Source organism: Rosa chinensis, chromosome 6 (genome assembly GCF_002994745.2).
Source record: "Rosa chinensis cultivar Old Blush chromosome 6, RchiOBHm-V2, whole genome shotgun sequence".
NCBI classification, from domain to species: domain Eukaryota; kingdom Viridiplantae; phylum Streptophyta; class Magnoliopsida; order Rosales; family Rosaceae; genus Rosa; species Rosa chinensis.
This window is the reverse complement of record NC_037093.1, coordinates 29,681,173-29,753,261: the sequence shown is the minus strand read 5'-3', so window position 1 is coordinate 29,753,261 and position 72,089 is coordinate 29,681,173. Positions and strand designations below refer to the sequence as shown.

Sequence of the window (72,089 nt, the reverse complement as noted above, 5' to 3'; positions counted from 1 at the left end):
AATGGGTAGATTACCCCACAATCAAGGAGTTTGATAACCTCCTTCTTCACTACTTCCATCATTGGAGGGTTGAGACGACGTTGAGCCTCTCTAGTGGGTTTAGACCCCTCCTCTAGAAGTATCCTGTGGACGCAAGTTGTAGGGCTGATTCCCTTGATGTCCGCCAATGTCCATCCTATGGCGGTCTTGTGTTGCTTCAACATTTCCACCAACTTCTCTTCTTGTGGAGTCGTTAGTGCAGAGGACACAATCACTGGTAAGGTCTCCTTGTCCCCTAAGTAGACATACTTCAAATGGTCTGGAAGAGGTTTTAGCTCAAGTTCTGGGGCCTGGACCACTGAAGGTAAAGTCTTGTTAGTGGATAACTGAATGGACAAGGGAGAACAGACTTACCTATAAGGGTGATGCCTCAAGGAAGGAGACGTTTTCAATGATTTTCTCCTCACAAGTGTCTTTCAACTTGTCCTCTGAGATGGTGACGCCTTCCTTTGTATAGCCTACCCCACTCTCAAGGGTAGTGACTAGGGTATCCTCATGCATAACATCAAACATTTTCTGCGCAAGTTCATCCAAAATGTCAGCAGAAAAACAATCATTAACCTCTAGGGATACCTCATGGCTTCAAAGATGTTAAAGCCAATAATGTCACCATCGAACTCCATTGTAAGGAGCTTCATACACATCAATCTTCGTCCTAGCTGTCCTTAAGAAAGGACGTCCCAAAAGCAATGGAGTGGAACTTACAGGGGAGTCCTCCATTTCCAACATAAAATCAGCTGGGAAGATAAGATGGTTAACCTGTACAAGCACATCCTCCAACAAACCTCTAGGGTATGCATTGGATCTGTCAGCTAACTGAATGATAACATTGTCAGATTTAAGTTCCCCTAGACCTAGGGTTTCATAAACAGAGTAGGGCATAACATTAACAGATGCACCTAGGTCTAGCATGGCATTCTTAAATCTAGAGTTACCAATAGTACAAGGAATGTAAAGCTTCCAGGATCCTTACACTTTGGAGGATCTTCCTCTGAATTAGGGCAGAGACATTCTCACTTACCTTTACCACCTCCTTTTCACGGTTTACTCTCCTAGTAGTGCAAAGCTCTTTGAGGAACTTGGCATACTTAGGGACTTGCTTGATGGCCTCTAGGAGGGGTAGGTTTACTTGCACCTTCTTGAAAGTTTCCAAGATAGCTTGGTCACTTTCATCCTTCTTAGATTGGGCAAACCTGCGTGGGAAGGGCATGCAAGAAGAAGAAGGGTTAGCAATAACCGAATTTGATAAGTTAGAATTATTACCTTTGATTTCCGGTTTTGCCTTTAAAGATGAGGATGCCTTGGTCTCTTCCTTTGACGTTGCAGGGTCCTTCTCAACCCAACTTGGTGGGTCTTGGTCTTCCTCAATCTATGCTCATTTGGACCTTCTTGGGTTGCTTGGGTGGATCCACAATGGTCTTCCACTCCTCGTAGTCACAACTGATGCATTCTCCACATTAGGGTTAGGTATTGTGCCACTAGGAGCTTCCAGTTCGTGATCTTGCTCATGAAGTCCACAACTTGACCCATTGCTTCTTGAGCTCTGCAATGTCCTTGTGTGGGTCTGTTGTCCTTGAATCAAAGCTTGAGTAGAGTTTGTCAAGGCTTGGGTAGAACTAGTCAAGGCTTCCAACGTTTTGTCATAGTGAGACATTGAAGGTCCAGTTCTGTTGGAGGAGGCATGTAGGGCCTTTGAAAAGATGATCCTTGGAATGAAGGCCCTTGTGGACGTTGGAAGTTCCCACCAAGAGGATTCTGAACGTTATCATTGTTGGTCCACTTGAAGTTGGGATGGTCCCTCCATCCTGGGTTGTAAGTATTGGAGTAAGGGTCATGTCTAGGACGTTGAGGTCCTCCTTGATATCCTCCTTGATATCCTCCAATAGCATTTGCAGATTCCCATCCTCCATTCTCATTAGTTGAGGGCACTGATCTGTAACATGCCCTTGCATAGAGCATACCCACAAGCTATTGTTGCACTTGGTCCCTTGGAACTTACCACTTGATTCATGAGTAGAGTAAGCTTATTCAGTTGGTCTTCAATGGCAGTATTCTTGCTCATCTCATGCACCCTACGAGTAGAGTGTCCTACCCCCTCATATTGTTGGGAGTTCAAGGCACGATTAGCTATAAGCTCCTTCCCAACTGCAGGTGACTTATCCACAAAAGCTCCTCCAGCTGCAGCATCCAACATTTGCCTTTCCAAGGGTAAGAGTCCTTCATAGAAACATGTGAGTAGGGTCTCATCCTTCATCTGATGTTGAGGACATTGTGCAAGTAAGGAATTGAACCTCTCATAGTAAGCAGCATAGGACTCATCATGGGCTTGCTCTATTCCACTGAGCTTCTTTCTAAGTGTGATGCCTTAGAAGCTGGGAAGTTTTCTCCAAGAAGGCCTTCTCATTGTTCCCATGTGTGATACGTCCTGCAGGAAGTTCATATAGCCAATCCTTGGCTCTATCAGCTAGAGAGAATGGAAATGCTCTCATCTTAAGAAGTTCTCATCTGCCCCTTGTGGTTGCATGTTTGCACAAACAGATTGGAATTCTCGTACATGCTTGTTAGCATCCTCCATATTAAGTCCATGGAAGATAGGGAGCTTGTGCAACAATCCACTCTTAAGCTCAAACTCTGCTTGTCTTCCAGCTGCAGGGGCAGGGTATACTATGCCTGTAGGGGGTCCTCCTTCAACAGTTCAGTGGAGAGTTCCCTAATAGATGCCATTCTCTCTTCTTCGACTTCTTCAGGTGGTGGTGAAGGTGGTGGTGTAGAGTTGGACGAAATCACAGGTGAAGGTGAACGTGAAGGAGGAGATGGACTTGGTGTAGGTGATGTAGACTCCTCAGAACAGTAGGTCCTCTTCCCTTGCTCGTTAAAGTGTACCCTCTGTGTGTCGAAGGGGAAGGGCTTGTCTGCTCAAGAAGTGAAGGACCCTTCAAGCGAGCGAGCCTTGCTTCAATTTCCTTTAGTGTAGAGGTCTAAAAGGCTCGGTCATTCATAGGAATCCTGAACATCATCAAAATTCAAAGAAGTTAGCAAAGTATAAAGTGAGTTAATTACAAATTAGTGATTTATACATCAACTTACTATTCACGAGTCACTATTCACAAGTTACTATTCACGACTTTACTATTTATGATTTATACAAGTATAAAGAGAGTATAAATTACAAACTATCCACAATCTTTTCACAAATAAACCACGTAAGAAGTTATACAAGTATAAAATGTACAAAACAACACAATTTACAAGTGGAGGTTATGTTCAAGTATCTTATTATCTTTACAAAATAAAGTTAATATCTCAATTGATTACAAGTTGTAAGTCGAGCCCAATAGAAACCACTACTATTGGTGAGATACGATCTAGGGATAGTCGCCTAGACATAAGTCACTTTCCTTTGTTTCAGAAGGCTAGATGGCCAGATTAAGAGGTAAGTGAGAGGGAGGACTCATTTTGGTGACACTACGGAGGCTACTCCCTCATTGAGGTTTAGGCCCCTATTGGCTACTCCCACATTGTGGTTTACGCACGGTCTATAGTATCTCTGAGATCCAATTTGAACCCATCACCCAGGGTCTCAACCTAAGACACCACCTATATGCCCCTTACTCAGCTTGAAAAGAACTCATGTGTTAGACAGTTCTCCAAATGTTAATAAAAGCCGCCCTCAACTCATAAGACCTTAGAAAGGCACTAATGAAGGGTTAAGGCCAATATTAACAAAAGGGCCCTTATCTACTCATACGATTTTACACACTTTATAACAATCAAGAATTTAACAATATTTACAATTAATTCTTTACATTTCCTTTGTTTAACAAGATTAGACACCATTTACACAAAACTTTCACACAAAAAACAAAACGTCACTATTCACATCTATTATTATTATTTATTTTTTTTTTTTTTTTTTTTTTTTTTTTTTTTACGAAATTAAGTAAAATTACTTCTATTCTTTCCTTTTCTTTACAATTATTTTCAACACTTAGGTACGGGAACAGGGAGTCTCGATGTGCAATGGGACTGAAACAGCTACCTTTTCAAGACTATGTTTAATCCAATATACCTTAGGTGCATCACAACATTTTTTTTGTTATAAATACCATTGATTTCGAATTAAATTCCAAGCGGTAAATCAAGTGGACGTGCGGCACAAGTAATAATCAAGACAAACTAAAGTCCCTCCTACATCCTTTGGGCAACCTTACTGAATGGCCAGGTAGGGGAGGACGAACACAAGAGGTAGGATCCATTTTGGCATGAGCTACTCCCACATTGTGGTTTAGGCTCATTTGCACGCACTTCTGGATCCAAGAACCAGTCATGAGCGTTGTCCCCTTCCTAGACACCATCCCACATAGGCTATACTTACTTGGATATAAAGGTCCTAAGTGTGAAGACAGTTCAATGAATGTTAATAAAGGCCGCCCTCAACCTTAAGGGACCTGGACTAGGTACCAATAAGGGTTTAGGCCAATATTAATAAACACGACTTCACCTATTCCTTCTTTATTTACAACTTACAATAAAAATTCGTATTCAACAATATAAATAGCAACCTAAGTAAGTAATTACTAATTTTCGACAATTATAAACAAAATAATTAACAAGTAATTTTTTTTTTTTTTCTTCGGTCACAATATAAAACACATATATTCACATATTTAACAAGTGATTTTTCAATCCCCGGCAACGGCGCCAAAAATTGATGTCGCTTTTATCGAGCGACCAATTTAACCCTGAATGTCATTAATAGTACGTAATAAATAGGGATCGTTCTATTCCGGGGATTGAGGGTACACCTGTCATTGTCAAACAATTAACAATTAAAATTAAACAAAGTATAATATTCACAAAATATAGACATATTTACGAAAAGGGGGGAGTTTTTGGTTTTTTGGTTTTAATTTCCGAAAATAAAATCTAAGTTACCTAAATAATTAAAATGCAAAACATAAAAATACAAATGGAATGCAAGAACAAAGATCAAAGTCGAAACTCATGATTAAAATTAATTCAAGTTCATCATTGTTCATCATAGTCATGCAAGAGGAGTTGATCATGTGAAACGTTCAAAAGCAAACAATTTCCCATATTTTACTTTCAATGCTAATTAACCTAAGTGAAAGCACCTAGATTAATTCTATCAAACATGCAATCAAGCCCTAGAAAGCTAGTCAATCATGTCATGTTTAACGCAATAAACACCTAGAAGGCTATCAACTCAAATGTGCAACTTAGTATGAAAAGTCCACCTAATTGCAATCTTCTTTGATTAAATTCGGTTTTGTACAAAACCTTTACTACTTATCGATTCAAGAACAAAACCAAAAAGTTGATTCATGTTCTCAAATTCGTAGCAACAATCACATAAGAACCTAAATGTTTTCGAACCATTCAAGATAATCATACAAAGATTTCTATCATGCAAATTTGATCAACACTCACACAAAAGCAACCATAAATCGCAATATATGAATCTGAAAATTAACAATTCATCATAAAATTTCAGAAACAATACTTGTTCATACATATGTGTCAACTAAGGCAAAACCAACGAAAATACAAAGCAAAGGTACAAGGAGATCGGATTACACCGTGATGAAGATGAGATGAATGAAGTGATGATGTGGTCTCTTGAATTTCGAAAGCAATCTTCAAGTGGAGGGTGGATGGTGTGCACGGCTTGTCTTCTTCTTCCTTGGCCTTGCTTGCACTTCGTGGTTACCCTAGAGGATGGAGAGGAGCACGGCTAGTCTAAAGAGTTTCTGAATTATTTTCTCAAAGTGTAAACGTAAAGAATGGAACTTGGAACCCCTGACGTTGAAAGAAGAGATGAATATATAGGGGACGGCTTCCTTTGTTCTCCAAGCCTTGTAACCCTAGTAATCTCACGGCACAATGATATAATCCACATAATTTCCTCCAATGCTTGCTTGCCACATAAGCCTTATGAGGTGGTGCAACCACATCACAAAATTCCATTTAATTCCCTAAATAATTCTTGCCGAATTCCTTGATAATATTCTGATTTTCTCTTTTATTTCGGCCAAAACTCTTTAGGGAATATAGGAATGTATCTAGACTTCTTTTGAGCTTTTCTTGGTCTCCACACATATTTTCTTTCCTTAAAACTCTCTAGATAAAATCTTTGCCGAATTCTCTAGGGTTTCTTCTTATTTTGCACGGCAATTCCTTGATTTCCTCTTGGCTTGGACGGCTAGGTCTTCTAGGGTTTCTTCAAGTAGATTTTCTTTCCATAAAATAGCCCTAGAAAATCTCCACCGAAATCTTCTTATTATTTTCTGATTTTTGGACGCCTCCTCCTTGTTTCTCTTGCAAATTCACGGCAAACATCTTTAAGGGCTAGGGTTTGCGTCACAAACCCTAATGTCATGGGCTTTGATGGGCCATTATCCAATTTGCCGAAAATCCAAAGAGTTCTTGGCCTCGTTGCTTCATCTTCAAGCCTTCTCATTTTCCAACGCAAAACACATATTTTTCCATTTCTTTTCATGGTTGCGTTGGAAACTTGCTAGGGAAGCCTTCCTCCTTTCCGCAGGGTTTCCTGGTTGGACCAGGAAAACTTCTTCTCTTCATTTCTGCTCATTCTGTGGCTCATTGTTCTTCATCTTTGCTCCCCTTGTAGTTCGCAAGCTCCTCTTTCCATTTATGAGTTCATTCCACTTTCTAGCTCGGAGGTCCTGAAAATAGAAACTAGTAAGAAAAATAGAAACTTTCCTAAAAATGAAAAATGGCAACTTTCCAAAACTGAAAATGGAAACTTTCTAAAAATGAAAAATAGAAACTACCGAAAATGGAAACTTACTAAAAATGATAAATAGAAACTACAAAAATAGAAACTTTCTACAAAGAGGAACTTTCCCAATCAAAGAATGGAAACTTTCCTAAACAGAGTTTTATTAAGGAAATAACGCAGAAAATGTAGGGAAATGCAGTTAAAACGTCGCATTAAAATGCTCCTATCATTCTAGTGACTTTCAAAGCCATAGTTATTCTTCCAAACAATTTGATCACTTTGTTTCAATTTGAGTTTATGAACAGTGATTTTCCAAACTTCTCGCTTCTAAGGTTTAGGACTTGCTTTCATTTTCGTGAAATAATGGCTTCTAAATCTTTCAATGCGTTGTTCTAGTGACATTCAATGCCATAGTTATTCATTCAAATAATTTGACCACTTTGTTTCAATTTGAGTAGATGAACAGTGATTTTCCAAACTTCTCGCTTCTAAAGTTTAGGATTTGCTTTCGCTTTTAGTGAAATGACTTCCAAATCTTTCAATGCGTTGTTCTAGTGACATTCAAAGCCATAGTTATTCTTTCAAACAACTTGATCACTTTGTTTCAATTTGAGTTTATGAACAGTGATTTTCCAAACTTCTCGCTTCTAAGGTTTAGGATTGCTTTCAATTTTCGTGAAATAATGGCTTCTAAATCTTTCAATGCGTTGTTCTAGTGACATTCAATGCATATTATTCATTCAAATAATTTGACCACTTTGTTTCAATTTGAGTAGATGAACAGTATTTTCCAAACTTCTCGCTTCTAAAGTTTAGGATTTGCTTTCTCTTTTTGAAATCGCTTCTAAATCTTTCAATGCGTTGTTTCTAGTGACATTCAAAGCCATAGTTATTCTTCCAAAACAATTTGATCACTTTGTTTCAATTTGAGTTTATGAACAGTGATTTTCCAAACTTCTCGCTCTAAGGTTTAGGATTTGCTTTCTTTTCGTGAAATAATGGCTTCTAAATCTTTCATCTTGTTCTAGTGACATTCAAAGCCCATAGTTAATCTTCAAACAATTTGATCACTTTTTTCAATTTGAGTAGTATGAACAGTGATTTTCCAAACTTCTCGCTTCTAAAGTTTAGGATTCGCTTACTCTTTCGTGAAATCGCTTCTAAATCTTTCAATGCCTTGTTCTAGTGACATTCAAAGCCATAGTTATTCTTTCAAACAATTTGATCACTTTGTTTCAATTTGAGTTTATGAACAGTGATTTTCCAAACTTCTCGCTTCTAAGGTTTAGGATTTGCTTTCTCTTTCGTGAAATAATGGCTTCTAAATCTTTAAATGCGTTGTTTTAGTGACATTCAAAGCCATAGTTATTCTTTCAAACAATTTGATCACATTGTTTCAATTGAGTAGATGAACAGTGATTTCAAAACTTCTCCCTTCTAGGTTTAGGATTGCTTTCTCTTTTCGTGAATAATGGCTTCTAAATCTTTAAATGCGTTGTTCTAGTGACATTCAAAGCCATAGTTATTCTTTCAAATAATTGATCACTTTGTTTCAATTTGAGTAGTTGAACAGTGATTTCCAAACTTCTCGCTTCTAAAGTTTAGGATTTGCTTTCTCTTTCGTGAAATCGCATTTAAATCTTCAATGCGTGTTTTAGTGACATTCAAAGCCATAGTTATTCTTTCAAACAATTTGATCACTTTGTTTCAATTTGAGTTTATGAACAGTGATTTTCCAAACTTCTCGCTTCTAAGGTTTAGGATTTGCTTCTCTTTCGTGAAATAATGGCTTCTAATCTTTCAATGCTTTGTTCTAGTGACATTCAAAGCCATAGTTAATCTTTCAAACAATTTGATCACTTTGTTTCAATTTGAGTAGAATGAACAGTGATTTTCCAAACTTCTCGCTTCTAAAGTTTAGGATTCGCTACTCTTTTCGTGAAATCGCTTCTAAATCTTTCAATGCGTTATTCTAGTGACATTCAAAGCCATAGTTATTCTTTCAAACAATTTGATCACTTGTTTCAATTTGAGTTTATGAACAGTGATTTCCCAAACTCCGCTTCTAAGGTTTAGGATTTGCTTTCTCTTTCGTGAAATAATGGCTTCTAAATCTTTAAATGCGTTGTTTTAGTGACATTCAAAGCCATAGTTATTCTTTCAAACAATTTGATCACATTGTTTCAATTTGAGTAGAGAATAGTGATTTTCAAAACTTCTCCCTTCTAGGGTTTAGGATTTGCTTTCAATTTCTGAAATAATGGCTTCTAAATCTTTCAATGCGTTGTTCTAGTGACATTCAATGTGATAGGAGCATTTTAATGCGACGTTTTAACTGCATTTCCCTACATTTTCTGCGTTATTTCCTTAATAAAACCCTGTTTTAGGAAAGTTTCCATTCTTTGATTGGGAAAGTTCCTATTTGTAGAAAGTTTCTATTTTTCGTAGTTTCTATTTTCATTTTAGAAAGTTTTTCATTTTCAGTTTAGGAAAGTTGCCATTTTTTTATTTAGGAAAGTTTCTATTTTTCTTACTAGTTTCTATTTTCAGGTCCTTGTCACAAATGAGCTGAAATGAGCTCACAAATGGAGAGAGAAGATAGCCAACGTTGGAGGGAGACAAGATGAAGTACAAAGGAAGCACAAATGAGCAGAAATGAAGAAAAGAAGTTTCCTAGTCCAACCAGGAAACCCGGTCCAGAAAAGGAGAGCTGCCAAAACAAGACTCTTGAGCCAACCATGAATGGAGATCGAATTAATAAAGTGACATGGCATGAGAGAAGCTTCTTGAAGACTCTAGATGATGACATGGCATAGAGGTGACCATGGAGGCCCAAAAACTCTCAAGACTTGTTGGATTTTCGGCTACTTGGATAAAAGCCCACAAAGGCCCATGGAACTAGGGTTTGTGACGCAAACCCTACCCTAAAGATGTTTGCCGTGAAATCCTAGAGAGAAACAAGGAAGATGACGTGAAAATCAGAAAATAATAAGAGATTTCGTGGAGATTTCTAGGGAGATTTTCTTGGAATGAATATTCTTGGAAGAGTTATCTTGAGCCTTTGCCGTTTAAAGAGAGAGAAAGCTAGGGATGCCGTGAGAAATACAAGGAAGGAGAGAGAATTGCCGTGTGAATCAAAGAAACCTAGAGATTTCGGCAAAGATATTTTCTAAGAGAGTTTTAAGGAAAGAGAAAAAGGTGGAACCAAGAAACGCTAAAAAGGAGTCTAGATTCATTCTAGATTCCTAAAGGAAGTTGGCCGAATTAAACAAGAAAATCAGAAATTATCTCAAGGAATTCGGCAATATTTCTAGGGAATTAAAGAGAATTTTGTGATTGGTTGCACCACCTCATAGGGCTTATGTGGCAAGCATCATTGGAGGAAACTATGTGGCATTTTCAATAATTCCATGGAAATAAAGAAGAATTCACGGCTTGGAGACCAAGTTGGCCGTCCCCTATATAACCTCCCTCTTCTCAACGTTTTGAGTTCCACACTTTTGCATTTACACTTTGAGAAAAAAAATCAGAAACTCTCTCTAGCCTAGCCGTGCTCTTCTCCATCCTCTAGGGCAACCACGAAGTGCAAGCAAGGCCAAGGAAGAAGAGGACAAGCCGTGCACATCATCCATCACCATCCTTGAAGATTGCTTTCGAAATTCAAGAGACCATTCATCACTTCATTCATCTCATCTTCATCACGGTGTAATCCGATTCTCCTTGTACCTTTGCTTTGTATTTTCGTTGGTTTTGCCTTAGTTGACACATATGTATGAACAAGTGTTGTTTTCTGAAATTTTATGATTAATTGTTAATTTTCAGATTCATATATTGCGATTTATGGTTGCTTTTGTGTGAGTGTTTGATTAAATTTGCATGATAGAAATCTTTTGTATGATAATCTTGAATGGTTCGAAACATTTAGGTTTTTATGTGAATGTTGCTACGAATTCGAGAACATGGATCAACTTTTTGGTTTTGTGTTCTTGAATCGATAAGTAGTAAAGGTTTTGTACAAAAACCGAATTTAATCAAAGAAGATTGCAATTAGGTGGACTTTTTCATACTAAGTTGCACATTTGAGTTGATAGTCTTTCTAGGTGCTTAATGCATTAATCATGACATGATTGACTAGCTTTCTAGGGCTTGATTGCATGTTTGATAGAATTAATCTAGGTGCTTTCGCTTAGGTTAATTAGCATTGAAAGTAAAATATGGGAAATTGTTTGCTTTTGAACGTTTCACATGATCAACTCCTCTTGCATCACTATGATGAACAATGATGAACTTGAATCAATTTTAATCATGAGTTCGAATTTGATCTTTGTTCTTGCATCCATTTATATTTTATGTTTTTGCATTTTAATTTTTGTTAACTTAGTTTAAAACTAGAAAACCAAAAATCAAAAATCCCCCTTTTCGTAAATATGTATATATTTGTTATATTTTTGTAAATATTATACTTTGTTTTAATTTTAATGTTTAATTGTTTGACAATGACAGGTGTACCTCAATCCCCGAATAGAACGATCCCTATTTACTTTATACTACTAATGACATTTCAGGGTTAAATGTCGCTTCCCAAAAGCGACATCAATTTTTGGCGCCGTTGCCGGGGATTGAAAAATCATTTGCCATATGTGATATTTGTTTTGTATATTGTGACCGAAAAAAAAAAAAAATTACTTTTAATTATTTTGTAATTGTCGAAAATTAGTAATTAATACTTAGTTGTTATTTATATTGTTGAATACAAATTTTATTGTAAGTTGTAAATTAAAGAAGGAATAGGTGAAGTCGTGTTTATTAATATTGGCCTAAACCCCTTATTGGTACCTAGTTCAGGTCCCTTAAGGTTAGGGCGGCCTTTATTAACATTCATTGAACTGTCTTCACACTTAGGACCTTTTTCATCCAAGTAAGTATAGCCTATGTGGGATGGTGTCTAGGAAAGGGACAACGCTCATGACAGGTTCTTGAATCCAGAAGTGCGTGCAAATGAGCCTAAACCACAATGTGGAGTAGCCTATGCTAAAATGGATCCTACCTCTTGTGTTCGTCCTCCCTACCTGGCCATTTCAGTAAGGTTGCCCAAAGGATGTAAGAGGGACTTAGTGTCTTGACGACTATACTTGGGCCGCACGTCCTCTTGATTTACTGCTTGGAATTGAATTTGAAATCAATGTATTTATAACAAATGAAAATATTGTGATTCACTAAGGTATATTGGATTAAACATAGTCTTGAAAAGGGTAGCTGTTTCAGTCCATTGCACATCGAGACTCCCTGTTCCCGACCTAAGTGTTGAAAATAATTGTAAAGAAAAGGAAAAAACAAATATTTGTAAGTATTTTCGAAAAAAAAAAAAAAAAAAAAAAAGAAAAGAAAAAAAAAAAAAAAAGTGTACAAAGTGTGACGTTTTGTTGGTAAAAGTTGTGTTTACAATGTGTCAAATTTTGTTAAACAAAAAATTTAAAGAATTAATGTGAATATTGTAATTCTGATTGTTATAAGTGTGTAAATCGTATGATAGATAAGGCCCTTTGTTAATATTGGCCTTAACCCTTCATTAGTGCCTTTCTAAGGTCTTTGAAGTGAGGCGGCTTTTATTAACATTTGGAGACTGTCTAACACATGAGTTCTTTTCAAGCTGAGTAAGGGCATATAGGTGGTGTCTTAGGTTGAGACCCTGGGTGATGGGTTCAAATTGGATCTCAGAGATACTATAGACTGTGCGTAAACCACGATGTGGGAGTAGCCAATAGGGCCTAAACCTCAATGAGGGAGTAGCCTCCGTAGTGTTGATGCGCTGAAAGGCAAGCGCGCAATTTAACCCTGAAATTATCTTAGTAGTATAAGCAAATAGGGATCGTTCTATTCCGGGGATGAGGGTACACATGTCAATGTAGGACAAACAAACAATTAAAAATAAAACAAATAATATTTACAAAATATTACAAGTACAAACATTATTACGAAAAGGGGGAGATTTTGTTTGGGTTTTGAAAATAAATTAAGTTTACAAACAATTAAAATGCAAAACATAAATACAAAGATGGAATGAGAGACAAAGATCAAAATCGAAACATATGATTAAAATTGACTCAAACCCTAATTGTTCATCTAAGTCATGAGAAGAGAGGGTACACCTGTCATATCAAACAATAAACAATAAAATTAAAACAAGTATAATATTCACAAATATTCACAAGTATAAACATTATTACGAAAAAGGGGAATTTTGTTTTTGATTTTCGAAAATTAACCTAAGTAAAGAAAACAATAAATGCAAAAACATAAAAACACAATGGAATGAGAGAACAAAGATCAAAACCGAAACTTATGATTGAAATTGACTCAAACCCTAATATCATTCATCTAAGTCATGAGAAAGGAGTTGATCATGTGAAACATTCGAAAGCAAATGAATTCCCATTTTTTACTTTTCAATGCTAATTAACCTAAGCGAAAGCACCTAGATTAATCCTATCAAACATGCAATCAAACCCTAGAAAGCTAGTCAATCATGTCATGTTTAACGCATTACACATAGAGAAAGGCTATCAACTCAAGTGTACAACTTAGTATGGAAAAGTCCACCTAATTGCAATCCTCGTTAATTAAATTCGATCTTTGTACAAAACCTTTACTACTTTGATTCAAGTTTACACAAAACGAAAAGTCGATTTCATGTTCTTAAACCTAGCACCAAGTATATCGAAACCCTAAGTGTTTGCAACCACATAAGATTAAAATACAAAAGTTATCTATAACGCAAATTTAATTAAACAAACCCACATAAGCAACTCTCGAATCACAATAATATGAATCTGAAAATTCTCAATTAATCATAAAAATTCCAGAAATTAATATTTGTTCAAACACATATGTCAACTAGTTCATAACCAACGAAATTCAAAGCAAAGGTTACAAAGGAGAATCGGATTACACCGTGAGATGGGGATGGTGATGAACGATTGATGTGGTGGTCTCTTGAATCTCGAAAGCAAGCTTCAAGGTTGGAGATGGATGATGGATGCTCACGGCTATGCTTCTTCTCCCTTGGCCTTGCTTGAACTCGTGGAGATGACTAGAGGATGGAGAAACTCACGGCTATGCTAAGAAGATTTTCTGATTTTTTTTCTAAAGTGTAAATTGTATGGGGGAGAGGAACCTTTGACGTTGAGAAAGGGGGAGTTTATATAGGAGCATGGCTAGGGTTCACAAAGCAATCAGAATTTCCACATAGCTTCAACCAATGATAATTCGCCAAGTAAGCTTGTGATGTGGTCCAACCAATCATAGAATGCCAAGTAAGCCTTGTGATGTGTTCCAACCAATCATAATTCTCTAAACTACCTCCCTAATATTTAATTGCCGAATTTCCTTGAAATTATTCTGATTTCTTCATGAATTCGGCCAACATTCCTTTAGGGAATTTAGGGATGAATCTAGACGCCTTTTAGCTTTCCTTGGTGCACACATATTTTCCTTCCATAAATATCTCCCTTGAATCTCTCTTGGCGTCATCTCCTTGATTATTTCTGATTTTCACGTTGGCAATCACATCAAATTATTCCTCCAACAATATTTCTTTCCATAAAAGTCTCCCAAGAAAATCTCTCCTTGAAATCCTCAATCAATCATCTTCAATTCCCACGTTGTCACCTTGTTTTCCTTAAGTATTACACGGCAAATTTAATTCCCAAGGAAAATGTATTTTCCTTTTTAAAAACTCTTCCTTGAATCCCTCCTTGCCATGTCATCTTCATGAAACTTGTCGTTCCATTTATGAACTCAATTCAGCTTATTTATTCCAAAACCTGAAAATAGAAGCTTTCTAAAATAAGAAATTGAAACTTTCTTAAACTAAAATGGAAACTTTCTAAAAATGGAAAATAGAAACTACAAACGGAAACTTTCTACAATTAGGAACTTTCCCAATCAAAGAATGGAAACTTCCCTAAACAGAGTTTTAATAAGGAAATAACGCAAGAAATGTAGGGAATAACAGTTAAAACGTCGCATTAAAATGCTCCTATCAAATTCCCCCACACTTAGCTTTTGCTAGTCCCTTAGCAAAATCACACAAAGACACACACTAAGACTCAACGAAAATTTAAAGACTCAACCAAACGAAAATTCTATTGCCCTTCAACTTTTGTCTCAACAATCTCTTACTTTCACAACACCAAGATTAGCACTTAACCAAGAGTCAATGTTTAAGCATTCGAGAGTTAATTGAAACACATAATTTACACATACACAAGTAGGACTTGGTTGTAACAATGGTGATGGGTTCTGTCAAGCATGTTCAAACAAGTTTGATTCAATCCTCACAAGGCATATCCACTCTTTCTTCTCTCAGAATTCAAGGCAATGCTTAAAAGCTTATACACTCAAGTATATGTGAAAGATAGCAAGTATATCACATATTATATGAAACGAAAGCACATGCATACAATTTTCTTTTAAAGATCTCATGAAAGGTACCAACTACTTGCACAGATGGACCCAAGCCATATGTTCAACTCTTGTAACTCATCTCCACATCAAGGGCTGTCCATCTTAAGGATCAAGAAGGTCTTGTCAAGGGTTGTAATGGGGTCATGGCTCAAGGTTTAAAGAAACGAAGGGTAAGGAATTTTAACAAGGTGTCCTCAAAACCTAGTAGAGCTCATGCAGATGTAAAGAGACTTCTAGAAATCCACCAATTATGCAAAACGTCACTTCCCATAGAGGTTTATAAAAGGGCCTAATGACTTCATGTTGGGCCCTAACTTCACTCTAAACTTCCTTTGAACTCTAGTGAATTGGACAAAGGCCAAATTTTGTAATGGGCCTTCAATTCAAACAAACTCAAACTCCTTTGAACTCTAGTGAATTGGACAAAGGCCAAATTTTTTGTAATGGGCCTTCAATTCAAACAAACTCCAAACTCACTAAGTATGGGGGACTAAAATCCATAGACTTATTTTTCTTTCCTTCCTTTTCTTTCTAGCCGTGTAAATTTTTTTCTTTTTTTTTTTACGGCTCCACATATATTTTTCCATGGACAAGTCTACCCCCACACTTGAACTTTCACCTCTTCTCAATCTTCATTCTCAGTGCCAAATCCTTAAGTAAAGTCCCAAAGATAGCTCCACTAAGTTTTTAGAACAAAGGGTAAGAGTGTAGCTATACTAAGGTTCAGGGTTAAGGATTTAAGGGTGATGAAAGAAAAGGCTTAATGTAGGCTCAAAGGGGTTTATCTAGGGGGGTCCCACGACGGGCACAAATAGGGACACAAGCTCATTTCGCAATGGTGGTAATTCCTAAGGTGCTCTATCCTTTCCAGAATTAGGGCCATGTATTGATAAAACGTCTCAACAAGCACAAGAGTGAATTCTAGCATTCTCTAGTCCATCAAACTTAATCTATGGCAAGCAATCAATCAAATGAAAGAATAATGAGATCATCAAAACATCGCCAAGAAATAATAATATATTTTCATTTATCACTCCAAGAAAAAGGGACATGGGCTCAAATATCTCACATGGGCTTTATGAATCAAAACTCATCTTAACATGCTCATATTCTGTACCAAAGTCACGAAATCCATATCCACTACACATGCATACATTTTTCATATATCTCAATTAACCAAAGAATACCATGTTAAAAATCATCTCAATTTTGTGATCCTCTTTTAATCATGATTTCAGAGATATAGAATCATCCTAGACAGTTGAAAGGGCATCCTAAGACTCAAAACAAAAACAAAAGCAACGAAAATTTTAAATTTTTGACATTTTTCACTTTTTTTGTATTTTTCAATATATGACTCAAGATAAAAGTGTAAATCCCTTCCCCCACACTTAAATATTGCATTGTCCTCAATGTAATCAATCATAAGCATGCAATGAAACAATTAAGCATATAGGAATGGAATTTACGAAAAGACTACAAAATAAAGGAGAAAATTATAAAGTAAAGAAATAGCGAAAGAGAAAGCAAATCTGTGTTATTGAAGACTCCTTCACAGCTGCTTCTGAATTGGGTTGCCTCCCAAGCAGCGCTTGAATTTAACGTCTTTCAGCCAGACGGTACCTCCATTAAATAAGTTAGTGACTATAATTAACAAAGAAATACAAAAAAAAAAAAATATATATATATATATATATATATATATATAAACAAGTATAACAAGTTAGTGAATTACAAACTACATGTAATATTACAAGTTAAGTACACAAGTTAACAAGTTAGTACATAAGACACAAGTTAAGTACACAAGTGAGTAAAAAAAAAAAACACGAAAAATATTTACACAAGTGTTTTTTTTTTCTTTTCTTTCTTTGTACGAAAATACTTACAAATATTTACATTCTTTCCTTTCCTTTACAATTATTTTCAACACTTAGGTACGGGAATAGGGAGTCTCGATGTGCAATGGGACTGAAACAGCTACCCTTTTCAAGACTATGTTTAATCCAATATACCTTAGTGAATCACAATATTTTCATTTGTTATATATATCATTGATATCAAATTAAATTCCAAGCTGTAAATCAAGAGGACGTGCGGCCCAAGTATAGTCGTCTAGACACCAAGTCTCTCCTACATCCTTTGGGCAACCTTACTGAAATGGCCAGGTAGGGGAGGGCGACCACGAGAGGTAGAATCCATTTTGGCATGAGCTACTCCCACATTGTGGTTTAGGCCCATTTGTAAGCACTTCTGAATTCAAGAACCAGTCATGAGCGTTGTCCCCTTCCTAGACACCATCCCACATAGGCTATACTTACTTGGATGAAAAGGTCCTAAGTGTGAAGACAGTTCAATGAATGTTAATAAAGGCCGCTCTCAACCTTAAGGGACCTGAACTAGGCACCAATAAGGGGTTTAGGCCAATATTAATAAACACGACTTCACCTATTCCTCTTTAATTTACAACTCACAATTAAAATTCGTGTTCAATAATATAAATAACAACCTAAGTAATTAACTAACTAATTTACAGAATTACAAACAATTAACAAGTAATTTTTTTTTTTCGAACACAATGAATAAACAAAACAATATTCACATATTTACAAGTGATTTTTCAATCCCCGGCAACGGCGCCAAAAATTGATGCGCCTGAAAGGCAAGCGCGCAATTTAACCCTGAAATTATCGTTAGTAGTATAAGCAAATAGGGATCGTTCTATTCCGGGATTGAGGGTACACATGTCAATGTAGGACAAACAAACAATTAAAAATAAACAAAGTATAATATTACAAAGATATTCACAAGTACAAACATTATTTACGAAAAGGGGGAGATTTTGTTTTTGGGTTTGAAAATAATTAAGTTTACAAAACAATTAAATGCAAAAACATAAATACAAAGATGGAATGAGAGAACAAAGATCAAAATCGAAACATATGATTAAAATTGACTCAAACCCTAATATTGTTCATCTAAGTCATGAGAAAGGAGAGGGTACACTGTCATTATCAAACAATAAACAATTAAAATTAAACAAAGTATAATATTCACAAATATATTCACAAGTATAAACATTATTTACGAAAAAGGGGGAATTTTGTTTTTGATTTTCGAAAATTAACCTAAGTAAAGAAAACAAATAAAATGCAAAACATAAAAACACAAATGGAATGAGAGAACAAAGATCAAAACCGAAACTTATGATTGAAATTGACTCAAACCCTAATATCATTCATCTAAGTCATGAGAAAGGAGTTGATCATGTGAAACATTCGAAAGCAAATGAATTCCCATTTTTTACTTTTCAATGCTAATTAACCTAAGCGAAGCACCTAGATTATCCTATCAAACATGCAATCAAACCCTAGAAAGCTAGTCAATCATGTCATGTTTAACGCATTACACATAGAGAAAGGCTATCAACTCAAGTGTACAACTTAGTATGGAAAAGTCCACCTAATTGCAATCCTCGTTAATTAAATTCGATCTTTGTACAAAACCTTTACTACTTTGATTCAAGTTTACACAAAACGAAAAGTCGATTTCATGTTCTTAAACCTAGCACCAATTATATCGAAACCCTAAGTGTTTGCAACCACATAAGATTAAAATACAAAAGTTATCTATAACGCAAATTTAATTAAACAAACCCACATAAGCAACTCTCGAATTACAATAATATGAATCTGAAAATTCTCAATTAATCATAAAAATTCCAGAAATTAATATTTGTTCAAACACATATGTCAACTAGTTCATAACCAACGAAATTCAAAGCAAAGGTTACAAAGGAGAATCGGATTACACCGTGAGATGGGGATGGTGATGAACGATTGATGTGGTGGTCTCTTGAATCTCGAAAGCAAGCTTCAAGGTTGGAGATGGATGATGGATGCTCACGGCTATGCTTCTTCTCCTTTGGCCTTGCTTGAACTCGTGGAGATGACTAGAGGATGGAGAAACTCACGGCTATGCTAAGAAGATTTTCTGATTTTTTTCTAAAGTGTAAATTGTATGGGGAGAGGAACCTTTGACGTTGAGAAAGGGGGAGTTTTATATAGGAGCATGGCTAGGGTTCACAAAGCAATCAGAATTTCCACATAGCTTCAACCAATGATAATTCGCCAAGTAAGCTTGTGATGTGGTCCAACCAATCATAGAATGCCAAGTAAGCCTTGTGATGTGTTCCAACCAATCATAATTCTCTAAAATACCTCCCTAATATTTAATTGCCGAATTTCCTTGAAATTATTCTGATTTTCTTCATGAATTTCGGCCAACATTCCTTTAGGGAATTTAGGGATGAATCTAGACGCCTTTTTAGCTTTTCCTTGGTGCACACATATTTTCCTTCCATAAATATCTCCCTTGAATCTCTCTTGGCGTCATCTCCTTGATTATTTCTGATTTTCACGTTGGCAATCACATCAAATTATTCCTCCAACAATATTTCTTTCCATAAAAGTCTCCCAAGAAAATCTCTCCTTGAAATCCTCAATCAATCATCTTCAATTCCCACGTTGTGACCTTGTTTTTCCTTAAGTATTACACGGCAAATTTAATTCCCAAGGAAAATGTATTTTCCTTTTTTAAAAACTCTTCCTTGAATCCCTCCTTGCCATGTCATCTTCATGAAACTTGTCGTTCCATTTATGAACTCAATTCAGCTTATTTATTCCAAAAACCTGAAAATAGAAGCTTTCTAAATAAGAAATGGAAACTTTCTTAAACTAAAATGGAAACTTTCTAAAATGGAAAATAGAAACTACAAAACGGAAACTTTCTACAATTAGGAACTTTCCCAATCAAAGAATGGAAACTTCCCTAAACAGAGTTTTAATAAGGAAATAACGCAAGAAATGTAGGGAAATAACAGTTAAAACGTCGCATTAAAATGCTCCTATCAAGTGTCACCAAAATGAGTCCTCCCTCTCACTTACCTCTTAATCTGGCCATCTAGCCTTCTGAAACAAAGGAAAGCGACTTATGTCTAGACGACTATCCCTAGATCGTATCTCACCAATAGTAGTGGTTTCTATTGGGCTCGACTTACAACTTGTAATCAATTGAGATATTAACTTATTTTGTAAAGATAATAAGATACTTGAACATAACCTCCACTTGTAAATTGTGTTGTTTTGTACATTTTATACTTGTATAAACTTCTTACGTGGTTTATTTGTGAAAAGATTGTGGATAGTTTGTAATTTATACTCTCTTTATACTTGTATAAATCATTAATAGTAAAGTCGTGAATAGGAACTTGTGAATAGTGACTCGTGAATAGTAACATTGATGTATAAATCACTAATTTGTAATTAGTTTACTTTATACGTTGCTAACTTCTTGGAATTTTGATGATGTTCAGGATTCCTATGAATGACCGAGCCTTTTAGACCCTCTACACTAAAGGAAATTGAAGCAAGGCTCGCTCGTTTGAAGGGTCCTTCACTCCTTGAGTTCACAAGCCCTTCTCCTTCAACATACAAAGAGTACACATTTAACGAGCAAGGGAAGAGGACCTACTGTTCTGAGGAGTCTACATCACCTACACCAAGTCCATCTCCGCTTCACGTTCACCTTCACCTGTGGTTTCGTCCAACTCTACACCACCTTCACCACCACTGAAGAAGTCGAAGAAGAGAGAATGGCATCTATTAGGGAACTCTCCACCGCAACTGTTGAAGGAGGACCCCCTACAGGCATAGTATACCCTGCCCTGCAGCTGGAAGACAGGCAGAGTTCGAGCTTAAGAGTGGATTGTTGCACAAGCTCCCTATCTTCCATGGCCTCAATATGGAGGATGCTAACAAGCACGTACGAGAATTCCAATCTGTTTGTGCAAACATGCAACCACAAGGGGCGGATGAAAACCTTCTTAAGATGAGAGCATTTCCATTCTCTCTAGCTGATAGAGCCAAGGATTGGCTATACGAGCTTCCTGCAGGTCGTATCACATCATGGGAAACAATGAGAAAGGCCTTCTTGGAGAAATACTTCCCAGCTTCAAAGGTCATCACACTTAGGAAGAAGCTTAGTGGAATAGAGCAAGCCCATGATGAGTCATATGCTGCGTACTATGAGAGGTTCAACTCCCTACTTGCACAGTGTCCTCAACATCAGATGAAGGATGAGACCCTACTTACATGTTTCTACGAAGGACTCTTACCCTTGGAAAGGCAAATGTTGGATGCTGCAGCTGGTGGAGCTTTTGTGGATAAGTCACCTGCGGTTGGGAGGGAACTTATAGCTAATCGTGCCCTAAACTCCCAACAGTATGAGGGTGTGAGACAACCCACTCGTAGGGTAAATGAGGTGAGCACTAGTCCTGCCATTGCGGATCAATTGAGCAAACTCACCCTTCTTGTGAACAAGGTGGCGACTACTCAAGGCCATGGAGGACCCTCTGCTTGTGGGGTATGCTTTACTCAAGGACATCCTACGGATCAATGTCCTCAACTGAGTGAGAATGGTGGTTGGGAATCTGTGAATGCTATAGGAGGCTATCAAGGGAACCAAGGGGTCCCCCACGTCCAAGGTATGATCCATATTCGAATACCTATAACCCTGGATGGAGGGACCACCCCAACTTCAAGTGGACCAACAATGAAAATGTTCAAAACCCTCTTGGTGGAAATTTCCAACGTCCTCAAGGACCTCCCTATCAAAGACCTTACATGCCTCCTCAACACAATGTAGGGAATCCCAATTCTCACTATGATAAGACGATAGAGGCATTGACTAATTCCACTCAAGCATTGACTAGTGCCACACAGACTTTGCTTCAAGGACAACAGACCAATGCCAAGGACATTGCAGAGCTCAAGAAGCAAATGGGACAAGTGGTGGACTTCATGACCAAGTTTCATGAGAGTGGTAAGCTTCCGAGCAACACAATTCAAAACCCAAAGGGAAGCTTGAAGGTTCCACCAACTGAGGAGAAGAGGAAACCACGTCTAGGCTGAGAAGACGTTAAAACCAAGCGCTACTTGGGAGGCAACCCATGCAAATCAGATTGCTTTCTTTATCCTTATCTTTTATTTTTCGTTTTTGCTTTTTGAATTTAGTATTATTTTCGTAAATTTCTACCTATATACTTAAGTGTTCATTGTATGCTTATTCTTGATTACATTGAGGACAATGCAATATTTAAGTGTGGGGGAAGGGATTTACACTTTTATTTTGAGTCATATATGGAAAAATACAAAAAAAAATTGAAAAATGTCAAAAATAAAAAAATTTACGTTGCTTTTGTTTTTGTTTGAGTCTTAGGATGCCCTTTCAACTGTCTAGGATGATTCTATATCTCTGAAATCATGATTAAAAGAGGATCACAAAATTGAGATGATTTAAAAATGGTATTCTTTGGTTAATTGAGATATATGAAAAATATATGCCTTGTAGTGGATATGGATTTCGAAACTTTGGTACAGAATATGAGCATGTTAAGATGAGTGTTGATTCATATAAACCCATGTGAGATAATTGAGCCCATGTCCTTTTTCTTGGAGTGAATCGAAAATATATATTCTTAATTTCTTGGCGATGTTTTGATGATCTCATTATTCTTTCATCTTGATTGACTACTTGCCATAGATTAAGTTTGATGGACTAGAGAATGCTAGAATTCACTCTTGTGCTTGTTGAGACGTTATATCAATACATGGCCCTGATTCTGGAAAGGATAGAGGCATCCAAGGAATTACCACCATTGCCATATAAACTTGTGTCCCCATTTGTGCCCGTCGAGGGACTCCCCTAGATAAGCCCTGATAGGAGCATTTTAATGCGACGTTTTAACTGTTATTTCCCTATATTTTCTGCGTTATTTCCTTAATAAACTCTGTTTAGGAAAGTTTCCATTCTTCGAATGGGAAAGTTCCTAATTGTAGAAAGTTTCCGTTTTGTAGTTTCTATTTTCCATTTTTAGAAAGTTTCCATTTTAGTTTAAGAAAGTTTCCATTTCTTATTTTAGAAAGCTTCTATTTTCAGGTTTTTGGAATAAATAAGCTGAATTGAGTTCATAAATGGAACGAGAAGTTTCATGAAGATGACATGGCAAGGAGAGAATCAAGGAAGAGTTTTTTTTAAAAAAGGAAAATATATTTTCCTTGGGGATTAAATTTGCCGTGTAATACTTAAGGAAAAACAAGGTGACAACGTGGGAATTGAAGATGATTGATTGAGGATTTCAAGGAGAGATTTTCTTGGGAGACTTTTATGGAAAGAAATATTGTTGGAGGAATAATTTGGTGTGATTGCCAACGTGAAAATCAGAAATAATCAAGGAGATGACGCCAAGAGAGATTCGAGGGAGATATTTATGGAAGGAAAATATGTGTGCACCAAGGAAAAGCTAAAAAGGCGTCTAGATTCATCCCTAAATTCCCTAAAGGAATGTTGGCTGAAATTCATGAAGAAAATCAGAATAATTTCAAGGAAATTCGGCAATTAAATATTAGGGAGGTATTTTAGAGAATTATGATTGGTTGGAACACATCACAAGGCTTACTTGGCATTCTATGATTGGTTGGACCACATCACAAGCTTACTTGGCGAATTATCATTGGTTGAAGCTATGTGGAAAATTCTGATTGCTTTGTGAACCCTAGCCATGCTCCTATATAAAACTCCCCCTTTCTCAACGTCAAGAGGTCCTCTCTCTCCATACAATTTACACTTTAGAAAAAAATCAGAAAATCTTCTTAGCATAGCCGTGAGTTTCTCCATCCTCTAGTCATCTCCACGAGTTCAAGCAAGGCCAAGGGAGAAGAAGCATAGCCGTGAGCATCCATCATCCATCTCCAACCTTGAAGCTTGCTTTCGAGATTCAAGAGACCACCACATCAATCGTTCATCACCATCTCCATCTCACGGTGTAATCCGATTCTCCTTTGTAACCTTTGCTTTGAATTTCGTTGGTTATGAACTAGTTGACATATGTGTTTGAACAAATATTAATTTCTAGAATTTTTATGATTAATTGAGAATTTTCAGATTCATATTATTGTGATTCGAGAGTTGCTTATGTGGGTTTGTTTAATTAAATTTGCGTTATAGATAACTTTTGTATTTTAATCTTATGTGGTTGCAAACACTTAGGGTTTTGATATAATTGGTGCTAGGTTTAAGAACATGAAATCGACTTTTCGTTTTGTGTAAACTTGAATCAAAGTAGTAAAGGTTTTGTACAAAGATCGAATTTAATTAACGAGGATTGCAATTAGGTGGACTTTTCCATACTAAGTTGTACACTTGAGTTGATAGCCTTTCTCTATGTGTAATGCGTTAAACATGACATGATTGACTAGCTTTCTAGGGTTTGATTGCATGTTTGATAGGATTAATCTAGGTGCTTTCGCTTAGGTTAATTAGCATTGAAAAGTAAAAAATGGGAATTCATTTGCTTTCGAATGTTTCACATGATCAACTCCTTTCTCATGACTTAGATGAACAATATTAGGGTTTGAGTCAATTTTAATCATAAGTTTCGGTTTTGATCTTTGTTCTCTCATTCCATTCGTATTTTTATGTTTTTGCATTTTAATTGTTTTGTTAACTTAGTTTTATTTTCGAAAAACCAAAAACAAAATCCCCCTTTTCGTGTACAATGTTTATAGTTGTGAATATTATACTTTGTTTTAATTTTAATTTTTTAATTGTTTGACAATGACAGGTGTACCCTCAATCCCGGTTAGAACGATCCCTATTTATTATGTACTACTAATGACATTTCAGGGTTAAATTATGCGCTTGCTTTTAGGCGCATCAATTTTTGGCGCCGTTGCCGGGGATTGAAAAATCATTTGTCATATTGTGAATATTTGTTTTGTTTATATGTTGTGTTCGAAAAAAAAAAAATTTGACTTGTTAATTGTTCATAATTTGTTAGTTAATTAGTTAATTAATTACTTAGGTTGTTATTTATATTATTGAATACGAATTTTAATTGTGAGTTGTAAATTAAAGAAGTAATAGGTGAAGTCGTGTTTATTAATATTGGCCTAAACCCCTTATTGGTACCTAGTCCAGGTCCCTTAAGGTTGAGGGCGGCCTTTATTAACATTCATTGAACTGTCTTCACACTTAGGATCTTTTTCATCCAAGTAAGTATAGCCTATGTGGGATGGTGTCTAGGAAGGGGACAACGCTCATGACAGGTTCTTAAATCCAGAAGTGCTTACAAATGGGCCTAAACCACAATGTGGGAGTAGCTCATGCCAAAATGGATTCTACCTCTCGTGGTCGCCCTCCCCTACCTGGCCATTTCAGTAAGGTTGCCCAAAGGATGTAGGAGAGACTTGGTGTCTAGACGACTATACTTGGGCCGCACGTCCTCTTGATTTACCGCTTGGAATTTAATTTGATATCAATGATATATATAACAAACGAAAATATTGTGATTCACTAAGGTATATTGGATTAAACATAGTCTTGAAAAGGGTAGCTGTTTCAGTCCCATTGCACATCGAGACTCCCTGTTCCCGTACCTAAGTGTTGAAAATAATTGTAAAGGAAAGGAAAGAATGTAAATATTTGTAAGTATTTTCGTACAAAGAAAGAAAAGAAAAAAAAAAAAAAAAAACACTTGTGTAAATATTTTTCGTGTTTTTTTTTTTTACTCACTTGTGTACTTAACTTGTGTCTTATGTACTGACTTGTTAACTTGTGTACTTAACTTGTTAATATTACTTGTAGTTTGTAATTCACTAACTTGTTATACTTGTTTATATTTTTTTTTTGTATTTCTTTGTTAATTATAGTCACTAACTTTATTTAATGGAGGTACCGTCTGGCTGAAAGACGTTAAATTCAAGCGCTGCTTGGGAGGCAACCGAATTCAGAAGCAGCTGTGAAGGAGTCTTCAATAACACAGATTTGCTTTCTCTTTCGCTATTTCTTTTACTTTATAATTTTCTCCTTTATTTTTGTAGTCTTTTCATAAATTCCATTCCTATATGCTTAATTGTTTCATTGCATGCTTATGATTGATTACATTGAGGACAATGCAATATTTAAGTGTGGGGGAAGGGATTTACACTTTTATCTTGAGTCATATATTGAAAAATACAAAAAATTGAAAAATGTCAAAAATTTAAAAATTTTCGTTGCTTTTGTTTTTGTTTTGAGTCTTAGGATGCCCTTTCAACTGTCTAGGATGATTCTATATCTCTGAAATCATGATTAAAAGAGGATCACAAGATTGAGATGATTTTTAAATGGTATTCTTTGGTTAATTGAGATATATGAAAAATGTGTGCCTTGTAGTGGATATGGATTTCGTGACCTTGGTACAGAATATGAGCATGTTAAGATGAGTTTTGATTCATAAAAGCCCATGTGAGATATTTGAGCCATGTTCCTTTTTCTTGGAGAGAAATGAAAAATATATTCTTAATTTCTTGGCGAAGTTTTCATGATCTCATTATTCTTCATTTGATTGACTGCTTGCCATAGATTAAGTTTGATGGACTAGAGAATGCTAGAATTCGCTCTTGTGCTTGTTGAGACTTTTATCAATACATGTCCCTGATTCTGGAAAGGACAGAGGCACCCTAGGAATTACCACCATTGCCATATAAGCCTGTGTCCCCTTTTGTGCCCGTCGTGGGACTCCCCTAGTTTAACCCTTTTGAGCCTACATTAAGCCTTTTCTTTCATTACCCTTAAAATCCTTAACCCTAAACCTTAGTATAATTACACTTCTACCCTTTGTTCTAGAAACTTAGTGGAGCTAATTTTGGGACTTTACTTAAGGATTTGGCATTGAGAATGAAGATTGAGAAGAGGTGAAAGTTCAAGTGTGGGGGTAGACTTGTCCATGAAAGAAAAAAAAAATGTGAAAGCCAAAAAAAAAAAAAAAAAGAAAAAAAGAAAAGAAAAGATGTGTACGGCTAAAGAAAGAAAACTGTTTATGGATTTTAGTCCCCCATACTTAGTGATTTTGGAGTTTACTTTGAACTGAAGGCCCATTACAGAAAATATGGCCTTTGTCCAATTCACTAGAGTTCAAAGGAAGTTTAGAGTGAAGATTGGGCCCAACATGAAGACATTAGGCCCTTTTATGATCACCCCTAGGGAAAGTGACGTTTTTACAATGCCTTGCTGGAATTTCTTGAAGTCTCTACATTTACATGTGCTCTGCTAGGTTTTTAGGACACTTTGATAAATCCTTACCTTTCGTTTCTTTAAACCTTGAGCCTTAGCCCCATTACAACCCTTGAGAAGACCTTCTTGATCCTTAAGATGGGACAGCCCGTGATGTGGAGATGAGTTACAAGAGTTGAACATATGGCTTGGGTCCATCTGTGCAAGTAGTTGGTACCTTTCAAGAGATCTTTAAAAGAAAAATATACATGTGCTTTCGTTTCATATAATATGTGATATACTTGCTATCTTTCACATATACTTGAGTGTATAAGCTTTTAAGCATTGCCTTGAATTCTGAGAGAAGAAAGAGTGGATATGCCTTGTGAGGATTGAATCAAACTTGTTTGAAACATGCTTTACAGAACCCATCACCATTGTTACAACCAAGTCCTACTTGTGTATGTGTAAATTATGTGTTTCAATTAACTCTCGAATGCTTAAACATTGATTCTTGGTGGAGTGCTAATCTTGGTGTTGTGAAAGTAAGAGATTGTTGAGACAAAAAGTTGAAGGGCAATAGAGTCATTGTTTGTGTTGAGTCTTAGTTGAGTCTTTGTGTGATTTTGCTAAGGGACTAGCAAAAGCTAAGTGTGGGGGAATTTGATAGGAGCATTTTAATGCGACGTTTTAACTGTTATTTCCCTATATTTTCTGCGTTATTTCCTTAATAAAACTCTGTTTAGGAAAGTTTCCATTCTTCGAATGGGAAAGTTCCTAATTGTAGAAAGTTTCCGTTTTGTAGTTTCTATTTTCCATTTTTAGAAAGTTTCCATTTTAGTTTAAGAAAGTTTCCATTTCTTATTTTAGAAAGCTTCTATTTTCAGGTTTTTGGAATAAATAAGCTGAATTGAGTTCATAAATGGAACGAGAAGTTTCATGAAGATGACATGGCAAGGAGAGAATCAAGGAAGAGTTTTTTTTTAAAAAAGGAAAATATATTTTCCTTGGGGATTAAATTTGCCGTGTAATACTTAAGGAAAAACAAGGTGACAACGTGGGAATTGAAGATGATTGATTGAGGATTTCAAGGAGAGATTTTCTTGGGAGACTTTTATGGAAAGAAATATTGTTGGAGGAATAATTTGGTGTGATTGCCAACGTGAAAATCAGAAATAATCAAGGAGATGACGCCAAGAGAGATTCGAGGGAGATATTTATGGAAGGAAAATATGTGTGCACCAAGGAAAAGCTAAAAAGGCGTCTAGATTCATCCCTAAATTCCCTAAAGGAATGTTGGCTGAAATTCATGAAGAAAATCAGAATAATTTCAAGGAAATTCGGCAATTAAATATTAGGGAGGTATTTTAGAGAATTATGATTGGTTGGAACACATCACAAGGCTTACTTGGCATTCTATGATTGGTTGGACCACATCACAAGCTTACTTGGCGAATTATCATTGGTTGAAGCTATGTGGAAAATTCTGATTGCTTTGTGAACCCTAGCCATGCTCCTATATAAAACTCCCCTTTCTCAACGTCAAGAGGTCCTCTCTCTCCATACAATTTACACTTTAGAAAAAAATCAGAAAATCTTCTTAGCATAGCTGTGAGTTTCTCCATCCTCTAGTCATCTCCACGAGTTCAAGCAAGGCCAAGGGAGAAGAAGCATAGCCGTGAGCATCCATCATCCATCTCCAACCTTGAAGCTTGCTTTCGAGATTCAAGAGACCACCACATCAATCGTTCATCACCATCTCCATCTCACGGTGTAATCCGATTCTCCTTTGTAACCTTTGCTTTGAATTTCGTTGGTTATGAACTAGTTGACATATGTGTTTGAACAAATATTAATTTCTAGAATTTTTATGATTAATTGAGAATTTTCAGATTCATATTATTGTGATTCGAGAGTTGCTTATGTGGGTTTGTTTAATTAAATTTGCGTTATAGATAACTTTTGTATTTTAATCTTATGTGGTTGCAAACACTTAGGGTTTTGATATAATTGGTGCTAGGTTTAAGAACATGAAATCGACTTTTCGTTTTGTGTAAACTTGAATCAAAGTAGTAAAGGTTTTGTACAAAGATCGAATTTAATTAACGAGGATTGCAATTAGGTGGACTTTTCCATACTAAGTTGTACACTTGAGTTGATAGCCTTTCTCTATGTGTAATGCGTTAAACATGACATGATTGACTAGCTTTCTAGGGTTTGATTGCATGTTTGATAGGATTAATCTAGGTGCTTTCGCTTAGGTTAATTAGCATTGAAAAGTAAAAATGGGAATTCATTTGCTTTCGAATGTTTCACATGATCAACTCCTTTCTCATGACTTAGATGAACAATATTAGGGTTTGAGTCAATTTTAATCATAAGTTTCGGTTTTGATCTTTGTTCTCTCATTCCATTCGTATTTTTATGTTTTTGCATTTTAATTGTTTTGTTAACTTAGTTTTATTTTCGAAAAACCAAAAACAAAATCCCCCCTTTTCGTGTACAATGTTTATAGTTGTGAATATTATACTTTGTTTTAATTTTAATTTTTTAATTGTTTGACAATGACAGGTGTACCCTCAATCCCCGGTTAGAACGATCCCTATTTATTATGTACTACTAATGACATTTCAGGGTTAAATTATGCGCTTGCTTTTAGGCGCATCAAGCCCCTTTGAGCCTACATTAAGCCTTTTCGTTCATCACCCTAAAATCCTTAACCATGAAGCTTAGTATAGTAACAACCCTACCCTTTGTTCTAAGAACTTAGTGGAGCTATCTTTTGAGACATACTACATGGGTTTGGTGCTAAGGATGGAAATTGAGAAGAGGTTAAAGTTCAAGTGTGGGGGTAGACTTGTCCATAAAGAAAAAATATGTGAAAGCCGTGAAAAATGAAAAGAAAAAAATGTACGGCTAGAAAAGAAAGAAAGAAATATTTATGGATTTTAGTCCCCCATACTTAGTGATTTTGGAGTTTACTTTGAAATAAAGGCCTATTAAAGAAAAATTTGACCTTTGTCCATTCACTATAGTTCAGGGGAAGTTTACAATGAAGATTGGGCCCAACATGAAGACACTAGGCCCTTTTATGTTACCTCTAGGGGAAGTGACGTTTTTGCAATGCATTGGTGGATTTCTTGTGGTCTCTACATTTACATGTGCTCTGCTAGGTTTTTAGGACACTTTGATAAATCCTTACCCTTCATTTCTTAAAACCTTGAGCCTTGGCCCCATTACACCCTTTAAGAAGACCTTCTTGATCCTTAAGATGGGACAGCCCTTGATGTGGAGATGAGTTACAAGAGTTGAACCTATGGCTTGGGTCCATCTGTGCAAGTAGTTGGTATCCTTCATGAGATCTTTAAAGAAAATTATACATGTGCTTTCGTTTCTTGAATTATGTGATATACTTGCTATCTTTCACATATACTTGAGTGTATAAGCTTTTAAGCATTGCCATGATCTGAGAGAAGAAAGAGTGGATATAACTTGTGAGGAGTTGAATCATACTTGTTTGAAGCATGTTTAACAGAAACCATCACCATTGTTCCAACCAAGTCCTACTTGTGTATGTGAAGATTATGTGTTTCAATTAACTCTCGAATGCTTAAACATTGAATCTTGGTTAAGTGCTAATCTTGGTGTTGTGAAAGTAAGAGATTGCTGAGACAAATAGTTAAAGGGCAATAGAGTTTGTTTTGTGTCAAGTCTTTAAATTTTCGTTGAGTCTTAGTGTGTGTCTTAGTGTGATTTTGCTAAGGGACTAGCAAAAGCTAAGTGTGGGGGAATGCCATAGTTATTCATTCAAATAATTTGACCACTTTGTTTCAATTTGAGTAGATGAACAGTGATTTTCCAAACTTCTCGCTTCTAAAGTTTAGGATTTGCTTTCTCTTTTCTTGAAATCGCTTCTAAATCTTTCAATGCGTTGTTTTAGTGACATTCAAAGCCATAGTTATTCTTCCAAACAATTTGATCACTTTGTTTCAATTTGAGTTTATGAACAGTGATTTTCCAAACTTCTCGCTTCTAAGGTTTAGGATTTGCTTTCTCTTTTCGTGAAATAATGGCTTCTAAATCTTTCAATGCTTTGTTCTAGTGACATTCAAAGCCATAGTTAATCTTTCAAACAATTTGATCACTTTGTTTCAATTTGAGTAGATGAACAGTGATTTTCCAAACTTCTCGCTTCTAAAGTTTAGGATTCGCTTACTCTTTTCGTGAAATCGCTTCTAAATCTTTCAATGCGTTGTTCTAGTGACATTCAAAGCCATAGTTATTCTTTCAAACAATTTGATCACTTTGTTTCAATTTGAGTTTATGAACAGTGATTTTCCAAACTTCTCGCTTCTAAGGTTTAGGATTTGCTTTCTCTTTTCGTGAAATAATGGCTTCTAAATCTTTAAATGCGTTGTTTTAGTGACATTCAAAGCCATAGTTATTCTTTCAAACAATTTGATCACATTGTTTCAATTTGAGTAGATGAACAGTGATTTTCAAAACTTCTCCCTTCTAGGGTTTAGGATTTGCTTTCTCTTTTCGTGAAATAATGGCTTCTAAATCTTTAAATGCGTTGTTATAGTGACATTCAAAGCCATAGTTATTCTTTCAAATAATTTGATCACTTTGTTTCAATTTGAGTAGTTGAACAGTGATTTTCCAAACTTCTCGCTTCTAAAGTTTAGGATTTGCTTTCTCTTTTCGTGAAATCGCATTTAAATCTTTCAATGCGTTGTTTTAGTGACATTCAAAGCCATAGTTATTCTTTCAAACAATTTGATCACTTTGTTTCAATTTGAGTTTATGAACAGTGATTTTCCAAACTTCTCGCTTCTAAGGTTTAGGATTTGCTTTCTCTTTTCGTGAAATAATGGCTTCTAAGTCTTTCAATGCTTTGTTCTAGTGACATTCAAAGCCATAGTTAATCTTTCAAACAATTTCGAAGTAGATGAACAGTGATTTTCCAAACTTCTCGCTTCTAAAGCCATAGTTATCCTTTCAAATAATTTGATCACTTTGTTTCAATTTGAGTAGTTGAACAGTGATTCTCCAAACTTCTCGCTTCTAAAGTTTAGGATTTGCTTTCTCTTTTCGTGAAATCGCATTTAAATCTTTCAATGCGTTGTTTTAGTGACATTCAAAGCCATAGTTATTCTTTCAAACAATTTGATCACTTTGTTTCAATTTGAGTTTATGAACAGTGATTTTCCAAACTTCTCGCTTCTAAGGTTTAGGATTTGCTTTCTCTTTTCGTGAAATAATGGCTTCTAAGTCTCTCAATGCTTTGTTCTAGTGACATTCAAAGCCATAGTTATTCTTTCAAACAATTTGATCACTTTGTTTCAATTTGAGTAGATGAACAGTGATTTTCCAAACTTCTCGCTTCTAAAGTTTAGGATTCGCTTACTCTTTTCGTGAAATCGCTTCTAAATCTTTCAATGCGTTGTTCTAGTGACATTCAAAGCCATAGTTATTCTTTCAAACAATTTGATCACTTTGTTTCAATTTGAGTTTATGAACAGTGATTTTCCAAACTTCTCGCTTCTAAGGTTTAGGATTTGCTTTTGCTTTTAGTGAAATGACTTCTAAATCTTTCAATGCGTTGTTCTAGTGACATTCAAAGCCATAGTTATTCTTTCAAACAATTTGATCACTTTGTTTCAATTTGAGTTTATGAACAGTGATTTTCCAAACTTCTCGCTTCTAAGGTTTAGGATTTGCTTTCTCTTTTCGTGAAATAATGGCTTCTAAGTCTTTCAATGCTTTGTTCTAGTGACATTCAAAGCCATAGTTAATCTTGCAAACAATTTGATCACTTTGTTTCAATTTGAGTAGATGAACAGTGATTTTCCAAACTTCTCGCTTCTAAAGTTTAGGATTTGCCTTCGCTTTTAGTGAAATGACTTCTAAATCTTTCAATGCGTTGTTCTAGTGACATTCAAAGCCATAGTTATTCTTTCAAACAATTTGATCACTTTGTTTCAATTTGAGTTTATGAACAGTGATTTTCCAAACTTCTCGCTTCTAAAGTTTAGGATTTGCCTTCGCTTTTAGTGAAATGACTTCTAAATCTTTCAATGCGTTGTTCTAGTGACATTCAAAGCCATAGTTATTCTTTCAAACAATTTGATCACTTTGTTTCAATTTGAGTTTATGAACAGTGATTTTCCAAACTTCTCGCTTCTAAGGTTTAGGATTTGCTTTCTCTTTTCGTGAAATAATGGCTTCTAAATCTTTCAATGCGTTGTTCTAGTGACATTCAATGCCATAGTTATTCATTCAAATAATTTGATCACTTTGTTTCAATTTGAGTAGATGAACAGTGATTTTCCAAACTTCTCGCTTCTAAAGTTTAGGATTTGCTTTCTCTTTTCTTGAAATCGCTTCTAAATCTTTCAATGCGTTGTTTTAGTGACATTCAAAGCCATAGTTATTCTTTCAAACAATTTGATCACTTTGTTTCAATTTGAGTTTATGAACAGTGATTTTCCAAACTTCTCGCTTCTAAGGTTTAGGATTTGCTTTCTCTTTTCGTGAAATAATGGCTTCTAAATCTTTCAATGCTTTGTTCTAGTGACATTCAAAGCCATAGTTAATCTTTCAAACAATTTGATCACTTTGTTTCAATTTGAGTAGATGAACAGTGATTTTCCAAACTTCTCGCTTCTAAAGTTTAGGATTCGCTTACTCTTTTCGTGAAATCGCTTCTAAATCTTTCAATGCGTTGTTCTAGTGACATTCAAAGCCATAGTTATTCTTTCAAACAATTTGATCACTTTGTTTCAATTTGAGTTTATGAACAGTGATTTTCCAAACTTCTCGCTTCTAAGGTTTAGGATTTGCTTTCTCTTTTCATGAAATAATGGCTTCTAAATCTTTAAATACGTTGTTTTAGTGACATTCAAAGCCATAGTTATTCTTTCAAACAGTTTGATCACATTGTTTCAATTTGAGTAGATGAAAAGTGATTTTCAAAACTTCTCCCTTCTAGGGTTTAGGATATGCTTTCTCTTTTCGTGAAATAATGGCTTCTAAATCTTTAAATGCGTTGTTCTAGTGACATTCAAAGCCATAGTTATTCTTTCAAACAATTTGATCACTTTGTTTCAATTTGAGTTTATGAACAGTGATTTTCAAAACTTCTTCCATCTAGGGTTTATTATTTGCTTTCGCTTTTGTGAAATGACTTCTAAATCTTTCAATGCGTTGTTCTAGTGACATTCAATGCCATAGTTATTCATTCAAATAATTTGATCACTTTGTTTCAATTTGAGTAGTTGAACAGTGATTTTCCAAACTTCTCGCTTATAAAGTTTAGGATTTGCTTTCTCTTTTCGTGAAATCGCTTCTAAATCTTTCAATGCGTTGTTTTAGTGACATTCAAAGCCATAGTTATTCTTTCAAACAAATAGATCACTTTGTTTCAATTTGAGTTTATGAACAGTGATTTTCCAAACTTCTCGCTTCTAGGGTTTAGGATTTGCTTTCGCTTTTAGTGAAATGAATTCTAAATCTTTAAATGCGTTGTTTTAGTGGCATTCAAAGCCATAGTTATTCTTTCAAACAATTTGATCACTTTGTTTCAATTTGAGTAGATGAACAGTGATTTTCCAAACTTCTCCTTTCGAAGGTTTAGGATTTGCTTTCTCTTTTCGTGAAATAATGGCTTCTAAATCTTTAAATGCGTTGTTCTAGTGACATTCAAAGCCATAGTTATTCTTTCAAACAATTTGATCACTTTGTTTCAATTTGAGTTTATGAACAATGATTTTCCAAACTTCTCGCTGCTAAGGTTTATGATTTGCTTTCTCTTTTCGTGAAATAATGGCTTCTAAATCTTTCAATGCTTTGTTCTAGTGACATTCAAAGCCATAGTTAATCTTTCAAACAATTTGATCACTTTGTTTCAATTTGAGTAGATGAACAGTGATTTTCCAAACTTCTCGCTTCTATAGTTTAGGATTTGCTTTCTCTTTTCGTGAAATCGCTTCTAAATCTTTCAATGCGTTGTTCTAATGACATTCAAAGCCATAGTTATTCTTTCAAACAATTTGATCACTTTGTTTCAATTTGAGTTTATGAACAGTGATTTTCCAAACTTCTCGCTTCTAGGGTTTAGCATTAGCTTTCGCTTTTAGTGAAATGACTTCTAAATCTTTAAATGCGTTGTTTTAGTGACATTCAAAGCCATAGTTATTCTTTCAAACAATTTGATCACTTTGTTTCAATTTGAGTAGATGAACAGTGATTTTCGAAACTTCTCCCTTCTAGGGTTTAGGATTTGCTTTCTCTTTTCGTGAAATAATGTCTTCTAAATCTTTAAATGCGTTGTTCAAGTGACATTCAAAGCCATAGTTATTCTTTCAAATAATTGGATCACTTTGTTTCAATTTGAGTAGTTGAACAGTGATTCTCCAAACTTCTCGCTTCTAAAGTTTAGTATTTGCTTTCTCTTTTCCTGAAATCGCATTTAAATCTTTCAATGCGTTGTTCTAGTGACATTCAAAGCCATAGTTATTCTTTCAAACAATTTGATCACTTTGTTTCAATTTGAGTTTATGAACAGTGATTTTCCAAACTTCTCGCTTCTAAGGTTTAGGATTTGCTTTCTTCTTTCGTGAAATAATGGCTTCTAAATCTTTCAATGCTTTGTTCTAGTGACATTCAAAGCCATAGTTAATCTTTCAAACAATTTGATCACTTTGTTTCAATTTGAGTAGATGAACAGTGATTTTCCAAACTTCTCGCTTCTAAAGTTTAGGATTTGCTTTCGTTTTTAGTGAAATGACTTCTAAATCTTTCAATGCGTTGTTCTAGTGACATTCAAAGCCATAGTTATTCTTTCAAACAATTTGATCACTTTGTTTCAATTTGAGTTTATGAACAGTGATTTTCCAAACTTCTCGCTTCTAAGGTTTAGGATTTGCTTTGTTCTTTCGTGAAATAATGGAATATAAATCTTTCAATGCGTTGTTCTAGTTACATTCAATGCCATAGTTATTCATTCAAATAATTTGATCACTTTGTTTCAATTTGAGTAGATGAACAGTGATTTTCCAAACTTCTCGCTTCTAAAGTTTAGGATTTGCTTTCTCTTTTCGTGAAATCGCTTCTAAATCTTTCAATGCGTTGTTCTAGTGACATTCAAAGCCATAGTTATTCTTTCAAACAATTTGATCACTTTGTTTCAATTTGAGTTTATGAACAGTGATTTTCCAAACTTCTCGCTTCTAAGGTTTAGGATTTGCTTTCTCTTTTCGTGAAATAATGGCTTCTAAATCTTTCAATGCTTTGTTCTAGTGACATTCAAAGCCATAGTTGATACGTGCAAAAGCAATCGCCAATTTAAACCCTGAAAAATGTAGTTGTTAGTATAGAATAAGCAGGGATCGTTCAAGTCGGGGATTGAGGGTGCTAACATGTGAAACAAAATTAAAGAGAAGAATATACAAGTTTACGAAATTAGAAGAACATTTACAATTTTCCACGAAAGTTTGAATTTACAAGTTACAAGCATGCATAAAATTAGAATCATGAGTTAGAGAGCAAGCATACATACATGTATCACTAATTTAGAAGACAAAGGAATGAGAGAAAGAAACGAAAATCACAAGTATATATATGCACAATTCGAAAGAAACAAAGAAAACCAAGTTAGAATGGGTTTAGAAATCCTACTCCTACTTAAATACATTTTACAAATCCATACCACATTAGAAATCCATATACAACAAAGATTAAGATAACTTAATTATTAAGAAAACAAATTATTTACCAAGTCAAAACTAACTCTAACAACTTTTCTTAAAAATTAGGAGCAAATCCCTAAAATTAAGGAAGACATCCCTAAAAACAAGGAGACCCTAACAAACTCATAACAAACTCCTAAAAAACACTAAAACTAAAACAAACACATATTTACTATTCACGGACTCACTATTCACGAAATTAAAAACATTTATTATTTTATTTTATTTTTATTTTATTATTTATATGAACATGCTACCTAAAAATTCTAAGTTAATTTTATTTATTTACACAAACAAGAAAACATAAAGATGGGGGGTTTTTGAAGATTAAAAACAGAAAATTTCGAAAACATTAAAAGATTAAAAACAGGAAAACATTTTATTTATGATACGCTCGAAAGCAAGCGCATAATTTAACCCTGAAATGTCATTAGTAGTATATAATAAATAGGGATCGTTCTATTCCGGGGATTGAGGGTACACTTGTCAATGTAGGACAAACAAACAATTAAAATTAAAACAAAGTATAATATTCACAAAGGTATTTACAATTATAAACATTATTTACGAAAATAGGGGGGGGGGGATTTTGTTTTTGGTTTTCTTTTTCGAAAATAAAAACTAAGTTAACACAATAATTAAAATGCGAAAACATAAAAATACAAATGGAATGTGAGAACAAAGATCAAACTGAAATATATGATTAAAAATCGAATCAATTTCTAACATTGCTCATCATAGTCATGCAAGAGGAGTTGATCATGTGAAACGTTAAAAGCAAACAATTTCCCATATTTTACTTTTCAATGCTAATTAATCTAAGTGAAAGCACAAAGACTAATCCTATCAAACATGCATGCAAGCCCTAGAAAGCTAGTCAAACACAACATATTCAACGCAATAAGCACCTAGAAAGGCTATCAACTCAAGTGTGCAACTTAGTATGAAAAAGTCCACCTAATTGCAATTCTCTTTGATTAAATTCGGTTTTTGCACAAAACCTTTACTACTTATTGATTCAAGAACACAAAACCAAAAAGTTGATTCATGTTCTCAAATTCGTAGCACCATTCATATAAAAACCCTAAAAAGTTCGAACCATTCAAGATTAATATACAAAAGATTTCTATCATGCAAATTTAATCAAACACTCACACAAAAGCAACCATTGATAGGAGCATTTTAATGCGACGTTTTAACTGCATTTCCCTACATTTTCTGCGTTATTTCCTTAATAAAACTCTGTTTAGGAAAGTTTCCATTCTTTGATTGGGAAAGTTCCTCTTTGTAGAAAGTTTCTATTTTTGTAGTTTCTATTTATCATTTTTAGTAAGTTTCCATTTTCGGTAGTTTCTATTTTTCATTTTTAGAAAGTTTCCCATTTTCAGTTTAGGAAAGTTGCCATTTTTCATTTTTAGGAAAGTTTCTATTTTTCTTACTAGTTTCTATTTTCAGGACCTCCGAGCTAGAAAGTGGAAATGAACTCATAAATGGAAAGAGGAGCTTGCGAACTACAAGGGGAGCAAAGATGAAGAACAATGAGCCACAGAAATGAGCAGAAATGAAGAGAAGAAGTTTTCCTGGTCCAACCAGGAAACCCTGCGGAAAGGAGGAAGGCTTCCCTAGCAAGTTTCCAACGCAACCATGAAAAAGAAATGGAAAAATAATGTGTTTTGCGTTGGAAAATGAGAAGGCTTGAAGATGAAGCAACGAGGCCCAAGAACTCTTTGGATTTTCGGCAAATTGGATAATGGCCCATCAAAGCCCATGACATTAGGGTTTGTGACGCAAACCCTAGCCCTTAAAGATGTTTGCCGTGAATTTGCAAGAGAGAAACAAGGAGGAGGCGTCCAAAAATCAGAAAATAATAAGAAGATTTCGGTGGAGATTTTCTAGGGCTATTTTTATGGAAAGAAAATCTACTTGAAGAAACCCTAGAAGACCTAGCCGTCCAAGCCAAGAGGAAATCAAGGAATTGCCGTGCAAAATAAAGAAGAAACCCTAGAGAATTCGGCAAAGATTTTATCTAGAGAGTTTTAAGGAAAGAAAATATGTGTGGAGACCAAGAAAAGCTCAAAAGAAGTCTAGATACATTCCTATATTCCCTAAAGAGTTTTGGCCGAAATAAAAGAGAAAAATCAGAATATTATCAAGGGAATTTCGGCAAGAATTATTTAGGGAATTAAATGGAATTTTGTGATTGGTTGCACCACCTCATAAGGCTTATGTGGCAAGCAAGCATTGGAGGAAATTATGTGGAGTTATATCATTGTGCCGTGAGATTACTAGGGTTACAAGGCTTGGAGAACAAAGGAAGCCGTCCCCTATATATTCATCTCTTCTTTCAACGTCAGGGGTTCCAAGTTCCATTCTTTACGTTTACACTTTGAGAAAATAATTCAGAAAACTCTTTAGACTAGCCGTGCTCCTCTCCATCCTCTAGGGTAACCACGAAGTGCAAGCAAGGCCAAGGAAGAAGAAGACAAGCCGTGCACACCATCCACCCTCCACCTTGAAGATTGCTTTCGAAATTCAAGAGACCACATCATCACTTCATTCATCTCATCTTCATCACGGTGTAATCCGATTCTCCTTGTACCTTTGCTTTGTATTTTCGTTGGTTTTGCCTTAGTTGACACATATGTATGAACAAGTATTGTTTTCTGAAATTTTATGATGAATTGTTAATTTTCAGATTCATATATTGCGATTTATGGTTGCTTTTGTGTGAGTGTTTGATCAAATTTGCATGATAGAAATCTTTTGTATGATTATCTTGAATGGTTCGAAACATTTAGGGTTCTTATGTGATTGTTGCTACGAATTTGAGAACATGAATCAACTTTTTGGTTTTGTGTTCTTGAATCGATAAGTAGTAAAGGTTTTGTACAAAAACCGAATTTAATCAAAGAAGATTGCAATTAGGTGGACTTTTTCATACTAAGTTGCACATTTGAGTTGATAGCCTTTCTAGGTGTTTATTGCGTTAAACATGACATGATTGACTAGCTTTCTAGGGCTTGATTGCATGTTTGATAGAATTAATCTAGGTGCTTTCACTTAGGTTAATTAGCATTGAAAGTAAAATATGGGAAATTGTTTGCTTTTGAACGTTTCACATGATCAACTCCTCTTGCATGACTATGATGAACAATGATGAACTTGAATTAATTTTAATCATGAGTTTCGACTTTGATCTTTGTTCTTGCATTCCATTTGTATTTTTATGTTTTTGCATTTTAATTATTTAGGTAACTTAGATTTTATTTTCGGAAATTAAAACCAAAAAACCAAAAACTCCCCCCTTTTCGTAAATATGTCTATATTTTGTGAATATTATACTTTGTTTTAATTTTAATTGTTTAATTGTTTGACAATGACAGGTGTACCCTCAATCCCCGGAATAGAACGATCCCTATTTATTACGTACTATTAATGACATTTCAGGGTTAAATTGGTCGCTCGATAAAAGCGACATCAATTTTTGGCGCCGTTGCCGGGGATTGAAAAATCACTTGTTAAATATGTGAATATATGTGTTTGTTTATATTGTGACCGAAGAAAAAAAAAAAAAAAAATTACTTGTTAATTATTTTGTTTATAATTGTCGAAAATTAGTAATTACTTACTTAGGTTGCTATTTATATTGTTGAATACGAATTTTTATTGTAAGTTGTAAATTAAAGAAGGAATAGGTGAAGTCGTGTTTATTAATATTGGCCTAAACCCCTTATTGGTACCTAGTCCAGGTCCCTTAAGGTTGAGGGCGGCCTTTATTAACATTCATTGAACTGTCTTCACACTTAGGACCTTTTATATCCAAGTAAGTATAGCCTATGTGGGATGGTGTCTAGGAAGGGGACAACGCTCATGACTGGTTCTTGGATCCAGAAGTGCGTGCAAATGAGCCTAAACCACAATGTGGGAGTAGCTCATGCCAAAATGGATCCTACCTCTTGTGTTCGTCCTCCCCTACCTGGCCATTTCAGTAAGGTTGCCCAAAGGATGTAGGAGGGACTTAGTGTCTTGACGATTATACTTGGGCCGCACGTCCACTTGATTTACCGCTTGGAATTTAATTCGAAATCAATGGTATTTATAACAAAAGAAAATGTTGTGATGCACCTAAGGTATATTGGATTAAACATAGTCTTGAAAAGGGTAGCTGTTTCAGTCCCATTGCACATCGAGACTCCCTGTTCCCGTACCTAAGTGTTGAAAATAATTGTAAAGAAAAGGAAAGAATAGAAGTAATTTTACTTAATTTCGTGAAAAAAAAAAAAAAAAAAAATAATAATAATAATAATAATAATTAGATGTGAATAGTGACGTTTTGTTTGTTTGTGTGAAAGTTTTGTGTAAATGGTGTCTAATCTTGTTAAACAAAGGAAATGTAAAGAATTAATTGTAAATATTGTTAAATTCTTGATTGTTATAAGTGTGTAAAATCGTATGAGTAGATAAGGGCCCTTTTGTTAATATTGGCCTTAACCCTTCATTAGTGCCTTTCTAAGGTCTTATGAAGTTGAGGGCGGCTTTTATTAACATTTGGAGGACTGTCTAACACATGAGTTCTTTTCAAGCTGAGTAAGGGGCATATAGGTGGTGTCTTAGGTTGAGACCCTGGGTGATGGGTTAAATTGGATCTCAGAGATACTATAGACTGTGCGTAAACCACAATGTGGGAGTAGCCGATAGGGGCCTAAACCTCAATGAGGGAGTAGCCTCCGTAGTGTCACCAAAATGAGTCCTCCCTCTCACTTATCTCTTAATCTGGCCATCTAGCCTTCTGAAACAAAGGAAAGCGACTTATGTCTAGACGACTATCCCTAGATCGTATCTCACCAATAGTAGTGGTTTCTATTGGGCTCGACTTACAACTTGTAATCAATTGAGATATTAACTTTATTTTGTAAAGATAATAAGATACTTGAACATAACCTCCACTTGTAAATTGTGTTGTTTTGTACATTTTATACTTGTATAAACTTCTTACGTGGTTTATTTGTGAAAAGATTGTGGATAGTTTGTAATTTATACTCCTCTTTATACTTGTATAAATCATAAATAGTAAAGTCGTGAATAGTAACTTGTGAATAGTGACTCGTGAATAGTGACGTTGATGTATAAATCACTAATTTGTAATTAACTCACTTTATACTTTGCTAACTTCTTTGAATTTTGATGATGTTCAGGATTCCTATGAATGACCGAGCCTTTTAGACCCTCTACACTAAAGGAAATTGAAGCAAGGCTCGCTCGCTTGAAGGGTCCTTCACTTCTTGAGCAGACAAGCCCTTCCCCTTCGACACACAGAGGGTACATCTTTAACGAACAAGGGAAGAGGACCTACTGTTCTGAGGAGTCTACATCACCTACACCAAGTCCATCTCCTCCTTCACGTTCACCTTCACCTGTGATTTCGTCCAACTCTACACCACCACCTTCACCACCACCTGAAGAAGTCGAAGAAGAGAGAATGGCATCTATTAGGGAACTCTCCACCGCAACTGTTGAAGGAGGACCCCCTACAGGCATAGTATACCCTGCCCCTGCAGCTGGAAGACAAGCAGAGTTTGAGCTTAAGAGTGGATTGTTGCACAAGCTCCCTATCTTCCATGGACTTAATATGGAGGATGCTAACAAGCATGTACGAGAATTCCAATCTGTTTGTGCAAACATGCAACCACAAGGGGCAGATGAGAATCTTCTGAAGATGAGAGCATTTCCATTCTCTCTAGCTGATAGAGCCAAGGATTGGCTATATGAACTTCCTGCAGGACGTATCACATCATGGGAAACAATGAGAAAGGCCTTCTTGGAGAAATACTTCCCAGCTTCTAAGGTCATCACACTTAGAAAGAAGCTCAGTGGAATAGAGCAAGCCCATGATGAGTCCTATGCTGCTTACTATGAGAGGTTCAATTCCTTACTTGCACAATGTCCTCAACATCAGATGAAGGATGAGACCCTACTCACATGTTTCTATGAAGGACTCTTACCCTTGGAAAGGCAAATGTTGGATGCTGCAGCTGGAGGAGCTTTCGTGGATAAGTCACCTGCAGTTGGGAAGGAGCTTATAGCTAATCGTGCCTTGAACTCCCAACAATATGAGGGGGTAGGACACTCTATTCGTAGGGTGCATGAGATGAGCAAGAATACTGCCATTGAAGACCAACTGAGTAAGCTTACTCTACTCATGAATCAAGTGGTAAGTTCAAAGGGACCAAGTGCAACAATGGCTTGTGGGGTATGCTCTATGCAAGGGCATGTTACCGATCAGTGCCCTCAACTCAATGAGAATGGAGGATGGGAATCTGCGAATGCTATTGGAGGGTATCAAGGAGGATATCAAGGAGGACCTCAACGTCCTAGACATGACCCTTACTCTAATACTTATAACCCAGGATGGAGGGACCATCCCAACTTCAAGTGGACCAACAACGACAACGTTCAGAATCCTCTTGGTGGGAATTTCCAACGTCCACAAGGGCCTTCATTCCAAGGATCATCTTTTCAAAGGCCCTACATGCCTCCTCCACAGAATTCTGGATCTTCAATGTCTCACTATGACAAAACGTTGGAAGCCTTGACTAGCTCTACACAAGCTTTGACAAACTCTACCCAAGCTTTGATTCAAGGACAACAGACCCACACCAAGGACATTGCAGAGCTCAAGAAGCAAATGGGTCAAGTTGTGGATTTTATGAGCAAGATCCACGAAACTGGCAAGCTCCCTAGTAACACAATACCTAACCCTAATGTGGAGAATGCGTCAGTTGTGACTACGAGGAGTGGAAGACCATTGGTGGATCCACCCAAGCAACCCAAGAAGGTCCAAATGAGCATAGAGATTGAGGAAGACCAAGAGCCCACCAAGTTGGGTGTTGAGAAGGACCCTGCAACGTCAAAGGAAGAGACCAAGGCATCCTCATCTTTAAAGGCAAAACCGGAAATCAAAGGTAATAATTCTAACTTATCGAATTCGGTTATTGCTAACCCTTCTTCTTCTTGCATGCCCTTCCCACGCAGGTTTGCCCAATCTAAGAAGGATGAAAGTGACCAAGCTATCTTGGAAACTTTCAAGAAGGTGCAAGTAAACCTACCCCTCCTAGAGGCCATCAAGCAAGTCCCTAAGTATGCCAAGTTCCTCAAAGAGCTTTGCACTACTAGGAGAGTAAACCGTGAAAAGGAGGTGGTAAAGGTAAGTGAGAATGTCTCTGCCCTAATTCAGAGGAAGATCCCTCCAAAGTGTAAGGATCCTGGAAGCTTTACCATTCCTTGTACTATTGGTAACTCTAGATTTAAGAATGCCATGCTAGACCTAGGTGCATCTGTTAATGTTATGCCCTACTCTGTTTATGAAACCCTAGGTCTAGGGGAACTTAAATCTGACAATGTTATCATTCAGTTAGCTGACAGATCCAATGCATACCCTAGAGGTTTGTTGGAGGATGTGCTTGTACAGGTTAACCATCTTATCTTCCCAGCTGATTTCTATGTGTTGGAAATGGAGGACTCCCCTGTAAGTTCAACTCCATTGCTTTTGGGACGTCCTTTCTTAAGGACAGCTAGGACGAAGATTGATGTGTATGAAGGTTCACTTACAATGGAGTTCGATGGTGACATTATTGGCTTTAACATCTTTGAAGCCATGAGGTATCCCCTAGAGGTTAATGATTGTTTTTCTGCTGACATTTTGGATGAACTTGCGCAGAAAATGTTTGATGTTATGCATGAGGATACCCTAGTCACTACCCTTGAGAGTGGGGTAGGCTATACAAAGGAAGGCGTCACCATCTCAGAGGACAAGTTGAAAGACACTTGTGTTTATTGCGTTAAACATGACATGATTGACTAGCTTTCTAGGGCTTGATTGCATGTTTGATAGAATTAATCTAGGTGCTTTCACTTAGGTTAATTAGCATTGAAAGTAAAATATGGGAAATTGTTTGCTTTTGAATGTTTCACATGATCAACTCCTCTTGCATGACTATGATGAACAATGATGAACTTGAATTAATTTTAATCATGAGTTTCGACTTTGATCTTTGTTCTTGCATTCCATTTGTATTTTATGTTTTTGCATTTTAATTATTTAGGTAACTTAGATTTTATTTTCGGAAATTAAAACCAAAAACCAAAAACTCCCCCCTTTTTCGTAAATATGTCTATATTTTGTAAATATTATACTTTGTTTTAATTTTAATTGTTTAATTGTTTGACAATGACAGGTGTACTCTCAATCCCTCGGAATAGAACGATCCCTATTTATTACGTACTACTAATGACATTTCAGGGTTAAATTGGTCGCTCGATAAAAGCTAGTCAAACACAACATATTCAACGCAATAAGCACCTAGAAAGGCTATCAAGTCAAGTGTGCAACTTAGTATGAAAAAGTCCACCTAATTGCAATTCTCTTTGATTAAATTCGGTTTTTGCACAAAACCTTTACTACTTATTGATTCAAGAACACAAAACCAAAAAGTTGATTCATGTTCTCAAATTCGTAGCACCATTCATATAAAAACCCTAAAAAGTTCGAACCATTCAAGATTAATATACAAAAGATTTCTATCATGCAAATTTAATCAAACACTCACACAAAAGCAACCATAAATCGCAATATATGAATCTGAAAATTAACAATTAATCATGAAATTTCAGAAACCAACAATTGTTCAAACATATGTGTCAACTAGGGCAAAACCAACGAAAATACAAAGCAAAGGTTACAAGGAAAATCGGATTACACCGTGGATGAAGATGAGATGGATGAATTGATGATGTGGTCTCTTGAATTTCGAAAGCAATCTTCAAGGATGGTGATGGATGGTGTTCACGGCTTGTCTTCTTCTTCCTTGGCCTTGCTTGCACTTCGTGGTTGCCCTAGAGGATGGAGAAGAGCACGGCTTGGCTAGAGAGAGTTTTCTGATTTTTTCTAAAGTGTCGAATGTCAAGAATTGGAACCCTTGACATTGAGAAAGTGAAAGAATATATAGTGGACTGTCTCCTTGGTCTCCAAGCCGTGTGCTTCCTCTTAATTCTCACGGCAACAATGTGTTAACTCCACATAATTTCCTCCAATGCTTGCTTGCCACATAAGCCCCTATGAGGTGGTCCATCCAATCACAAAATTCCAATATTCATTCCCTAAATAATCTGATAGGAGCATTTTAATGCGACATTTTAACTGTTATTTCCCTATATTTTCTGCGTTATTTCCTTAATAAAACTCTGTTTAGGAAAGTTTCCATTCTTCGAATGGGAAAGTTCCTAATTGTAGAAAGTTTCCATTTTGTAGTTTCTATTTTTCATTTTTAGAAAGTTTCCATTTTAGTTTAAGAAAGTTTCCATTTCTTATTTTAGAAAGCTTCTATTTTCAGGTTTTTGGAATAAATAAGCTGAATTGAGTTCATAAATGGAACGAGAAATTTCATGAAGATGACATGGCAAGGAGAGAATCAAGGAAGAGGTTTTTTTTTAAAAAAGGAAAATATATTTTCCTTGGGGATTAAATTTGCCGTGTAATACTTAAGGAAAAACAAGGTGACAACGTGGGAATTAAAGATGATTGATTGAGGATTTCAAGGAGAGATTTTCTTGGGAGACTTTTATGGAAAGAAATATTGTTGGAGGAATAATTTGGTGTGATTGCCAACGAGAAAATCAGAAATAATCAAGGAGATGACGCCAAGAGAGATTCAAGGGAGATATTTATGGAAGGAAAATATGTGTGCACCAAGGAAAAGCTCACAAGGCGTCCAGATTCATCCCTAAATTCCCTAAAGGAATGTTGGCCGAAATTCATGAAGAAAATCAGAATAATTTCAAGGAAATTCGGCAATTAAATATTAGGGAGGTATTTTAGAGAATTATGATTGGTTGGAACACATCACAAGGCTTACTTGGCATTCTATGATTGGTTGGACCACATCACAAGCTTACTTGGCGAATTATCATTGGTTGAAGCTATGTGGAAAATTCTGATTGCTTTGTGAACCCTAGCCATGCTCCTATATAAAACTCCCCCTTTCTCAACGTCAAGGGTCCTCTCCCCCATACAATTTACACTTTAGAAAAAAATCAGAAAATCTTCTTAGCATAGCCGTGAGTTTCTCCATCCTCTAGTCATCTCCACGAGTTCAAGCAAGGCCAAGGGAGAAGAAGCATAGCCGTGAGCATCCATCATCCATCTCCAACCTTGAAGCTTGCTTTCGAGATTCAAGAGACCACCACATCAATCGTTCATCACCATCTCCATCTCACGGTGTAATCCGATTCTCCTTTGTAACCTTTGCTTTGAATTTCGTTGGTTATGAACTAGTTGACATATGTGTTTGAACAAATATTAATTTCTGGAATTTTTATGATTAATTGAGAATTTTCAGATTCATATTATTGTGATTCGAAAGTTGCTTATGTGGGTTTGTTTAATTAAATTTGCGTTATAGATAACTTTTGTATTTTAATCTTATGTGGTTGCAAACACTTAGGGTTTCGATATAATTGGTGCTAGGTTTAAGAACATGAAATCGACTTTTCGTTTTGTGTAAACTTGAATCAAAGTAGTAAAGGTTTTGTACAAAGATCGAATTTAATTAACGAGGATTGCAATTAGGTGGACTTTTCCATACTAAGTTGTACACTTGAGTTGATAGCCTTTCTCTATGTGTAATGCGTTAAACATGACATGATTGACTAGCTTTCTAGGGTTTGATTGCATGTTTGATAGGATTAATCTAGGTGCTTTCGCTTAGGTTAATTAGCATTGAAAAGTAAAAAATGGGAATTCATTTGCTTTCGAATGTTTCACATGATCAACTCCTTTCTCATGACTTAGATGAACAAATATTAGGGTTTGAGTCAATTTTAATCATATGTTTCGATTTTGATCTTTGTTCTCTCATTCCATTCGTATTTTTATGTTTTTACATTTTAATTGTTTTGTTAACTTAGTTTTATTTTCGAAAAACCAAAAACAAAATCCCCCCTTTTCGTAAATATGTATATATTTTGTTATATCTTTGTAAATATTATACTTTGTTTTAATTTTAATTGTTTAATTGTTTGATAATGACAGGTGTACCCTCAATCCCCGGAATAGAACGATCCCTACTTGCTTATACTACTATGATATTTTTAGGGTTAAATTGTGCGCTTGCTCAGAGCGTACCATAATCTTGCCGAAATTCCCTTGATATAATTTCTGATTTTTGTAGTTCAATTCGGCCAAACTTCCTTTAGGGAATTAAGGAATGTATCTAGACTTCTTTTGAGCTTTTCTTGGTCTCCACCTTTTTCTCTTTCCTTTTATTTCTCCCTTGAATATCTCCTTGCCGAATTCTCTAGGGTTTTCTTTTTAATTCACACGGCAAATCCTTCTTTTCCTCTTGCTTTGGACGGCAAGGAGTCTCCTAGGGATTATCTTTCCATAAATATTTCCCTAGAAAATCTCAATCGAAATCTTCTTTATATTTTCTGATTTTCCACGTCATTTTCCTTGTTTCTCTCTTGGCTTTGGACGGCAAACTCTCCTAGGGTTTAATCATTGCGTCACAAACCCTAATTGTATGGGCTTTCGTGGGCCTTTGATCCAATTTGCCGAAAATCCAATGAGTCTTGAGAGTTCTTGGGCCTTGTTGCTTCAACTTCAAGCCTTGTCACCTTCCAACGTCATAACACTTCATTTTTCCATTTCTTTTTCATGGTAACGTTGGAAACTTCATAGGTAAGCTTTCCTCCTTTTCGCAGGGTTTCCTGGTTGAAGCAGGAAAACTTCTTTTCTTCATTTCTGCTCATTTCCGTGGCTCATTGTTTCTCATTTTTGCTCCCCTTGACTTTCGCAAGCTCCTCTTTCCATTTATGAGTTCATTTCCACTTTCACTACTAGGATAAAGTTCATAGACATCAGTTCACAACTGATGTTAAAAAAAAAAAAAATCCGATGTCTTAGTGGGTGATGTTAAAGATCGCCAAAACTAAGACATCGGTTCACAACTGATGTCTATTTTACAACGAGACATCGGTTTAATGTCCAGAACCGATGTAAAAACGTTAATGTGATCACCATTTTGGTGTGTTTAGCTATTGTCAAACCTTCATATTTTGGCATTAGATGCTTAATGAAATATAGGTCTAACAACACAATTATCCATTTTAACATCGTTTCTGATTTAGAAACGATGTCTGATAATATTTTACACATCGGTTCTCATAAATTTTTGCTTGTGGTTGATTCGGCTGAAATAGCCTCACAATTTAACCCTGCAAAATGTAGTTGTCAGTATAGGATAAGCAGGGATCGTTCAGTCCGGGGATTGTAGGGTACACCTACACAAAAAGGTCAATTAACAAATAAAAGAATAAAATGGGGGGTTTTGAAAGTTGGTTTCTAATCTACTTAAAATAAAAACAAAACAAATAAAACTATATACAATGATCGACTTCCCTAACCTAGACCAATACCACTCAGAAATTACTAAGTGTAAAAACAGAAAATTCATTTCAACATGCTACAAAAATGTGCCCATCTTAAATGCCTAGATAAGAGCCTAAATGAAAAGCCTCAGCGGATCAATCCACTTATTTGATTCATTCTAATGTAGGCATGGATCGGAAAAGTCCTTACCAAGCCTAATACTACTAATTTTCGAAAACACTCAGCGTAATTCTCTTAACTAGTAGTATTATCTAACCCTCGAATCAACTCACACGTGCAAATTAACCATTACACATAGAATTTAACACGTAATTTCCAGAATCGTTTAACCATTGAACATAGTTTTTACCACTTTTTAGAACTAATTGCTACTTGTTTAACTCAGCGCCTTAACAAATAACAATTACTCTTGGCAAATTAAGCAAACACACAAAAACTCTCACCGTTATTCTAGCATGCAAACTTATTAACCTAACTCTGAAAATTACCAAAACACATAAAAGGGCACAAGATTGTAACATGCATCATAAAAGAATTCTCAAAATTAACTCAATAATAAACTGAAAATCTCAAAAATATTAATAAAAATATTCTGAAAATTTCATGTCTCCAATTACACAACTCACAAATTGAAACACACAAAACCGAAACAAAAATTATAAGTAGAGTCATAGTTACACTTTGAAGCTTTCCTCAGCGGCTTAGCAACACGGTGATGAACTCGTCTCTGCGATGGTGGTGGAGCGTCCTTGACTCAGCGCCTTAGAGCTTTGTAGATTGATGGATGGATGGTGTCACGGTCTTGTAGGTGATGGAAGTTTAAGGAGTGAATTGGGCAGTCTTGGAATGGTTTTTGGCCAGGAAGTGATAGGCAATGAATTATCTTAGCTGGGAAGTGATCTTGGCTGGGAAGTGATGCAAATTCAGTTCTGGACGTTGCCTATTTATAGGGGAGCATTGGTTGGCTTTCCCAACTGAAACGTCTTCTTTATGGCCTTAACTCCTCTCATAATGGGGCAATTCCTTTAATTTCCAAGCTGAAACATCTTTCTCTTATTTATTTTTCCAGCTGAAACATCTTTTTCTTTTATTCCTCAACTGAAAACGTCTTTTCTCCTTTATTCCCCAACTGAAAACGTCTTTCTCTTATTTATTTTCCAGCTGAAACATCTTTTTCTTTTATTCCTCAACTGAAAACATCTTTTCTCCTTTATTTCCCTTCTTCATTGCTTGGTCAAATATCTTAATGCTTTATTTTATGACTCCATCATTGCTGTTTCCAAGACTTCAACCAGGCAACGTTTCCTACAACAAGCAGGAGAATATCAGAATTTTCTAGAGAAAATAAAGGGAAATTAAAATGTAAAGACCGCAAAAATAGTTGACAGTTAGGAATCCAGATCCAGCTAGGATTTTTCATGAATTTTACTTTTTCCGCCTATTTCACTCCAAACACTCAACAAGACTTTCAAAATGACTCAATGACTCAAAACACGAAACTTAAGGGAGAAACAAAGCTAAAATGGAGCACATACTCATTAATATCGTCGCACATTGTGCTCCTATCAACTACCCCACACTTAGCTTTTGCTAGTCCCTTAGCAAAACAAAAATACAAAACATAACAAAGACTCAACGAAAAGCAAGTAAATGACTCTAATTCTCCTAACTGTTGTCTCAGAGACTCCAAACTCATGGCTTTCACGTTAAACACTTAATCAAAATTGCATAGATAATTCCATGGTTAATAAACCTGTGACATTCATATGACTAAGCAAGATATGGAGAACTTAAGTTATACAGTGAATGATAGCATGTTTCGAACAAGTCCAATCCAAACTCACAGGGCATACTCTTGACTTTTCTCTCAGAAATGGCTTTGCTTAAAAGCTTCACTCTCAAGTATATGCAAGAGAATAAATTGTAAGGCAACAAACAGCTTGCATATTTCATCAATAAACGCATTTTGTGAAGAATTTATTAAAGACCTCATGAAATGACTAAGTGCACAAATGGACCTAAACCATAAGCTCGACTGCGTACCTGACTCCACTAACCAAAGGCTGCCCATCTCAAGGATCAAGTAAGCACTTAAAACAAGTTGTAATGGGGCTAAGCTAGGGTTTTCGAAATGAAGATTAAGGATACAAAAATCCTAAGGACCTAGCAGAGCATATATGGACCACCTTATGTCATCATTTTTGTACGCCAAATATCATTGTTTTGGGCTAAACCTTCTAACCAACATGGGAATGGACAAAGGCATAATTTTCAACTTTGAGCCTTCTACAAATTTGAAAGTCCAAAACCACACTTCAACAATTTCCCAAGAGTTTTCTTTTCAATTTTTCTTCTCTTTTGCCGTTTTTCTTTCTTTCTTTCTTTCTTTTTTTTTTTTTTTTTTTTTTCATTTTCTTTCATTCATTTTTCACGGCAATCTTCTTTCTTTTTCTTGGTTTTTTCCCACCCCACACTTGTCTTTCATCGTCACCCCTACACTATGTCATGCTCTACTAAGTCCCTAAGACAAGGGTAGAGATATCCTGTACTAAGCTCATGGTAGGGTAGTGAGGGTGATGAAACAAAGGTTTTCAACGTAGGCTCAAAGGGGTTCATTCTAAGGAGTCCCACGATGGGCACAGTTGGGGACACATGCTTGTTTGGCTATGGTGGTTACCCTAATGCCTTCTATCCTATCCAGGATCAGTGCATATTATGGCATACAAGTTTTGACAGTCACAACAGCCGAGTTCTAGTACTCTCTAGTCCATTAAAATCTATGGCACATGATCATTGGATTTTCAAAGAATGATGAGGTTTTGCAAATACAGCCACGAAATTCTAGAATTATCAATTAAGCACTCGAAAAGAAAGTATTTTAGCTCAACAGCTCTCTTAGGGTCAAATGAATGACTTAATCCTAGCATGCTTAATGAACCAAGTCACAATCCTATCTCAAATCTTCATACAAGCATCACAATGTTGATTAACCACAGAATTCAATTAAGTTCTATTTTGATTGTGAAAACTTTCAGCCATGAATTCAGAGACATGTTCATCCTAGACGTTAGGAGCATCCTAAGACTCAAACACTCAAAAAGACTATAAAACTAACTTTTTTTTTTTTTTTTTTTTTTTAAACCGAAAAAAATTCTGAAATAAAGGTGTAAACCCACCCCACACTTAGAATCTACATTGTCCTCAATGTAGGCAAAAAATATGGTATATAGACCCTAAATATGGGGGGCTACGAAAATAAGGAAAGGGTAAAATAAACAAACAAACAAACAAAGACCCAAGTACAATTCAACCTAAGCAAGTGAAGGGATAGAAATGTCAAACTCTCGTTGATGGCTCCTTCACAGCTTCGTTTGAAATGGGTTGCCTCCCATGCAGCGCTTAATATTTATAGTCCTTCAGCCTGGACTTTTCTCCTTGTTCACACGTGCTCATTCCTTGGGTGCCTCCTGGAGGGGTATCTCTTCCAATGTGTGCTCCACAAAGGACTCACCAGATCAAGTGTTAGTAACATATACAAGGTTAGGAATACAAACATTATGTCTTTCCTACTTTCTAAGTTACTTTACATACTTAGGTACTGGAACAGAGGATCCAATATACCTTAAGCATGTCACACAACACGTTTTTTTTTTTTTTTTTAGTTTATTGTAAACATAGTTAATATCTCAATTGATTCCAAGTTGTAAGTCGAGCCCAATAGAAACCACTACTATTGGTGAGATACGATATATGGATAGTCGCCTAGACATAAGTCTCTTTCCTTTGTTTCAGAAGGCCGAATGGCCAGATTAAGAGGTAAGTGAGAGGGAGGACTCATTTTGGTGATACTACGGAGGCTACTCCCTCATTGAGGTTTGGGCCCCTATCGGCGACTCCCACATAGTGGTTTAGGCTCATTCTATAGTATCTCTGAGATCCAATTGAACCCATCACCCAGGGTCTCAACCTAAGACACCATCCGTATGCGCCCCTTACTCAGCTGGGAAATTAACTAATGTGTTAGACCGTTCTCCAAGTGCTAATAAAGGCCGCCCTCAACCTCAAGAGACCTGAGTAAGGTACTAATGAAGGGTTTAGGCCAATATTAACAAAAGGGCCCTTGTCTACTCATACGATTTTACACACTTACAACAATTAAGTATTTAGCTAAATTCATAACCTAAGTATATTAATCTAAGTGAAACACATACAATTTACAACATGCTAAAAAAAAAAAACTCATTCTACAATTTACAATATATAATTTACAACATGCTGAAAAAAAAAATCTAAGTGAAACACATTCAATTTACAATATGGTAAAAAAAAAAAAAATTCTACAAATTGTACAACAATGATAAAAGACATGCTTAATTTTGTAACGCTCATAAAACTTAAACTAAATCACAATTAAAGCTTGGCCTAACCGAAATCGTAATTTGTCACCATTCCAAAAGTGTAGTACAAAAATTTAGCATGCATTCACTATATAAACAACAAAATCAATGACACTTTAAGTGCAAGAGATTTTAACAATCCCCGGCAACGGCGCCAAAAATTGATGCGGCTGAAATAGCCTCACAATTTATGATCAGAGCACAAAGTGTGACATTTTTAATATGTATTTTCCCTCATTTGGCTAAGTTATTCTCTTAAAATTAATAATTATAATATAGTTTGTGTTTTTAGCTACTTCATGGTTGAAAATAGAGAAAACAAGTGAAAAAGAGCAGAAATAAGCATAAATTAATGACAAGTCATTTATGAAACTTTCCTCTTTCATTTTAGGAAATATTTCCTATTTTGTTTTAGGAAACTTTCTTCATTTGGACTTTTTTATTTCTGATTTTTATATTTTAATGAGAGTCCATCACATTAAGAACTCTTGACTGATGAATTCAAGGAAAACTTAAAGGAAAAATCATGAAGAATTCAGGGAGATAAAAGGGAGTGTTTATATTCAATATTTATTATTGATTATCTTATTTACTATTGATTATAACACTAATTAAATTCTGATTTTTCTTGATTGTAGGAGTTCATTATGTGCACAATTGGAAGAAGATATTAGTGCAATTTAAAGGAGAGGAATAAGGGATGTATCTGGTCACTATTCAAGGAATATACAATGAGTCATTAAGGGGAAAAGAGATCAGAAAAATCAAGACTTTGTCATGAGAGGGACATGGCTCATATCAATTTAACCCTGCAAAATGTAGTTGTCAGTATAGGATAAGCAGGGATCGTTCAGTCCGGGGATTGTAGGGTACACCTACAAAAAAAGGTACCCTAAACTTTGTGCTCTTATCAATTTAACCCTGCAAAATGTAGTTGTCAGTATAGGATAAGCAGGGATCGTTCAGTCCGGGGATTGTAGGGTACACCTACACAAAAAGGTCAATTAACAAATAAAAGAATAAAATGGGGGGTTTTGAAAGTTGGTTTCTAATCTACTTAAAATAAAAACAAAACAAATAAAACTATATACAATGATCGACTTCCCTAACCTAGACCAATACCACTCAGAAATTACTAAGTGTAAAAACAGAAAATTCATTTCAACATGCTACAAAAATGTGCCCATCTTAAATGCCTAGATAAGAGCCTAAATGAAAAGCCTCAGCGGATCAATCCACTTATTTGATTCATTCTAATGTAGGCATGGATCGGAAAAGTCCTTACCAAGCCTAATACTACTAATTTTCGAAAACACTCAGCGTAATTCTCTTAACTAGTAGTATTATCTAACCCTCGAATCAACTCACACGTGCAAATTAACCATTACACATAGAATTTAACACGTAATTTCCAGAATCGTTTAACCATTGAACATAGTTTTTACCACTTTTTAGAACTAATTGCTACTTGTTTAACTCAGCGCCTTAACAAATAACAATTACTCTTGGCAAATTAAGCAAACACACAAAAACTCTCACCGTTATTCTAGCATGCAAACTTATTAACCTAACTCTGAAAATTACCAAAACACATAAAAGGGCACAAGATTGTAACATGCATCATAAAAGAATTCTCAAAATTAACTCAATAATAAACTGAAAATCTCAAAAATATTAATAAAAATATTCTGAAAATTTCATGTCTCCAATTACACAACTCACAAATTGAAACACACAAAACCGAAACAAAAATTATAAGTAGAGTCATAGTTACACTTTGAAGCTTTCCTCAGCGGCTTAGCAACACGGTGATGAACTCGTCTCTGCGATGGTGGTGGAGCGTCCTTGACTCAGCGCCTTAGAGCTTTGTAGATTGATGGATGGATGGTGTCACGGTCTTGTAGGTGATGGAAGTTTAAGGAGTGAATTGGGCAGTCTTGGAATGGTTTTTGGCCAGGAAGTGATAGGCAATGAATTATCTTAGCTGGGAAGTGATCTTGGCTGGGAAGTGATGCAAATTCAGTTCTGGACGTTGCCTATTTATAGGGGAGCATTGGTTGGCTTTCCCAACTGAAACGTCTTCTTTATGGCCTTAACTCCTCTCATAATGGGGCAATTCCTTTAATTTCCAAGCTGAAACATCTTTGATGCGGCTGAAATAGCCTCACAATTTAACCCTGCAAAATGTAGTTGTCAGTATAGGATAAGCAGGGATCGTTCAGTCCGGGGATTGTAGGGTACACCTACACAAAAAGGTCAATTAACAAATAAAATAATAAAATGGGGGGTTTTGAATTTTGGTTCCTAGTCTACTTAAAATAAAAACAAAACAAATAAAACTATATACAATGATCGACTTCCCTAACCTAGACCAATACCACTCAGAAATTACTAAGTGTAAAAACAGAAAATTCATTTCAACATGCTACAAAAATGTGCCCATCTTAAATGCCTAGATAAGAGCTCAAATGAAAAGCCTCAGCGGATCAATCCATTTATCTGATTCGTTCTAATGTAGGCATGGATCGGAAAAGTCCTTACCAAGCCTAATACTACTAAATTTCGAAAACACTCAGCGTAATTCTCTTAACTAGTAGTATTATCTAACCCTCGAATCAACTCACACGTGCAAATTAACCATTACACATAGAATTTAACACGTAATTTCCAGAATCATTTAATCATTAAACATAGTTTTTACCACTTTTTAGAACCAATTACTACTTGTTTAACTCAGCGCCTTAACAAATAACAATTGCTCTTGGCAAATTAAGAAAACACACAAGAACTCTCACCGTTATTCTAGCATGCAAACTTATGAACCTAACTCTGAAAATGACCTAAACACGAAAAAGGGCACAAGATTGTAACATGCATCATAAAAGAATTCTCGAATTTAACTCAATAATAAACTGAAAATCTCAAAAATATTAATAAAAATATTCTGAAAATCTCATGTCTCCAATTACACAACTTGCAAATTGAAACACACAAAACCGAAACAAAAAATATAAGTAGAGTCATAGTTACACTTTGAAGCTTTCCTCAGCGGCTTAGCAACAAGGTGATGAACTCGTCTCTGCTATGGTGGTGGAGCGTCCTTGACTCAGCGCCTTAGAGCTTTGTAGATCAGGATGGATGGTGTCACAGTCTTGTAGGAGATGAAGGTTTGAGGAGTGAATTGGGCAGTCTTGGAATGGTTTTTGGCCAGGAAGTGATAGGCAATGAATTATCTTGGTCAAGAAGTGATCTTGGCTGGGAAGTGATGCTAATTCAGTTCTGGATGTTGCCTATTTATAGGGGAGCATTGGTTGGCTTTTCCAGCTGAAACGTCTCCTTTATGGCCTTAAATCCTCTCATAATGGGGCAATTCTTTTAATTTCCAAGCTGAAACGTCTTTCTCTTATTTATTTCCCAGCTGAAACATCTTTCTCTTTTATTCCTCAACTGAAAACGTCTTTTCTCCTTTATTCCCCAACTGAAAACGTCTTTCTCTTATTTATTTTCCAGCTGAAACATCTTTTTTCTTTTATTCCTCAACTGAAAACATCTTTTCTCCTTTATTTCCCTTCTTCATTGCTTGGTCAAATATCTTAATGCTTTATTTTATGACTCCATCATTGCTGTTTCCAAGAGTTCAACCAGGCAACGTTTCCTACAACAAGCAGGAGAATATCAGAATTTTCTAGAGAAAATAAAGGAAAATTAAAATGTAAAGACCGCAAAAATAGTTGACAGTTAGGAATCCTGATCCAGCTAGGATTTTTCATGAATTTTACTTTTTCCGCCTATTTCACTCCAAACACTCAACAAGACTTTCAAAATGACTTAATGACTCAAAACACTAAACTAAGGGAGAAATAAGGCTAAAATGAGGCATATAATTAATAATATCGTCACACTTTTTTGCTCCTATCAACTACCCCACACTTAGCTTTTGCTAGTCCCTTAGCAAAACAAAAATACAAAACAAAACAACGACTCAACAAAAAAAAAACAAGTAAATGACTCTACTTCCCCTAACTGTTGTCTCAGAGACTCCAAACTCATGGCTTTCACGTTAAACACTTAATCAAAATTGCATAGATAATTCCATGGTTAATAAACCTGTGACATTCATATGACTAAGCAAGATATGGAGAACTTAAGTTATACAGTGAATGATAGCATGTTTCGAACAAGTCCAATCCAAACTCACAGGGCATACTCTCGATTTTTCTCTCAGAAATGGCTATGCTTAAAAGCTTCACTCTCAAGTATATGCAAGAGAATAAATTGTAAGGCAACAAACAGCTTGCATATTTCATCAATAAATGCATTTTGTGAAGAATTATTAAAGACCTCATGAAATGACTAAGTGCACAAATGGACCTAAACCATAAGCTCGACTGCGTACCTGACTCCACTAACCAAAGACTGCCCATCTCAAGGATCAAGTTAGCACTTAAAACAGGTTGTAATGGGGCTAAGCTAGGGTTCTCGAAATGAAGATTAAGGATACAAAAATCCTAAGGACCTAGCAGAGCACATAAGGACCACCTTATGTCATCATTTTTGTAGACCAAATATCATTGTTTTGGGCCAAACCTTCACTCTAACCAACATGGGAATGGACAAAGGCATAATTTTCAACTTTGAGCCTTTTACAAATTTGAAAGTCCAAAACCACACTTCAACAATTTCCCAACAGTTTTCTTTTCAATTTTTCTTCTATTTTGCCGCTTTTCTTTCTTTCTTTTTCATTTTCATTTTCTTTCTTTTTTTTTTTTTTTACGGCAAATTTTTTTTTTCTCTTCTTTTTTTCTTGGATTTTCCCCACCCCACACTTGTCTTTCATCGTCACCCCTACATACTATGTCATGCTCTACTAAGTCCCTAAGACAAGGGTAGAGATATCCTGTACTAAGCTCATGGTAGGGTAGTGAGGGTGATGAAACAAAGGTTTTCAACGTAGGCTCAAAGGGGTTCATTCTAAGGAGTCCCACGACGGGCACAATTGGGGACACATGCTTGTTTGGCTATGGTGGTTATCCTAATGCCTTCTATCCTATCCAGGATCAGTGCATATTATGGCATGCAAGTTTTGACAGTCACAACAGCCGAGTTCTAGTACTCTCTAGTCCATTAAAATCTATGGCACATGATCATTGGATTTTCAAAGAATGATGAGGTTTTGCAAATACAGCCATGAAATTTTGAATTTATCAATAAGCACTCAAAAAGAAAGTATTTTAGCTCAATAGCTCACTTAGGGTCAAATGAATTAGACTTAATCCTAGCATGCTTAATGAACCAAGTTACAATCCTATCTCAAATCTTCATACAAGCATCACAACGTCGATTAACCACAGAATTCAATTAAGTCCTATTTCGATTGTGAAAACCTTCAGCCATGAATTCAGAGACATGTTCATCCTAGACGTTAGGGGCATCCTAAGACTCAAACAAACAAAAAGACTCGAAAACCAAAGAAATTTTTTTTTCATTTTTTTTTTGAACTAAAATAAAGGTGTAAACCCACCCCACACTTAGAATCTACATTGTCTCAATGTAGGCAAAAAATATGGTATATAGACCCTAAATATGGGGGCTACGAAAATAAGAGAAGGTAAAATAAACAAACAAACAAAGACACAAGTACAATTCAACCTAAGCAAGTGAAGGGTAGAAATGTCAAACTCTCGTTGATGGCTCCTTCACAGCTTCGGTTGAAATGGGTTGCCTCCCATGCAGCGCTTAATATTTATAGTCCTTCAGCCTGGACTTTTTTCCTTGTTCACACGTGCTCATTCCTTGGGTTCCTCCTGGAGGGGTATCTCTTCCAATGTGTGCTCCACAAAGGACTCACCAGATCAAGTGTTAGTAACATATACAAGGTTAGGAATACAAACATTATGTCTTTCCTTAACTTTCTAAGTTACTTTTATATTTACATACTTAGGTACTGGAACAGAGGACCCAGTTTGTGTATTGGAACTATAGAACAGCTACACTCGACAAGGTCATGTTTAATCCAATATACCTTAAGCATGTCACACAACATTTTTTTTTTAGTTTGTTATAAACATAGTTAATATCTCAATTGATTCCAAGTTGTAAGTCGTGCCCAATAGAAACCACTACTATTGGTGAGATACGATATAGGGATAGTCGCCTAGACATAAGTCTCTTTCCTTTGTTTCAGAAGGCTGGATGGCCAGATTAAGAGGTAAGTGAGAGGGAGGACTCATTTTGGTGATACTACGGAGGCTACTCCCTCATTGAGGTTTAGGCCCCTATCGGCTACTCCCACATAGTGGTTTAGGCTCATTCTATAGTATCTCTGAGATCCAATTGAACCCATCACCCAGGGTCTCAACCTAAGACACCATCTGTATGCGCCCCTTACTCAGCTGGGAAATTAACTAATGTGTTAGACCGTTCTCCAAGTGCTAATAAAGGCCGCCCTCAACCTCAAGAGACCTGAGTAAGGTACTAATGAAGGGTTTAGGCCAATATTAACAAAAGGGCCCTTGTCTACTCATACGATTTTACACACTTACAACAATTAAGTATTTAGCTAAATTCATAACCTAAGTATATTAATCTATATGAAACACATACAATTTACAACATGCTAAAAAAAATTCATTCTACAATGTACAATATACAATTTACAACATGCTGAAAAAAATCTAAGTGAAACACATTCAATTTACAATATGGTTAAAAAAAAACAACTTCAACAAATTGTACAACAATGATAAAAGACATGCTTAATTTCATAACACTCACAAAACTTAAACTAAATCACAATTAAAGCTTGGCCTAACCGAAACCGCAATTTGTCACCATTCCACAAGTGTAGTACAAAAATTAGCATGCATTCTATATACAACAAAATCGATGACACTTTAAGTGCAAGGGATTTTAACAATCCCCGGCAACGGCGCCAAAAATTGATGCGGCTGAAATAGCCTCACAATTTAACCCTGCAAAATGTAGTTGTCAGTATAGGATAAGCAGGGATCGTTCAGTCCGGGGATTGTAGGGTACACCTACACAAAAAGGTCAATTAACAAATAAAATAATAAAATGGGGGGTTTTGAATTTTGGTTCCTAGTCTACTTAAAATAAAAACAAAAAAAATAAAACTATATACAATGATCGACTTCCCTAACCTAGACCAATACCACTCAGAAATTACTAAGTGTAAAAACAGAAAATTCATTTCAACATGCTACAAAAATGTGCCCATCTTAAATGCCTAGATAAGAGCTCAAATGAAAAGCCTCAGCGGATCAATCCATTTATCTGATTCGTTCTAATGTAGGCATGGATCGGAAAAGTCCTTACCAAGCCTAATACTACTAAATTTCGAAAACACTCAGCGTAATTCTCTTAACTAGTAGTATTATCTAACCCTCGAATCAACTCACACGTGCAAATTAACCATTACACATAGAATTTAACACGTAATTTCCAGAATCATTTAATCATTAAACATAGTTTTTACCACTTTTTAGAACCAATTACTACTCGTTTAACTCAGCGCCTTAACAAATAACAATTGCTCTTGGCAAATTAAGAAAACACACAAGAACTCTCACCGTTATTCTAGCATGCAAACTTATGAACCTAACTCTGAAAATGACCTAAACACGAAAAAGGGCACAAGATTGTAACATGCATCATAAAAGAATTCTCGAATTTAACTCAATAATAAACTGAAAATCTCAAAAATATTAATAAAAATATTCTGAAAATCTCATGTCTCCAATTACACAACTTGCAAATTGAAACACACAAAACCGAAACAAAAAATATAAGTAGAGTCATAGTTACACTTTGAAGCTTTCCTCAGCGGCTTAGCAACAAGGTGATGAACTCGTCTCTGCTATGGTGGTGGAGCGTCCTTGACTCAGTGCCTTAGAGCTTTGTAGATTGATGGATGGATGGTGTCACAGTCTTGTAGGAGATGAAGGTTTGAGGAGTGAATTGGGCAGTCTTGGAATGGTTTTTGGCCAGGAAGTGATAGGCAATGAATTATCTTGGTCAAGAAGTGATCTTGGCTGGGAAGTGATGCTAATTCAGTTCTGGATGTTGCCTATTTATAGGGGAGCATTGGTTGGCTTTTCCAGCTGAAACGTCTCCTTTATGGCCTTAAATCCTCTCATAATGGGGCAATTCTTTTAATTTCCAAGCTGAAACGTCTTTCTCTTATTTATTTCCCAGCTGAAACATCTTTCTCTTTTATTCCTCAACTGAAAACGTCTTTTCTCCTTTATTCCCCAACTGAAAACGTCTTTCTCTTATTTATTTTCCAGCTGAAACATCTTTTTTCTTTTATTCCTCAACTGAAAACATCTTTTCTCCTTTATTTCCCTTCTTCATTGCTTGGTCAAATATCTTAATGCTTTATTTTATGACTCCATCATTGCTGTTTCCAAGAGTTCAACCAGGCAACGTTTCCTACAACAAGCAGGAGAATATCAGAATTTTCTAGAGAAAATAAAGGAAAATTAAAATGTAAAGACCGCAAAAATAGTTGACAGTTAGGAATCCTGATCCAACTAGGATTTTTCATGAATTTTACTTTTTCCGCCTATTTCACTCCAAACACTCAACAAGACTTTCAAAATGACTTAATGACTCAAAACACTAAACTAAGGGAGAAATAAGGCTAAAATGAGGCATATAATTAATAATATCGTCACACTTTTTTGCTCCTATCAATCTTTCTCTTATTTATTTTTCCAGCTGAAACATCTTTTTCTTTTATTCCTCAACTGAAAACGTCTTTTCTCCTTTATTCCCCAACTGAAAACGTCTTTCTCTTATTTATTTTCCAGCTGAAACATCTTTTTCTTTTATTCCTCAACTGAAAACATCTTTTCTCCTTTATTTCCCTTCTTCATTGCTTGGTCAAATATCTTAATGCTTTATTTTATGACTCCATCATTGCTGTTTCCAAGACTTCAACCCGGCAACGTTTCCTACAACAAGCAGGAGAATATCAGAATTTTCTAGAGAAAATAAAGGGAAATTAAAATGTAAAGACCGCAAAAATAGTTGACAGTTAGGAATCCAGATCCAGCTAGGATTTTTCATGAATTTTACTTTTTCCGCCTATTTCACTCCAAACACTCAACAAGACTTTCAAAATGACTCAATGACTCAAAACACGAAACTTAAGGGAGAAACAAAGCTAAAATGGAGCACATACTCATTAATATCGTCGCACATTGTGCTCCTATCAGTGGTTCATAAGCTTTTCGTGTGTTTGGTACATAATATTTCACTAGACATTCAATCTACATTCTGTAGTATAGTTTGAACTGATGTCCATATTTATGCTAGACATCAGTTTTGTTTATACATCGATGTCCATAGTTATTCTAGACATCGGTTTTTGTTTATATATCGATGTCCATAGTTATACCAGACATCGATTATTGTTTATATATCGATGTCCATAGTTATACCAGACATCGATTTTTGTTTATATATCGATGTCCATAGTGATCTAGACATCGGTTTTTGTTTATATCTCGATGTCTTTATTTATAGTAGACATCGTTTTTGTTTATATATCGATGTTCATAGTAATGCTAGACATCGGTTTTTGTTTGGTAACTGATGTATTTTCGCATTCTTGACATCGGTTTTTGTTTTCAAACTGATGTAATTTCTGTTTTCTGACATCAATTCTTCATCAGTAACTGATGTTTTTTTCATATCCCTTTCCTGCTGAATTTGGTACTAGAAAGCTGATCGACAAATAACATGAAATTCAAATGTAATTTAAATATTAGGGAATTATATTAATTTCTATCCAAAATTAGAGCTTGAGGTAGTTTCAAAAGTTTTGCACAATAAACCCTAACCTACTTTAAGGCTAGTGTAGAAGATACCACTACTGCAATAACTACATGTAGTATAATTTGTTCACAATTCATCCTGATATTACTACATCTACTACAAAATGGTCAGCAAAATCTAGCCTTACTCAAAATTATATTGCTTGTCAAGATCTAGCTATAGCAAAGTCTGCAAGTAGTCAGCCGCTTCAATGCGCACCTCATCAAGTTGCTCTTGGGTATATGAGTTCCGACTCTTTGCCGCCCACTAGAAATGTATAACACAACATAAGTCATAACACAGTAAATCACAGCAAATTATAACACAGTAAATCACCACATATGATCCATCAATAGTAGTTCACAGTGACAACTCAAAAAAGAAAAGAAAAAAGAAAAAAAAAGGCGGTTACCTGGGAATCAAATGCTTTCAAGTTCAGATATTTGATCTTCACAGTCCATTGTGGATGAGACACCTAATCCGTAAATTTTAGCGGTATTGTTCTGTATCAATAATGGACATGTAAAAAGCAATCCTCTATATTAACAAAAAACATAGTAATACAGTGAAACAAGAGTGACGAGAAACAATAGATAATAGCAATTTATTACCTTTCCGAAGTACAGTGAAGCCGTCGTTCCAAAAACTTTTGGCTTCATACTAGAGTACTAGACCTGTGATAAATTCCTGCACCCAAAGAGAAAATATTGCCAAGTTGGTCGACAACAAACGATATAACTATGCATATCTCTTAACAAATCACAACAAAGAAATGGGAGGAACACAACAACAAAATCAACCTTCATTATCTTTGTATAAGGGTGGCTTCCGGTAGCCCGATGGCACTCATCCATAACCATCAAGCATACTGCTTCTATGGTCAAGAATGCCTTTCTTAAGGCATCCAAAAGAATCTGAGGAGGCGTCATAACAGAAGTATGTCGTGTGCCTTATGAATAGTAAAATCTTTTGAGAAGCTAGTTCAAACAAATTACACTTGTTAAGACTTTAATAGCTCTTTTCAAATGTGGTTCTCACTATGCTAAAACCATAAAGGGAATACAGATAAAGGAAAAATTAAATTTATGCACATTAGATATGAATAAAATAACCAATTCCTTCTATTTCCATAAGGGTCACATACTAGTTCTCATCAATATAATTTCAATAAATTATGTGCATGCAACAGAAAGTGCTCTAATTTACCAGAATCGGATGAACTGGCATCCACAATTGGTAACAGCTTCTTTAACTCATTTTTTGATAAACCAAGTTAGTACACTTAAGTAGTCCCTCACGTGCCTTCATCCTGAGTAAGTTCATATATGTGTGAGGAATTCATTTATGACATTTTAAAACTTAAGGGGGGCATCGATGGAAGGCATGCTTAATAACAATTTCCATAACCTACCAGTTAACATTTCCTCTAAGGGTATTGATTTCTCCATTGTGGCTAATAAGGTCCCAGCTGGGGAAAGTATTTGTTGAGAATCAAGAATGTAACTGCGGGAAATATCAAAATAACCAAACTTGTCATACACAATTCCATCTTCTCTATTCAAAATATGGAAATCCAATTCTAAAAATTAACCTAAAACTACACACATGAAACTGTGTTCAGGCCACTCCAGTTCAAAGTAAAATGCAGTGCCAGTACAAATGAAAATCCTAAGCTATACTTTCCAAACACAATTTCCTTTTCACCATTCATTCGAAATTTCAACCCTAACAACTGATCATAGAGAGCAGTGCACCAAGTTCTGCAAACATGATTACTTGATAATGAGGTTTCTTACCAACTCACCCAATGCATCCAATTTCAATTAGTAATCAAGGGAGTGGACGAACTTAAGAGATCATTCAAATCTCAATGCCTTAGAAGTCATTCCTCAAATGAAAAATATGATAATTTTGTAAAGGATTACTTTTGAAGTGCTATATTGTAATACAGAGTTTTGATTCGTATAATTCTAGTAATCACATCCATAAACAATCACACAATGTCAAAAGTAAATCTGAATATCAAGGATCCTTTGGGTGCTATAGTGGTGAAAAGTGAACCTAAGTGAATGTCATGAGATCAAAATCGGGTAGTACATGCTTAAATGGGAAACATAAAGTTGACATGTGCTTGGTGTAGAGTTACTTGCCTCGGTAAGTGGCCTGAATCCGCAGTCCCTTGAAATGTTTTTGCTCACAACATTTTTAAGAGAACCTCCAAATCAGTGTTAACAATCCCGTCAGTACCCAACCTATACGAAGCAAAATCTATCATTCTATTATCAAAAGTAGGAGTAAAAAGTAGGAGCCCAAAAGAAACAAACACATGAACTTCATAAGGGCATAAGAATGTAGCATGGAGAAATTGAATGAACACAAAGGAAAGAAACATAGAAAATGAGATTAACAAGTAAATGGCCCAACCTAGAGCAGAAAGCAATTGCACAAGGTGTGTGCACGCACACTCACAAACACTTAGATTATAGCTACTTAGCATTATCATAACACATTTTTTCAATAGTCAAAGATACTAAAGCTACTAACAGAGCAAGAATTTCAATGAAAGAACATTTCAAATAGAACCAGGGAACACTTTACCCTAGAAGTGGTGGGATAGCACCAACAACAGTGCCAACCCATGTATTTACTGGGTGAATTTGCTTTAATGGAGTATACAGAAATGCATAAAGTATTAAATTGGAAGCATCAAGACCAGTTGCCTGCATATTAGCCTGCAACAACCTTGTCATAAAAACTGCAACATTAGTCCGAAACTGATAGCCAATAAATTCTAATGTCATACAATAGTTTTAGAAGCGGGTATTTTCATGGGGCCACCTTGCTTGCCAACAAAGCAGTGCCAGCTAAGCCAGCAGTAAATGCCTAGGCAATTGCATGAGGCCTAGTAATGCGTCCTGAAGGTAGGGGTCTTTGCATCGTTCTCTTCAGTTTGGCATCATTATACTTCTCGAACACCTATAACAGAAAAAATTACAATAGCTCAACACGTTATGGAGTTAAAATGTCAACATTAAAACACTAAAGAAGTAAAGATACTATAATGTTCCACTATTTGCACCACATAAATCAGCTTAAGAGCAACTGCTGAACAAAACTTTTACTGGTGCAAGGTAAAAATACACCATAGTCAGTCAACAGAAATAAGGTAACTGATAAAGTTTCTTCAATGCTGTATAAGTAAACTATCTTATGAAGACAAAGTAATAACTTCATAAATCGTACTTGAGAGAATTCAATTGAAATAATTTTAACTAATGATTTTTTTTTGTATATTTGTTCAGAGTTTTCCATATAGGTTTGTATACAGGGGGGATTATGTCCTAGGTTGTCTATAACCTTCATATCTACTTAAATAAAACAAATCCAAAATCAACAAAATTCAAACAACTAATAAACTCCAGTCTGGAAATAAACTAATAAAAGGGAAAGTTGATTAGGCGAGAACACTCACCATAATATACCAGTTACATACATATATATGCACATATGTATGCAAAACGAAAAAAGAAAAAAATGTTACAAGAACGAGAACAAACCTGATTTAAAGAGTTAGCAGATGCTGCAAACATCATGGTACCAACACATATCCAACAAAGTCCAGCAAAATCGACGGCACTGCCACTTCCAAGAACAAATCCAGTTCCAGAAGTTGCAGCAACTAGCATGCTGAATTGCAATCGAACAAAAAAAAATAGTCAGACAACTTCTTAAACTGACTTCAGAAACCAAGTAAAAAGAGATTGAGAACAAACCCAAGACACGGACTTTGAAGAATCAGAAATCGAACCCAGAAAGTTTTCAGCTTCTCACTGATGAAGTATTATCCCTTTGCACCAGAAATTAATGAATGTAAGTAAAACGAAAGGAATTATGTGTAATTTAGCATTCTACAATAGACAACAATGAAAGCTGTGAGTTTGGAAAAGCTCAGACCTATTAAGAACTCCACCCAAAGCAGAAGGGATGAGGACATCACATTCCTGAATCCAAAAGAACAATACATGAACCTAAAGTATTATTCTTTAATATAAATTCAACTTCTTTCTATCAAATAATCATTAAAACCATGAAATCGATTTCATTTTAGTATTTGCTGCGAGCAACCAAGATCGAGTTTGAGGCTGTTCGTCTGAAAACGCAGAAAATCAAGGAGATATTCATGAGAGATAGATCGATTGAAGATGTTCAAATCATGGAGATGTTCAAAGTCAAAACCCAAACAACTTCTTACCCACTTACAGTGGAGGAGAGCGAAGGTCGTCGACGCCTCAACGGTCGAAGAGAAGGGCTGAGAGGGGGAAGCCCACGGAGAGATGATGTCGCTTTTGGGAAGCGACCAATTTAACCCTGAAATGTCATTAGTAGTATAAAGTAAATAGGGATCGTTCTATTCCGGGGATTGAGGGTACACCTGTCAATGTAGGACAACAAACAATTAAAATTAAAACAAAGTATAATATTCACAAAGGTATTTACAATTATAAACATTATTTACGAAAATAGGGGGGATTTTGTTGTTTTTGGTTTTCTTTTTCGAAAATAAAAGCTAAGCTAACAAAATAATCAAAATGCAAAAACATAAAAAAATAAAAAATACAAATGGGATGTGAGAACAAAGATCAAAGTCGAAACTCATGATTAAAATTGATTCAAGTTCATCATTGTTCATCATAGTCATGCAAGAGGAGTTGATCATGTGAAACGTTCAAAAGCAAACAATTTCCCATATTTTACTTTCAATGCTAATTAACCTAAGCGAAAGCACCTAGACTAATCCTATCAAACATGCAATCAAACCCTAGAAAGCTAGTCAATCATGTCATGTTTAACGCATTAAGCACCTAGAAAGGCTATCAAATCGAATGTGCAACTTAGTATGAAAAAGTCCACCTAATTGCAATCTTCTTTGATTAAATTCGGTTTTTGTACAAAACCTTTACTACTTATCGATTCAAGAACACAAAACCAAAAAGTTGATCCATGTTCTCAAATTCGTAGCAACATTCACATAAAAACCCTAAATGTTTCGAACCATTCAAGATTATCATACAAAAGATTTCTATCATGCAAATTTAATCAAACACTCACACAAAAGCAACCATAAATCACAATATATGAATCTGAAAATTAACAATTAATCATAAAATTTCAGAAATCAATATTTGTTCAAACAATTATGTCAACTAAGGCATAACCAACGAAAATTACAAAGCAAAGGTTACAAGGAGAATCGGATTACACCGTGATGAAGATGAGATGAGTGAAGTGATGAATGGTCTCTTGAATTTCGAAAGCAATCTTCAAGGATGGTGATGGATGATGTGCACGGCTTGTCTTCTTCTTCCTTGGCCTTGCTTGAACTTCGTGGTTGCCCTAGAGGATGGAGAAGAGCACGGCTAGCTAGAGAGAGTTTTTCTGATTTTTTTCAAAGTGTAAACGTCAAAGTGGGAACTCCTTGACGTTGAGAATGTGTGAGTATATATAGGGGACGGCCCCTAGGTGTCCAAGCCGTCCAAAACCCTAGAAAAGCTCACGGCTATTGCTTGCTTCTTCCACATAATTTCCTCCAATGAATTCTTGCCACATAAGCCCTATGAGGTGGAGCAACCAATCACAAAATTCCAGAATTAATTCCCTAAATAATCTTGCCGAAATATAGAGATATTTTCTGATTTTTAACATTTAATTTCGGCCAAAACTCTTTAGGGAATGTAGGAATGTATCTAGACTTCTTTTGAGCTTTTCTTGGTCTCCACCTTTTTCTCTTTCCTTAAAACTCTCTAGGATATTTCTTTGCCGTCCAAAACCCTAAGGTTTTCACGTCCTCCCTTGTTTATCTCTTACTTTTTCACGGCAAAGCTTCTAGGGTTTCTTCAAGTAGATTTTCTTTCCATAAAAATAGCTCTAGAAAATCTCCCTAGAAAATCTCCTTTTAATTTCTGATTTTTGGACGCCTCTTCCTTGTTTCTCTCTTGCAAATTCACGGCAAAACATCTTTTAGGGCTAGGGTTTGCGTCACAAACCCTAAATGTATGGGCTTCATGGGCCTTTGATCCAATTTGCCGAAAATCCAATGAGTCTTGAGAGTTCTTGGGCCTTGTTGCTTCAACTTCAAGCCTTGTCACCTTCCAACGTCATAACACTTCATTTTTCCATTTCATGATAACGTTGGAAACCTCATAGGTAAGCTTTCCTCCTTTTCGCAGGGTTTCCTGGTTGGACCAGGAAAACTTCTTTTCTTCATTTCTGCTCATTTCTGTGGCTCATTGTTCTTCATCTTTGCTCCCCTTGACTTTCGCAAGCTCCTCTTTCCATTTGTGAGTTTATTTCCACTTTTTAGCTCGGAGGTCCTGAAAATAGAAACTAATAAGAAAAATAGAAACTTTCCTAAAATGAAAAATGGCAACTTTCCTAAACTGAAAATGGGAAACTTTCTAAAAATGAAAAATAGAAACTACCGAAAATGGAAACTTACTAAAAATGATAAATAGAAACTACAAAAATAGAAACTTTCTACAAATAGGAACTTTCCCAATCAAAGAATGGAAACTTTCCTAAACAGGGTTTTATTAAGGAAATAACGCAGAAAATGCAGGGAAAAGCAAGTAAAACGTCGCATTAAAATGCTCCTATCAATTTGATAGGAGCATTTTAATGCGACGTTTTAACTGTTATTTCCCTATATTTTCTGCGTTATTTCCTTAATAAAACTCTGTTTAGGAAAGTTTCCATTCTTCGAATGGGAAAGTTCCTAATTGTAGAAAGTTTCCGTTTTGTAGTTTCTATTTTCCATTTTTAGAAAGTTTCCATTTTAGTTTAAGAAAGTTTCCATTTCTTATTTTAGAAAGCTTCTATTTTCAGGTTTTTGGAATAAATAAGCTGAATTGAGTTCATAAATGGAACGAGAAGCTTCATGAAGATGAAATGGCAAGGAGGAAATCAAGGAAGAGTTTTTAAAAAGGAAAATATATTTTCCTTGGGGATTAAATTTGCCGTGTCATACCTAAGGAAAAATAAGGTGACAACGTGGGAATTAATTAAAGATGATTGATTGAGGATTTCAAGGGGAGATTTTCTTGGGAGATTTTTATGGAAAGAAATATTGTTGGAGGAGTAAATTGGTGTGATTGCCAACGTGAAAATCAGAAATAATCAAGGAGATGACGCAAAGAGAGATTCAAGGGAGATATTTATGGAAGGAAAATATGTGTGCACCAAGGAAAAGCTCAAAAGGCGTCTAGATTCATCCCTAAATTCCCTAAAAGAATGTTGGCCGAAATTCATGAAGAAAATCAGAATAATTTCAAGGAAATTCGGCAATTAAATATTAGGGAGGTATTTTAGAGAATTATGATTGGTTGGAACACATCACAAGGCTTACTTGGCATTCTATGATTGGTTGGACCACATCACAAGCTTACTTGGCGAATTATCATTGGTTGAAGCTATGTGGAAAATTCTGATTGCTTTGTGAACCCTAGCCATGCTCCTATATAAAACTCCCCCTTTCTCAACGTCAGGGGTTCCACTCCCCCATACAATTTACACTTTAGAAAAAATCAGAAAATCTTCTTAGCATAGCCGTGAGTTTCTCCATCCTCTAGTCATCTCCACGAGTTCAAGCAAGGCCAAGGGAGAAGAAGCATAGCCGTGAGCATCCATCATCCATCTCCAACCTTGCAGCTTGCTTTCGAGATTCAAGAGACCACTACATCAATCGTTCATCACCATCTCCATCTCACGGTGTAATCCGATTCTCCTTTGTAACCTTTGCTTTGAATTTCGTTGGTTATGAACTAGTTGACATATGTGTTTGAACAAATATTAATTTCTGGAATTTTTATGATTAATTGAGAATTTTCAGATTCATATTATTGTGATTCGAGAGTTGCTTATGTGGGTTTGTTTAATTAAATTTGCGTTATAGATAACTTTTGTATTTTAATCTTATGTGGTTGCAAACACTTAGGGTTTCGATATAATTGGTGCTAGGTTTAAGAACATGAAATCGACTTTTCGTTTTGTGTAAACTTGAATCAAAGTAGTAAAGGTTTTGTACAAAGATCGAATTTAATTAAAGAAAATTGCAATTAGGTGGACTTTTCCATACTAAGTTGCACACTTGAGTTGATAGCCTTTCTCTATGTGTAATGCGTTAAACATGACATGATTGACTAGCTTTCTAGGGTTTGATTGCATGTTTGATAGGATTAATCTAGGTGCTTTCGCTTAGGTTAATTAGCATTGAAAAGTAAAAAATGGGAATTCATTTG

General features: G+C 35.7%; 2 long non-coding RNA genes across 6 annotated transcripts; both read right to left on the bottom strand.

The window, feature by feature from the left end:
- Positions 1-64,599: 64,599 nt before the first annotated feature.
- LOC112169015 lies at positions 64,600-65,288 on the bottom strand. Its single transcript, XR_002924489.2, has 3 exons — positions 65,207-65,288; positions 65,002-65,104; positions 64,600-64,772 (listed from the first exon to the last, which is right to left on the bottom strand). It is a non-coding gene; the product is annotated as an uncharacterized LOC112169015 (long non-coding RNA).
- Positions 65,289-66,618: 1,330 nt separating this feature from the next.
- LOC112169066 lies at positions 66,619-68,130 on the bottom strand. Of its 5 annotated transcripts, none has more exons than XR_002924528.2 (5): positions 68,048-68,130; positions 67,750-67,945; positions 67,569-67,642; positions 67,353-67,482; positions 66,619-66,771 (listed from the first exon to the last, which is right to left on the bottom strand). It is a non-coding gene; the product is annotated as an uncharacterized LOC112169066 (long non-coding RNA). The 5 variants fall into 5 exon arrangements; XR_002924530.2 differs by having other exon boundaries at positions 67,750-67,796; positions 68,056-68,116; XR_005802486.1 differs by having other exon boundaries at positions 67,750-67,796; positions 68,048-68,085.
- Between the last annotated feature and the right edge of the window lie 3,959 nt (positions 68,131-72,089).